This window comes from Juglans regia, chromosome 5 (assembly GCF_001411555.2).
Source record: "Juglans regia cultivar Chandler chromosome 5, Walnut 2.0, whole genome shotgun sequence".
Lineage (NCBI taxonomy): Eukaryota > Viridiplantae > Streptophyta > Magnoliopsida > Fagales > Juglandaceae > Juglans > Juglans regia.
This window is the reverse complement of record NC_049905.1, coordinates 7,024,480-7,095,225: the sequence shown is the minus strand read 5'-3', so window position 1 is coordinate 7,095,225 and position 70,746 is coordinate 7,024,480. Positions and strand designations below refer to the sequence as shown.

Sequence of the window (70,746 nt, the reverse complement as noted above, 5' to 3'; positions counted from 1 at the left end):
ATGAAAAAATTATTTTTTAATAATAGATCTCACTTAAAAAAAATGTATAAGACTTGTACATCCTAAGACTGTATTTAACATTATTCTTGCCAAAATATATCTTTTAAAGATTTTAGTTAAGGTTTTTTGTTTGAAGAAATGATTTAGGTGCCACCTATCATCCAAATCGAGATAGCGGTTTTTGGGGTTAGCTCATTCATGTTCTTAATGGAGCTCATGAGGGTTTTTTTCATTCCAGCAAAGGGTTTAGGCAAGGGGATCCGCTTTTGCCTCTATTTTTTATTTTATGTGAAGAATCTTTTAAGTAGAGGACTGTCATAATTGCTTCAGTAATCTTATGTTATTCCTTACAATGTGCCAAGGGGTTGTTTTGCCATATCTCATATTCTATTTACTTATGATTTGTTGGGTTTTTTCTAATTGATCCAAAAGGAGTTTAGGTTCATTAATGGAGTTCATTTCCAAATATGAACAAGCATCTGGACAAAAAACTGATCCACAAAAAAATGTATTCCTTATTCATTATTCTGCATCTCAGGCCAGGAAGTAGATTGTGGCTAGAGCTACTGGTTTCAAGGAATGTAATTTTCTTATTACTTACTTGGGAGCCCCCATTTTTTGTGGTAGATTAACTATAGATTTGTTTGAGCCCATTCTTGCTAAAATCATAAGGAAAATGCTGGTTGGAAAAGTTTATTATTGTCTACCGGAGAGAAATTAACTTTGATTAAGGTTGTATTATCTTCTATTCCAATGCATACTATTTCTATAATTTGCCCTCTTAAAATGGTGCTAGATTTAATTCAGCAAGTTTTTGCATCTTTCTTTTGGGGGGAGTGTGAAGGGCATTAAAAAAATGGATATCTTCGGCTATTGAAGAGGGCGGCATGAGCATGAGGAATTTGTATGATGTTGTAAAAGTTTTGTAATGCAAACTTGCTTGAAATCTAATAAATTCGACCTCTATTTGGATTGTCTATATTAGGGGTGGGTAGCGGGACCTCGCACCCCACTGCCCCACCCCCGTCCTCCCTGCATCTAGGGCCCAACCCCGCTCCATCCTGCTCCCGCTTACATTTATATATATATATATATATTATATATATAAACATAAATATATATTTCTATTTTACAAATTGTATATATATAAATATATATTATAATTTGTTAGACTTGTTCGTAAAATATGCACTAACAAATTTAAAAATTAAATAGTTTTTAAAAATATGTATTGACAAATTTAAAAATTACATAATTTTTAAATTGTAATCATATTTACAAAATTTAAATTTATAATTTGAGTCTAAAAATATATTTTTAATTAATTTTGAACTTAGAAATAATTTTTAAATCAAATAAAATGTAATTTATTTTTAAGTAGACGGAGGCAGGGTGCCTGCATCTTGGGGGCAAGGGTGAAAACCCCACCCCCCGCCCCATGCGTGGCATGGTGTGGGAAAGGGGTGGCCCCGCCCCATAGGGGCGGGGAGCACCCTAGTCTATATGAGGCAAACATATATCTCTAATGTTGTGTTTTTAGATTTAATTGGCCACTCAAACATCATTCAAATATAAAATACTTTTCAATTTCAAAATTTTAACTTTTTCATCTATTCATTATAATTTTTTCAAACTTTTAAACAAAACACAAAGAATAATACATTTTTTTAAAAAATTTCAAAATAAAAATTATATTCAAACAATATTTTAATTTTATGATATTTATATTCAACTTTTTCTCTCTCATTTTTTAAAATTTAATAAAACATTTTAACTCAAATCATTTTATTACTATTCATAAATCATTTCATTATTATTTATAGAATTCTCATCCTATCTCATTAACCTCAAACATGACCTTAGTCTTAACTTCCGTCCATGAGAGGATTTGAAAGTATCATATTATTTCTTGTTTATTAATCCAAATCCAAACTAGCTGTATAAATTTTTAATGCGTAAAATTAGTGTATAAACCTTTTATAAATTAATGTGTTATGAATCGAAGTTAATATATAGAATATAACTTAATTTAATTTTTTCAATAGGGGTGTGAATAACATGATTTGTCAACTTATTTTATAATAAAATTTGTAATTTATTAAAAAGGGAAAAAAAACTTGCAAAGTCAGAGAGTATTTAATATTTATAAGTATGGAATTTGTAAAAGTCGCATAATGTTTTTTTAAAAAATAAATAAAAAATTTATATAAATAAAAAATTAATTTTTTAATAATATATCCCTAACTTTTAAAAAATTAATACAATATTTATGCCGTTCACGACTTACGTATCAGTCTCTTCCCGCGGGACTTGCTTATTACAGTGTTATTTTAGTCCTCTCGGATCCCAAGAGACAGGGTTTCTTGTAACATACACGCAGCTCTGAGCTCAGCTCTTTTTCTCCATTCTCTTGTCTTGATCTCGAAGCGACAGCTGCACGATGGCTCACTTGAAGAGAGTTTTGACTTACGAAGCCTTGGAAACCGTTCCTTCTTGGACGGTCCTGCTCCATCGCCAGGAATCTCGCCCTCAGATCCTTTTCTTTCTCCATGTACACGCCTTGTCCTCTCTTTTCCCTTCACTTTGCGTGATCTTCCAAAAGGATTCCGCATTTACGTTTTCGTCATGGTTTGCTGCTTCCTATGCTTTACTTCCATGCCGTGGCTCATTCGCTCCGTACCCAGGTTATTTTTTCTGGGCCATGCCAGATTAACAGTACTTATAATGCAAGTGTTCGTGGTTGTAAGTGCTTCATGATTTTCAAGACTGAAAGGATATTGGAAGGTACTAATCTCAAGGTGTTTTTCCTTTTTTTTTTTTTTTTTAGTTTTTATGAGCTAGCTCGAGTTTATCACTCATGGGTATGTGGTTTTATATGTTTCTGATTTGCTGTTATGATTTTTCAGTTTGTTCTGGAATTTCTTCTCTTAGAAGTAGAGTTGAAATCTTTAGGGATGAGGAAGTTGTTGAAAGACTTTTGCTTTCTTGGACGTGCTTACTAGGATAGTCGGAAAAATCACAACTTGGGGATATGTTGGAATTTTCCGCCTTGTTCATAACCGAGTTTGTTTAATAGTGTCAACTTTGAATCTCGGGGTATTATGTAGTTGCAGGGAGTGTGCTTTAATTCTCTACGGCTTTTACTGTTCCTAATTGCCACAAATTGCATATATATCACTTGTTAGAGGAGAATCAGAGATTTTTCCTAACAAATTTCAAATTTTTAACTTTGTAGTCCACGACTTATATAGTTTGATTGAGAAAGGAAGGAAATGTTGATTGGATAAAGATGGTTTGCTGCAATTTATAGGCTTTAGGAACCAATGGATCCTTGCAAACTCGTAATTTCCTGATATCTTTTATTTCTGCGTTTAGTTACTATTAAATGGTAACAAGTAACAACAGTTTAAAATTCAAAGGATTCTCCCTGATTTAATACCATTTCCTTTTTATTTCCGTTTCAGGTTTGTGACATGACATCTGAATCCAAGTTAGATGTGGTCAATGGCCATGGGCGTGAGGAATCTGAGTTAAGCTATTTAAATGGTGAGGCGGCATCGGGTGAAAGCGTTAATGCAGCATATACAGTTCTTGATGATACCCTTAAACAAGGAAATGGATCAATTAGCAATACAATGACAAATGCAGAACGTAGAACTTTCACTGACAGGTAGGATGAGGCGATGAGCTAATTCTTTTGCTTGTGTTGGGTTTTTCATTCATTCTGTATGTAGCACAAAAAAAAAAAAAAATCTTCTCTGTACAGATTCTACTTTCATTTTCACTTTGTTACTTGGTATTGGGCCTTTTTTTTTAATACATTGGGGGAGGGGGGTCGAAACCATGATCTCCATTTTTGAGATGTGCGTCTTGTGCCATCAGACCACATGCCGTTGGCTGGTATTGGACTTAAACCTTACAATTTATCATATGTTATTCAATAAAGATGCTTCATTTCTTTTACATTATAGGGCTTTAAGCCTTAATTAAAATTTCTGGGACGTAAAAATGATGCATGGGATTGGAAACTCGTTTTGTATAAATTCTTTCCTATTGATTTGATTTCAGCATGCACAGATTCAATTTAAGGTATATTATACATATTTATTCTAATTTAACATCTTCTACGAGTTTTTGCTTCATCCACTCTTTAAATGACACTTACTAGTCAAAACCTGATTCTTGTGTAGAACAAGCTAATCTTTTTGCTCTGAATTGCTATGCATATTGTTATGAAAGTACATGAAAGGAGTTATATGAGGAACTTATTTTTAGAAAATTTAACGTGCATGTCCAGACTCCAGTCTAGGACATTTTCGTTATGATAGCAGATTGATGGTCAAACCTGTTTACTTTCTTAAATTACACAGGTTTTCTAGATGGAAACGAAGTCCGGACCGTGATATCTTCAGTCTTCTGGTCGATGGTAATGAAAAGCGCCTACATGGATCGGGAAGACAATCTGGACCTCTTTTGTCTGGGACAGCTTACTGCATTTCCTCTTGCAGCATGATATTGCTGAATAAGATTGTTCTATCAAGCTATAATTTCAATGCTGGAATATCGCTAATGTTTTATCAAGTATGTGACTTACTTTTTTATCCATTCGCTTTATAATGAATCTTTATAATGAATCTTACAACCAACATTTTCTATACACCACATGCTTTCTGCAATCAATCCATAACTGAAACACATGCAACATTTGTTGTACCCTGTCAGTTGTTCAATGTTATAATTTCATATGGGCATGATGAGATCAAATTTTTCCATGTACTTTTTTTTTTTTTTTTGCAGAACTTAATCAGTACTGTTGTTGTTGTGGCATTGGTACTCTGCCGAGCAGTTTCAGTGGAAAAGTTGAACTGGAAGCTGATTAGGGTCTGGCTTCCTGTCAATGTAATATTCACTGGAATGCTTGTATCTGGCATGTATAGGTACGCTATGAAACATAGTTTGCAAGTACTCTTATCTGAGAAGCTGCTAGCTAAGGAGAAAATATACTTGAAAAGAAGTTGATTTCTCTTCTACGATCCTCTGTTTGGCATATTACCAAAATTTTCTGTCTAACATTCACGTTTGTTCGATGTTTGGGGTGCACTTTTTTCATTTCAGTTTGAAGTACATAAATATTGCAATGGTGACAATTCTGAAGAACATGACAAATATTTTAACAGCAATTGGAGAATTATATATATTTCGGAAACATCAGAATCAAAAAGTGTGGACTGCAATGTTCTTAATGGTAAATGACATTCCTCTTCCGACCTGTCAAGCATGTTCTTCAATCTCTTTGCTGATGATGGCAACCGTTTGCAGTAAAGGATATACCTAATCTTTTAACCTCATAGATGGCCAGACAGCCTACTTAAATTTAATGCTGGATTACTTTCTTTTTATTACTATGCCTAGGATTATTTTCAAAGCAGAAAAGCAATTTATTTCAAATCTCTTTGATTGGAATATAAATTCCACAGTGGAAAAGCAATTTAGTTCGAATCTCTTTGATTGGATTGTAGTTTCCTTGAAGAGGAATGGTGGGATGTACTATCTCTCTCTTCTTTTTTTCCCCTTTCTAATCAAATTTTTCTATATATTTGTGCACTGCAGATTATCTCTGCTGTCAGTGGTGGTATCACAGATCTCTCCTTTGATGCAGTGGGTTATGCATGGCAGATTATGAATTGTGTTCTAACAGCAAGCTACTCGGTATGTAGTTTTAGATGCCATAAATTGTTCATCCTTGCCTTCTGTTTCTTGAAATATGCATCCAGTTTATGTGTTAGCTTATGGGATCTGGCAATTTGAGTTCTACAAGGACCATGATTCTTGGTGGAGGTGATTCTCAAAGTTCTGAATTAATTCACTAAATTTTCCCATTGTGACAGCTCACCCTGAGGCGAGTCATGGATGAAGCAAAAAAATCAACAAAATCTGGATCGCTTAATGAAGTTTCAATGGTGTTGCTGAATAATTTACTATCTCTACCTTTTGCTATCTTCTTGATCATACTACTTGGTGAATGGGAATATGTAATAAATGTGTAAGTGTCTCGACCTATTAAATTGGTCACAACCTTTAAGCTTTACTTTCATGCAACCATCAATTTAACTTTGTCACATTTCTTTTGGTCTTGATTTCCAGGGAGGTGACTAAATTGCCAATGTTTTGGGTTGTTGCCACGGCCAGTGGATTGCTTGGACTTGCCATTAGCTTCACCTCAATGTGGTTCTTAAATCAAACTAGCCCGACCACTTACAGGTAACATTCTGTGGTGTACTTCCAAACTTACCTTCTACAATAAGTAGGCATTTAAGCTTTTCCCCCAAAGCTCTCTAGCTTTCAGATAAGCTTATTTACTCATATTTACCGATAATTTTAGATTCTTGTATCAGTCCTTTGCTCATGGGTTGATTTGATTTCCACTCCATATTAAAGAAAGTAAATGTAAAACATTTATGTCCATAACTTCTTCATGAATAGGAAAAATCTAATTGTAAGCGATTATGCGCATTAATACGCGCACCCATTCAATATGATTGGTCAGAAAGTAGATTTTATTACAAATAGTGCTAATTTGAATTTAAAATATGAAAACAACATTAGTACGCAGATTGGTACACAAACTTGCTTGTACATAACAAAATTTGAATGAATAATACTAGGAGATGATAAAAGTCTATAAGCTTTATAGCTCCATCTTACATGATAATAATAAAGCTACTTGTGGAATATTGTATATAAATTGAAGGAATCTTTTTTGAGAAGTGCTACAGCTACAAAGAGATTTTATAAAAGTAGATCCATCAACTAACATGCTTTCATATGATACGTTAGATTTACTTTACAATAATTTTAGCTTTTCAATTTAACGTACCACATCAAACTACGTCAGTTTATGGATTTACTTTTGCAAGATCTCTTTGTGGATAAAGCATTTCTCATTTTTTAATGCATGCACGCGATCACTCACACCTTCTTTTCGACACGAATATACCGTTGATGTTGTGCTTCTGTTTCTACAGTCTAGTAGGTTCCTTAAACAAGATTCCCATCTCTATTGCTGGTTTGGTGTTATTCAAGGCCCCGCTTTGTCTACCAAATTGCTTCAGTATACTGTTTGGTAATAACACAATCAAAGTGTATATACATTTAGCATCACTCCAGTGTATTACTTTAGTTTTGGCCAATGCCAATGACAAACATCTTTTGCAGGTCTATTTGCTGGAGTATTCTTTGCCAGGGCCAAATTGTCGTGATGATATAAAGATGAGAAATGATAGTTGCAGTCGTGAGTGCGTAAGTGATGTGCAATCACTTTGAAAAAAATGAATAAATACGGAATCTATTTGAAAAGAAATTAATTTTTTAATAGTAGATCTCACTTTTTTTCAAAGTGATTGCACAACGCTTGCGCACTCTATGACTATATATAGCATTATTTTGTAAAGATCCTCCCAAAAAAAAACAAAACAAAACAAAACAAAACAAATAGAAAGAAATTGATGCGATTTGACATGCGCAGCTAGCTGCTCTTACACTCGAATATTTCAAGTATTTGAATGACGAAGAGATTAATATCTTATGAATATTTGTATCTATTTTGAAAATTGTCTGTTGTAATTTATTTATCACACATAAAAGTGTCTTATTGAACATCACTTTCGAGTTGATTTGGCATGTATTAATTTCGGGAAAGAACTTTGTCTCCAATTTATATAGTTATTCTTTAATGAGATAAGTAGTTATACATCGTGTATTTATAATTTTACTTACAGTTTTACGCACAAGATTTATTTTATCAGTTTTTTTTTTAATTCAAATTTTAAATTTTAAGTTTTATAATTATCGGTATATCATCAATAGTTGATACATCGGAATTGTTATGTGAATAAAAAATACAAATACAAATAGCATATTCCTAATGTGATTATTGGATTATGAAAAGAAAAATACTCCATACATATATGGTACTACTGACTCATGGGTATTGTGATATTATAGAATCTTTGCATATTTATATTTATTATTTTTTCTAGGCAATTTTTAGGAACAATTGCCCTAATATTTAAGCCATTGGCATTTGGCATTTTTTTTTATTATACACAATTAAAAGGAACTTTGATTTTTTTCAATATCACCCAATACTATTTTTTTTTTTTTTTTGGAAAATCACAGCTCAAATTAACACTCAAAGTCATCACCAAACTAACATAATTGTTAATTTCCCTCCAATTAAAAACATAGGTTACTATTTAATTACCTTAATTGTCACCAAAATCTAATGAGAAGATAGTCGAAAAATTGGTCAAGATTCACTCAAGTTCTTTAGAATTTATAGGACTTAATCATCCCACCTTGTTTGTTTTCACAACAAATCTCACCCCAACTCATCTCATCTTATCTAATCATTACAACTTTTTTAAATTCTCACACAAAATAAAATAAACAATTAAACTTTTTCAAATCACAAATAAATAATAATATTAAAAAATATATTTTAAAAATATTTTATTTAATTTTTAACTTTTATCTCAACTCATCTAATTTCATCTACAAAAACAAATAAGGCTGAATAACTATGGAAACTCATCTCATCTCATCTGAAAACAAAGAAAGATACACATCTAAAGTGGATCTTGATGTATATATTGAGCATTTAACTCTGCTTGAAAACTCACATGCATGGGCAACACTAAATATTTTATGATTAATCTCATCTATTTATCTTCTATTCGAGACTCTCAAGCTCGACAAGAAGTACTCAAATGAATTTTTTTCCTCAAAAATAAATAAAATGACACAAATATCTTAGCACAAAAGAAATTATAATTTTGATAGTTTGGACTTTGAAGGTAAATTAGTTCAATTTTTCCTTTGATCATTGATTATCCAATTAAACACTTAATTTCCTAATTATAATGATCCATAATTGTCAACCGGCCTACTAAATTCTCAGTAGTAACTGACGATATATATATATATATATATAGCACCATATCATTAATATATATATTAAAAATTCCATTTAAAACTATTAATTTATACGGTCATATTGAAACCGCTAGTTTTAAGAAAAGTAATTAATTAAATACATGTACGTCTTGCTAGCTGTTACGTGGTGATCATGCAGTCAACGTTTTTTCGTTTTATTTACAAGTCATGTACTACTCTCACATATTAATGCATTGCATGGATTATAAACTATATATGCCTCAAAAAAAAAAAAAATCTACAAATTTGTCTCTGAATTTAAACATAATAAAGATATATATATATATATATATATATATATATAAAGTTAATTGAATATTTAATGCTATTTAAAAATTACTCAGACAACAATAAATATTATAAGGTTACCTTAATTCATATGTGAATCGATCTGATCTATTAAGGTCCTCAACTTTGAATAAAAAGGTTGAGATTTTGATCCCAAAAATAGTACTAGTAATGCTTTTGCCAATGATTTCTTGACATGTTTAGCTACCAAGAAAGTGCTAGATTTTTATTTTTAATTTAAATGCCTCCATATAATCCTTTTTCTCTTTTAAAAAAATTATTTGCTGAGCAAATAGCTTAGAATTTTCTGAGGAGGAAAAAATGCACTTGATCATACATGATTAATAGTGTAAATATACAAAGTGTATGATCGATGATTTTATTCTAAATCTTTATATAACTCTAATCACTAAGGTCTTGTGGACCAGATAGCATAAAGTTTGGTCTTTAAATATGAGAATTAGATTCGAACCTCCCACCTTTGTATAAAATAAAAAAAAATCTTTAATTCAAAAAATCCGATCTAATAAATTATTTTTCAAATAAAATAAGATTTGGTGCAAGTCATGTTACTCGTGTTATTCCGATGATGATCTTATTCAAGAGCAATGCTATTATTTATCTTATACATATTAATTTTAGTCGCATTAACTAGTATGACGTATTTTAAGTGAGTGATTTTTATGTCAATTACTTAGATAAAAGATCGCTTGATTATAATTTATCACTATATTATAAAAGTTTGTGTGACATGGTATAATCGAAATTGACAAAATACAAATTAAGAATGATGTATATTTCCTTTTATATATATAATTTAGATATATGTCAACGGTATTTGGGATAAATAATGGATTGATTATTTATATATATATATATATCGATATTCCAATATTAATTACTCATAGAATATAATTAAGGGATGATGTCATGTTACTCATGCTCTTAAAATATGTTGAGAAATGATATTAATTTATAGTTTTAGAGTGTGTAAGTCTCATCTATTTTTTTAAAAAATGAATAAATATGATATAGTACTTATGGAAAATTCATTTTTTTAATGACAGATTCTATTTTTTTAAAATGAAATGCATTAAATTTAAACATACGATTGCTGTATTTAAGATTAATTATATATATATATATATATTATAACCCCTGTATATATTCCATAAAATCTCTTTCGGGATCACAACATGAAGCAGTAGCTACTAGATAGCTAGCTAGGGAATATATAGAATGAGACAAATATATATATTAGTTGTTCGGAACATAATTTTGCATGAGCCATACATAAATAAAAACCTTGACAAAGGACAATGGGAATAAATAAACGCGATTCAATAAAGTAAAAAAAAAAAAAAATGAAGAACCATATTTTAATTTAAGATCACTAGCTGTAACAATTTTAGCGGCGACTTCGTGATCTTGGAACTCCGTCTTCTCTGATCTCTTTTAACCTTGTAATGATATCTCAGGAGCTTTGAACGGTGAATTAAGATAAGATAATATTTAAAAGTTTAATAAAATATTATTATAAAATTATTTTTTATAATTTAAAAAAATTAAATTAATTTTTATATTTTTTATAAAAATTTAAAAAGATTATAATGATTAAATGAGATGAAATGAGATACTCTCTCAAATTACAAGGATAATAGTTTGATTTGAATCCCTTTTATATATATATATATATGTGTGTGTGTAATATTCTAGCTTTTGCATATCAATAGTGCAACATCATCATAATAATATCCTTCCACAAATCCAAAGCCTTGAGCAAAATGTTCGGGTAGGATTAATTTGTGAGTAATGCTAGATGCATTCTTAAGGTGTCGGGTTTGTAATTTACTCTCACGTACTTCATTTGAAAAAAGTTAATAAATTTAAAATCTAAATTAAAAAGTTATATTTTAATGATAAATTATATTTTTTTTTAAAATGATTACACGAAATTTGAATATTCTAAAAATTATATCATTTCTCTTTATAATCAGATCAATTATGTTAATTTCTCCTCAACATGAATATGTCAAGAACTGAAGTCCTTGAAAAAAAAGTACCATAAACATGCGCGCAGGACGTATATATATATATAGCTGATCAAACGAAAAAGGATCAAAATGAGTTCTGCAGAACTCCGATCCAGCTAGAAAACTGAAAGGAAACGCAATTTTTTCACAAACTAGCATTAGAACTTAACCATATAATAAAGCCCAGAAAAGCTCAGCACACTAGCTACTAGAACATGCATGCTCCAATGGCTTCGCTTTTCCAGTAGTACTCGCGTACGTTAGTCCTACCAGCTGCTCATATTTCTGAAATAAACCCCATTAATTCATTCAATATTCCCGAATACCGATCAATAAATTGAGAACTAGGATACTTCTCCAAAGTCTTTAACCACAAACATAATCTTATTTAACCTACTAATTAAGCTAGGAAGAAGCTGCTGTTGCTGCCCTGAGAGGACTGGGAATTTGAAGACACAAACTCAAACAAGTCGATTTCTTTCCTTCCAGTCGAAAAGTCATCAAGGGATTGGTCTGTCAGCAAATCAACGTTCATGATGTTGTCGTCGTAGCTGTAATCATTTGCAGACAACGAATTTGCGGCCCCATTCAGCAGGTAATTAGAGAGGTAGAGGTCAGAATGCAAGTAGGTGGTTGCAGTAGCACTGGTGGAAGTGAATGTCCCTTTTGCTTGGAGGACCTCGTTATTTATGCAGTACTGCAAGCTTGATTTTGAAGTAAAAGATGAAAACCCGCATTCAACAACATCAGTGAGCAGCTGATCACCTTTGTTTTGACGAAAGTCGTTAGAATCAATGGATGTTGAAGAATCCTTAAACTGATCATCAACAACATGAAATGTTTCGGCCAGTAGTACTGTCGGATCATCAGCAGTAGTCATGACTTTATTAATGTTGTCATGAACATAGGGCTGATCGAAATGGTTTGCAAAAAGGTTTTGCATGAAGAGAAGCTCATCATCATATGTCAGAGAAATATTCATGGTGGGAGAGTCAACCTCATCATGGGTTAAGGGAGAAATCTCTGACAGTTCCGGGAGGAAATTGTTGAATTGGGTCAATGGATTTTCGATCATAGTTTTGCTGGAAGTTGTAGTACTAGTACTCTTACTGATCATCAGAGTACTTTTGCTTCTGATATAGTCTTGAAGAACAGATGAATGTGGCTTTCCGGCCTTTTGATTCTCTGTCTGTTTGTTCTTTCTTCTTGAATTCTGCCTTCTTCTGGTGGCATTCCAGTGGTTCTTTATAGCATTTTCTGTTCTTCCTGGAATGAACTTTGCTATCTCTGCCCACCTGTTCCCGACCTTTGCATGAGTTTCCACTAATATCCTCTCCTCTTCTTCACTCCAGCTATCCTTCTGCAACATAATTTAGACACCAAGAAAGACAAGAGCATTGTGTTATAGAACAGATCAAGCCAATCTCAATTCACATGCAGTACTCAAGGGATTAATAACTTTTATTTATAACGGCAACAATAATATTGCGTTCCTGCACAGATACATGAAAATCACATGAATTTGAACCCTAGACTAGAATGGAAGAAGAAACATGAAAAATGCAAGCAGACGCCTGAGAGAGATAGGTTTTGCATGTGATGTACTGAAATTACTTATATGAAAACAAAAGTATTAGCGTTACAAGCAAAAAAAAAAAAAAGTTTCAAATGAACAATTTTCTGCACGCTGCAATTGACTTAAAAATATTAATTAAGCTGTAATATAACATTTGAATTTCAAGGTAATCCTACTTAAATTTTTAAACCCTAGGATTTTAGATTTTTTTTTTTTTAATGGAGTTTTGCTTGCCATGGATAAAGGGAAACCAAAGAAAAGTATATATAGAGCCAATCAAATATATATATATATATATATATATATATATCTCGACATTGACTAGGATTTAATATATATATATATATATAGTAGTAGTGTAGATTACAACACAAACCAGATAATGAAATCTATGGTTTTTCATCTCGATCGAAGTAATGGGTGATTGTATATCAAATCTGAGAGTAGTCAGCTCAATTAGATCATCCTCAGACTGATCTAATCCCATAAAAAAACCTGACAGAAGTTCCAAAACAATGATTGTACATATATGAAAAAAATATGATCGTAAAAAGATCAAAGCGCAAAATCATGTGCAAAACCCTGATAAAACTCATGAATAAAGAGATCACAATTGAACCTTAATATCTGGGCGCAAATGATTATGCCATCTTTCGCGACACTGCTTGCCAGCTCTTCCAGCCAACTTTTCAGCTATCTGAGCCCATTTTCTCACTCCGTATTGCTTCACCAACCTAATTAGTTTCCTGTAAACCATGAAAAAAACCCTAAAATATTTCAGGTGACTAAAGTAAACATCAGAAGCAACATATACTCATGATTGTTAAAACAATTTAAGGGAAAAAGAAAACATATCAAAGTGTTTTCTGATTATCACCTGTCTTCTTCATCAGTCCATTGCCCCTTGATTAAAGCTTCAGAAGAGCCTTTTCTAGCTGCCTTTCCCACCCCTTTAGAACTACTCTTCCCTGAAACTTCCATTTTTTCTTTCAATCCCATGGTAGGGCTTCCCTCATGCATCCAATTCAGAGTCTCTCCGTCCACAAAAAAATCGTCAGAAACATTCACCTCTGGAATGCTCGGCCAGGAAAACCCACCACCAATTGCACCCCAAGACCGAGGAAAACTGCACAAAACGGTATCCGAAACAACTACTTCCTTGTTCTTTGCATGGTTTTGGGTCTGTGTCTGAGAGAAATGGGTGTTGTGACCGTACAAAAACCTGTCTATGGCAGTGAATGGTGGACCGGACCGACATATGGGATGATTACTTTGGGAATTTCCATGCCCACAAGCATCTCCACCAGTAACAGTACCTTCTCCTCCACCTTCCATTAGAGAAGCTTGAAGGAGATTGAAACTAGAGGGAAAAAAGTGTATAAAGGCTTGATTTATGGGAAGGTTTTGTGGGTTTTTCGCTTATCTTGTTAGACAACCCCATAACAAGAGCTGGAGAAAAAGCTTAAACCAAGCCTTGTAATGAGCCACATGGCGTAATAGCCGTAGATCCTGGGGCAAATCCAACGGCTGAGAATTGGTGTTGGGTGAAACTCCTGAGCTTCCTCCCTCGGACAAAAGTAGAAAAACGGGGGAGAGATTAGTGGGTTCGTTATAATTAAACCCATAATTATTATTATTATTATTTTAATTATTAAAAAAAACAAGCATTTGTGAATAATTGAAGGCCGGAATCGAGTTTACCACAATCATCTTACATATAGTAAAATGGGCACTCACATGAAATATTATTGATAAAAAACTATATTAAAATTGTATTAAGAAATTATATTATAATAATATTTTATTTAACTTTCAACAAAATATCTCATCTTCTGAGCTGCACGAAATCAAATGGGACAAGAGCAGCTGATGAATCGATGATTACTCTTAGATCTTCAGACAGTTTATTTTTTTCACCTTATTCTAAGAGCATTTGAGAAAAGTAATAGTGATTTATTAGGGAGAGGAAATTTAGGAGAATTCGAAGACCTAGTGGTTAATTGCTTGGATGACTCCACATGCATGCAGCTAATTGCCTGCTCATTGTGGAGGGTAAATACTACCATGACCCAATAATAATGCCATTAATTAATTATTTGTCTTTAAATTAGCAATTTCTAGCTAGGCCAGCCTCCTAATTATTATCTTTTTTCTTTTGGCTTAAATCTCCCTATTAATTTCACACCAAGGAATTAAACAGCTTAATTAATTTGCATGTGGACTGGATTTTAGAATTGAAAGAGACGATTCAGCTAAAAACAGTAACGGTTTATTTGTACTTTTTAAAGCCTGTTTATAATCAAGTGCGCCAAATGCATGCAGCAATATTAATACTAGGCCGTCAATGTTTGAACTATTTTTTTTTTTTTTTTTTTTTGGGGTTGTTAAAGAGATGAACAAGGAGCGGTCCAGGACTGCAAATCACCTAAAAGCCTAAGCTCTTTCAAGAAAACTAAAGCCACCACGTACGAGACTTAATTAATATTGTTTGCAATTTATACATATCATTCTTTATTGTTTGTCTTTTGAGTAAGGGTATGACACGTTCCGTGAACCTGATACGAAATAACCAGATTATTTAGATTTGATATAGATTCATGGGTTTTGATTATCAAAAAAACGGGTTAATCAGATAAGACACGATTAATAAACAAGTCACTTACGAGTCAACCTGCGAAACATGCAAGCAACCTATATAATACGAATAAATTATATTTTCAAATCCTATTAACATTTAGCTTTTATACTTTTATTTTTGTTGAAATGTAATACTAAACTTAGTATTTGACTACTTAATATCTCAAAACATTAAACATTTTTTGTTAATGCATAATTTTATTTTATGAAAATATTAGTTTTCTTATATATTGAATATAAAATATTTTTTTATGTATCACTACAATAGAACAAGTTTTCATTCCAAAAAATTAGATTTTCGTCCCAAAATACAATTTGGGATGAAAGGAATTCGTCCCAATATTACAATCCCAAAAGACTTTTTTGGACGAGAAACTGAATTTCGTTCTGAGAAATATTGTTTGAGAAGGATGTTGGCGTACCCCTTGTTCTTGAATTTGTTATAATGCTCATGACACATTACCTTATATTTGTGGTATGCATTATACATAAGCTCATCGACAGTCTTATGCTCATCTCTAACCAAAATTTAGCTAGGAGTCATCATTGAAAAAATATATACACAAAGAAATTATCACTTGCATATTCTATATTTTGCATACATACTAAATAATATTATAAATCAATTATTTAAACATTACCAAACAACGCTTCTTGATAAGCTCTTTCACATCTTGAAAGACTTTCTACCATGAGCTCGTAGCCAAAGGTGCATAAGTTTGTGTAAGAGCACCCACATACGATGCAAGCAAAGCTGCTGGTTGTCCTTCACCTCCGATATGTTCGTTAGGAATGTTAACCTTAATCTTATCCACTTTACGATATTTTTCCAATATCATGCTTCTAGTAGTGCCTCAACCTTTACGAGATTGTACAATTAACTCTTAAAAAATATCATATTCCTTATAGAAATGAAGTAAATAATGCTTAGTATATATTTAATATGTATGAAATACCTGAATTCAAACAAAATAATTATAACATTTTTACCTTGTTTTGGAGAGTTGAGCTCTAGTGGTAAGTCAGACGGAGAGATAGGAATGGGTGGAAATGAGATGCAAACTTCCTTTCTCTTCGGTGATATGATTTCAAAGCACTGATATATTCATTACATAAAAGATATGTCATAAAATATCATATGAACACAAAATAGGTCAATCATCCGTACCAGTTTCAGTTGACCATTCACCCTCATCATTTGTAAATACTACAGATGAGGCAACATTTTTCTCAACTGTCGCATCAATAATTTCAGCCTCAATATCTTTCTTATGTAACTGAATAATCACATATTGGCTCAAATCCACAAATAAGTTAAAAACGGGTTGACTCTCTTGGTATTCTTCTTGAGTAGAAGGATTATCTTCTTCTTCGACTTGTCCATCTGCCTCGGGGATAACATCATATATGTTTCTTGGAGAATTTTGTACCACTCGCCATTGATTTCCTAACTCAAGATCATCTAAGTAGAATACTTGAGATACTTGGGAAGCCAAAACAAAAAGATCATCTTCATACCATTTTCGCGATGTATTAATACTCAAGAAATGTTCATCATTGCGGACTCCCTTTTGAAGATCGCTTAAATCCCATCATCACAAACTCCATTTCTTTATTTTATTTTTTAAATTCACTACAAGAAAACTGTTTATTTGTGGCCATTTAATTCCAGCGAAATGACTATTTACAATCAAAATGAGTCTGTTTTTGTCACAAATAACATTTTCGCCGCAATTAAATGGCCACAAAAGCTCATTTTTCTTATAGTGATTTTAGGTTCACAATGTCTTATAGGGGATGAAAGCGTGGCAGACTAGGGCAACCTTTCATCGAAATAGTTCGAGAGATGACTATTTTATTGGAGCGTCAGGTGAAAATCTTTGACTTTCAGGATCTTATCTGGGAGGTTCATTCCTTGACAGTAGTCTTCGTCGAGCGTGGTTGGACACCAATCATCAACTAGAAGGACAGAGCATGGGACCTCGTTTCCTATATCGACATTGTCTCAGAGTTTTATAGAGAGCTCAGTCATGCCATTCAAGATGAAGGAAGGGCATATACAATCTCGGTTCGGGGTGCCCCAGTTACATTTTCAGCGGACGGACTCACCAATTTCATTGGCATCCCATGATTCCGTACTACATATCCAAACATGGTGCACATGGAGTCTTTAGCTACAGGTGATGAGGAGACAGTTAAGAATGAGGGCTCTGATAGAGATGTACTTAATGGCCTCACTGATCATGAGGTGAGGAGGTTCGTTGTTGGTCCATATGTTCCTCCCTATGATGAGATGAAGAGCATCAAACATGCAGATTTATCTGGTTTCTTCAAGATCATGAACTTAATAATCTCCAACAATACTGATCCTCGGCAGCAAAAGACAGAGGTTGGCATGGATGGAGCGAAGTTTATGATACGCGTCGCTCATGGGGTGCTTATTGACCTAATAACGTATATATTCACTAGGATTCGATCAAAGACCCAGTATATTACGAAGAATATATTTTCATTCGAGATCATGATCACACGATTTCTGCTACATGCCAGGATCCTGCCAGATATTGCAGAGTATGTCCGGGAGCCGATTGGACCGATCAACTCCTCCACCCTATCATGAAGCACGAGACACTCGAGACTTCATCATTGTGCTCCTATTCCAGAGCATGTCGATTATATATAATATCTATTCAAATATTTATTTTATTATGTTCGAAAATATTTCGGCAATTAATATCCGTTCAAACATTTTATTTTACATTCAAACATTAATTAACCTTGACGTTCAAACGATGTTGTATGTTATTCATACGGTAAGTCAATCTCCCACTAAATTTAGTAACTTAACGCATCAAATTCTTGTTCGACCTTATATACTATCCATTCGAATGTTTATTTTAATATATTTGAACGTATTTGTAAATGTTCGAGTGGTTGTTTTATGAGGGAAGAAATTTCTCATCCCCACATATACCGTTCGAACAAAATATTTGTTGTTCAAATGGCAAACGACTTCCATCATTCTTTAGAAACGAAATTGGAATTTTGTCCTTATAACTCATTTTTTGAGACAATTTTCATTTTGTCCCAAAATCTTAATTTTGTTGTAATGTATGGAGTTGTAATTGTGAATAATTTATAAAGTTATTATAGTATTATATATGAAATTATATTAATAGGATTAAAAAATAAATATACTAGTAAGGTTCAACCAATTTTATATGGAATGAGTTAAACGGATTGAAATAAGTTAAACGGGTCACGTCCAAGTTAACCCAAAAAAAGTTAATTATTGAACGGGTTATGCAAGTCGTGTCGTGTCGTGTCGTATCGTGTCGTGTCGTATCATTCATTATTTATATGGATCTTGTGAGAGTTTTAGAGTCTAACTTGTTTAATCAAATGGATTGTATTTACATGGGTTGACTCATATAATCTAATACTCATGACTTTGTACGAATAATCGACACGGCTTGCAATCATGAATTGTCAATCCCTACTTTTGAGATCAAGATACTTTAGAAGTTTTGCTTGGACTTTAAGACCTAGAACGATTAGAGATAGAAACTCAATCATACAATATCTGTTGAACATTTCATTCTGCCCGAGAAGTTTATAGTATATATAACAATAAATATTGCATCACAAACTTCGTCCATCGAGTATCTCTCTCACTCCATAGTACCGTAGAATTCGGAATAAAGACTTTAATAAATCTTATTAGGGGAAAACTCTGAAATGTCTTAATCATGTCTAGGATGATATATAAATGATCATGAAGTAGTATACGAAAGGCCTTTCTTCCTCTTTTTTTTTTTTTTTTTTTTCAGCTTCATGAAACACTTTTGTACGAAAAAAAAAACGCATACCATGCATATAAGTCCATATATATATATTAGATCATGTCATACTTAAAAGATATTAAAATGCATACCATATGATTCTATTTGTACACAAAATGCTATGATCTGTTGACTAATTGTGTAATTATGTACACATTATATATATTAACTAGATTCGCGATCAACAGGTGATGATCTGAATTAATTGGAGCATGAAGAACTACTAAATCTCGTCTCGAGGGGCCCAATTTTGGCCTGACTACCAATTACGTACCCATCAAATTTGTAATCGATCTCGTACCATTGCAAAATATTTTTGGCGCACTTCTTCTCCCTTGATCGGGAAAGTTAATCTAAAGAATTAATTAAGTGCAAAAAAAAGTTGGGCCCTTTTAATTTTATTGGAGTCTGGTATTTGTATAGTAAAAATAAAAAAGTAGTTTGTCTCTTAGATGGTTTGTCCGAGAGGTTGAGTCATTCTTTTCCATCAAGAGTGAAGTTGAGTCTCTGTTCAGGCAGAATGTTATTTCTTAGACGTTTATCTGTAGAGAGTATTAGCAGTGATCATGAAGTCTAGATCAGTCCAGTAGTATATTGGTGAAGCTCCAAATGATTGATATGGGGATAAAATCCCTGCATGTATCTGGTTATGGATCTAAATTTCTTTTGATAAATGAATTAATGATGACATTTTCCTTAAAAAAAAAAAAAAAAGGTTGTTTGGTTGCTAAAACTTTTTTCAAAATTTTTTAATAAATTTAAATATCTCAAACTAGTTAACATGTTCAAATATGAAAAGAATAAGCTATTTCAACTTTTAAATTTTTTATTTACTAATTATTAATTCAAACTCAAACTCAAACATCAAAACAATTTTTACAAATTAATACTAGAACAGAAACCGCTCTTAAAAAATTATAATATTCAAACATATTTTCAATTTTACTTATTTATAATTTTCACAAGACTAATGGTCCACTATTAGAAAATCATTTTTCATAGAGCTAGTAGATTTATCCATTTTTAAAAAGAGAAATGATTTGTACAAGTCCCAAATAGATAAGGCTCATACAAGTCTTTGTAAAAAAGTAGACCCCACCTTTAAAAAAGTGAAAAAAAAAAAAAAGAAGCTATTTTTTATTAGTAAAATCTATTATTTTACAAAAGGATTATATGAGACTTGTCTATTTAAGATTTGTATCTAATATTATTCTTTTAAAAAAAGAATGTGCAGGATTTATACATATTAAAACTATAAATATCATTTATCTTTTCACAAATCTCAATACAAAATATCATTAGATCACTGCAACATCATTAACCGGTTATTATCTCTCTCTATCTCCATTGAGAGTGATAGAGATCGATGATATGGAAGGCCATGAAGGAAGAGACATGGATTGGCAATGGGAGTAGTTAGCTCCATGGGACGGCCTCCTCCTTCGGTAGCTTCACGTGAAAACCTGTCATTTTCTGCTTGGCCAAACTACAACGACGTACCATGCATGCGGCGTGGGATCCACGTGGGTCTACTTTGTCATTAATGCTCTCTTCGTGCATGTGTTTGATTATTAAACAAGAATTAACCCCACCACGAAAAGAAAAAAAGAAGCAAAAACATGATGATCTGGTGAAGAAGACGAAAAGGCCTAATTTTCCCCTGTTGTTATGTCATGAGTTCAAGCTACGTCGTTGCATGCATGCATGTGGCACTGTGATGCCCACAATAGAACTTGTAATTAATGAACGGATGTATGTTGTTATGCAAGTAAATCGTTGATTAGATCTGCTTATTTATTCATTTCAATCAATCTCATCTTTTAATTTTTCTTTTTACAAAATGTGTATGTAGAATGAATAGTGACCGATGCATAACAAGAAATTCTCTTTTTCATTATAAGAATCGAGCATGAGTTCTCTTTTTCATTATAGTGGCTAATTGCTTGTAATTATACTTGAATTTCAATCAACCATTTTTTATATAAAACGGAATGCATGTGAATCAATTTTCCTTTTTCTATAATAGTATGGTGCATAGGAGATGGCTTCCTATTCCTATCAATAAAACTCACTTTATAATTAAATTTATTTATTATTATCCTTATATTACTATTTTTTCCCCTAGAATTGGAAATAGTGAATATTTAACAATAAGCTCATTACATTTTTCCACGTGATAGTGTCAGCAAAAAGTTATAAAAGTCAAGTGCAAATGGAAAGGAAACCCCAAGAAAATTAAGCATTCATTCCAATATTGGTGCAAGTTCCAGTACCCATAGTCGACATAGATCTCGAGAGCCGATCAAGACACTACTGCCATTGTTTCCAATTTGCCATGCATATATTCCCAAGTCCCCTCCTCACCTGCCTGCTTACTCAAAGCCCAATAATGCTCCCATTCCGACCAACCCCGACATGTATTCAGAATAACATCTATTTATTTGCTGAAAAATATGACATATTTTAACACAAATGAAATTATAAGAGAGAATTCCTGCATGCAGACAATTATATAAAAATAAACTTTAACCTGATTTCACATGATTTGTTAAATCTATTTTACAATAAAAATAATTTTACAATCTGATAATCAGTTTGTAGATTACTTTTGTGTAATCCCTTTATTACTAATGTCTTTTTCTAATCAAAATCTTCCGCACTGAAAGCCTCTCTAAACAATCCCAGTACGTGGTATATCTAAAAAACACAAGGAATAATTAGGAATATTATTTAGCTAGATCATCTGGAGATTTTAGGCATCTTGGGTGGTGTCGGACGGGGAAAGAGGGAAACAAGTGTCTTCTCCACCAGTGTTCCAGAGAAAATTAGCATAGTTAGCAGCATGGTAAGGGTTGCTTGGATCGGCCGAGATGGCCTCCAAGAATCTCTCCTCTGCAGCCCACAAGTCTTTCTTCACTTTCCACAAGAAGGTCGCGTATTTGCTGTATGCCTCTGCATCTGGTGGCTCAACCCCTACTGCCTTCCTGAAGTACTCCTCCGCTCTGTTTTGGGACGTGAACAATATAAATATATATTGGTCAAACAGCTGAAAATCTTTTCTGGGCTATTATATTTTGTCATTTTCAACCACATTTGCTATATGGTACAATGAATATTATCATTTTTCCACATTTTTCTATCAAATGTCTTGATAAAAGACAATGACTTGTACCAAATTGAAGATATTTTTTTTATTGAAACACGTGGGAATCACAAACGCAGAGGAAAAAAAAGATAGGATTGAACAAGGAAATTTTGCCATGAAAGGGAAAACTCGACCACACATGCTTCTGTCAAGATGACGCACAGAAGTGCTTTGAAAATGGAAGATTTTTCTAAGGCATTTATGGAGGAAGATGGGGAGAGGAAGAAACGAAAGACAGATATGAAAAGATATGGAAGATTGATTGAAACATGTAGGAGAAGTAATTTTAGTTAAAAAAAAATGACGAAAAATAATAGAGAGATTGTACCTGTCGTAGTCGTGGACGACCAGGTAAAGAAACTGAGCAAAGTTGGCGAGGACAAGAGGGTTGCTGTGCTCTTGGGCCAAGTCCGTCAGGTACAGCAGCTCTGTTCTCAAGTACTCTCCGTATTCGTCGTCCGCTTCGATCTTCGCCGTCACCGGCGAGACGAACCGTTGCATGGTTTCTTGATCCAGAGCTTCGTCTAGGATTGCGGACCGTATTTTCGAAGCTTCTTCGACTATGGCGTTCCATAGAGCCACCTCTTCTTCCTGTGTCTCCCCCTCCCCTGTAGCGTCGTAAGTGGAGGACAATTGGGAAGAAGCCCCGTCGGGAAGAATTTTCCGGTAGTGGTAATCCGGCCCATTAAACTTTCCTTCACCTTCGGTTCCACTACCCACTGGCCGGACCTTGCCGCCTCCGCCATTGTTTCCGTCGATCGATGTCGTCTCCCCCCACAAGGACGAAACCGAGAACTTCTTAATTGCCGAGGAATCAAACCTCTGGTGCTTCTGGTCCTGATCGATTTCAACCACTGAAGCCATATTCGTCGTAGCTGCGTAAGGTCCGAACTGCAGGGAAGCTGCCATAGCATTGTTGCTATGCCCCATGGAATAGACAGAGAAATTCGCGAGGAGAATCATCACGTACACCATCAGGGTTGGAGTGTGAGAAAAGACCTGCTGAAATAGCCACACGAACGAAGCGTACATCTCTTTCTGAACCCGCGCGAGAACCCCCTGCACATCTTCATAAAACAGAAGCTCTCTCATCTGCAACGTGTAGCTTTGGAGTTCTCTGATTATGAACACCATCGACGAGAAGGCCTTCTTTACGGAGCAGTATGCCGATTCTCCTACTTCTCTGAAGTACCCCTCCTGCCATTGCATCTTTCGCTTAATCATTCGAAGCGAAAGCGGAAGATCCACGCTGTTCGCCTTGCGCTCGATACTCGCGGGGATTATCTCGTCTCTTCTGGCCCAATCCGGTGGCCCTTGCCGCATTTCTGGCCACGGAGGCTCGAGCTCCGAAGATGGGTTTGGACCTTGTGGTATCTGGTGCTGAGTCTCTACAAAGTTGACGCTACTGTCGAAACTGCTACAACTATCTGCGCTATTCACATCTCTGGAATCGGAAACCATCTGTGATTCCGAGTCATCCATGGCGATGATGGCAGTGTTGTCGTCATCATCGCCCGAAAGTTGGAACTTGAGTGCCAATTCCTGAATCTGCTTTGAGAATTCTTCGTCCGAAAATGCATCTAAGCTGGCACTGCAAGCTCTTTTGAGAATTTGAATTCCCGGCTTCGGGTACTCACAAGATCGGAAACGGAAAATCGCCGTCGATGAAGCTCCGAACAGAGCCGATCGGTACGGTCTCTGCAAGTAGCGGCACACGAGAGTTCCGCCATCGCCACGGTGGCTTCTTCGTCCTGCGGGAAATGAGACCACCGAGGCTAGCGTTTGAGATGAGGACGGAGACTGGGGAACAATCGGCTGCGACCAATGCAAACAGGTCGTAGCTACCTTCGTTCCCATTTCTCCAAAGGAGAGCAAAAGGAGAAAAGAAAAAAGCAAAGTCGAAAAGGATTCAGAAATCTCAAAGGAGTCGAAGTCCCAGAAAAAAAGACCTCGTTTTGAGAAGATAAATTTCTCTTCCTCCAACCAGAAATTTCCAACTTTTTTTAATCAGATCCGAGAAATTCTTCGCCTTTTTTCCTTCAACCTCACTATTAACCTGAAAAATCAACGAAACCAACAGAATAAGTTTACAATTCAAACCCTTTACCGCAATTCCACGCCAAAAATCTCACTCTAAGATCAATTTCCGACAAGAACATCAGAATTTCCCGGAAAAACTCGAAGAAAACCGGAATTATGAATTGGAAAAACAATATTTTTTTGCCCTATAATAATAAACTAATAGAGAGTTCCTTTTCCATTGGGGGTCACTAATTTCGCATGAAAATCATATCAGGTAATCTCCAACCAAGACGAACTCACACGTAAACGAAAACCTATGACAGGGAGGGCCCCAAGAAGGAAAAATTTTCCCAAACATTACTTACTAAGCTTTCAAAAGCTTGGATGGATTTTCCCGATAAAGCTCCAGCGAAGATTTCCGGCAAAACTCTCAAAGCGAAGTACTAACGCTTCCTCTCGACCAGAGAGGGGCACTCTCGGGTGCTTTTATATGGGCAAAAATATCGCGGGGTACACGGCATACCGTATACACCAGAATATAAAGTATCGGACTTGGCCTTGTCCTCTTAAAATTTAGGAAAAATGAGAAATTTTCGTATTTGACAATTTTGTGAAATTCATTTAAGAAGATTCATAAACATTCTTTTTAAAAATAAAAAAATAATCTTATTAACGATTGTCAAATTTATTATGTTTGGATTCAAAAAATATTTCATCTCATCTTATTATTGTAATTTTTTTTAATTTTTATATAAAATATAATAAATAATTCAACTTTCTTAAATTTTAATTTAATTTTTTAAAATTTTAAAATAATAATAATATTAAAAAATAATATTTTATTTAACTTTTATCTTTCATATAAAATTATCTCATCTCATCAATCCAAACTAATCTTAAGAAAGTAACAAGTATTATTATTTGATTGAGAAGTAGTATCATGCATAGAGATTTGATGAATGGGTTATTTTATTTTTAAATCGATATATAGTACATCATCTACATAATTTTAATAATAAAATTTGATTTATAATATTTAAAATTTAAAATTTATTTTCTAAATTTACTTTATATACTTATTTAATAATAAATTTTTTTTTTATAAAAATAAATTTATAAAAAGAAACGATTTGATAGGATAAATTAAATTTATTTTATAATAAAAATAATTTTATAATTAAAGTATTTTTTATTATTTTATTTAAAAAAAATATTGTGTGATTATTCTGTTTCTATTTTAAACGAAAAATGTCAGGCGATGGATGAATCACCAGGGATGTCGTGGAGGATGGTGGGTGAGTAGCTAACCGAGTCAGCTGTGTAAGGAGAAGGGGAGGAAATTTGGGCGTGGTTCAAGGAGGGGAAAAGAACTGGAGTAGTTTTCAGTCCAACGCGGCCACTTTCACGGACTCCCAGAATCCATGTGGCTGCCCTCTATGTACCACGTGTTTACACAGACAGCTACCACCTAGGTTAAAATTCGTGAACGTCACCGACCTCTACCGTTGCTTTAGCGACACGTGTCTGTTTAATTACTGTCGAGGTGTCTTGTTTTCTTTTTGTTGTTGTTTTTAAATTCAAAAATGATTTGAGATGACTTGAGATGAGCTGAGATGAGTTGAGATAGATTGTGAATAGTAATAAGATGAGTTGTGAATAGTAGTGAGATTTATGAGTTAAAGTTACTGAATAGTAATGAGATGAGTTGATATGAGTTGAGATGAGCTGAGATGATTTGCGAATCTAAACTTGTTTTTTGAGCTTGTCTTTATTTGTTTAATAATCTTACGGAAGCAACCTCGGGTTTTTCGTGATGAATTATCATCTGATGACTGATTGGTAATCCGATTGAAACCACGAGTTTTACGAAAAATATAAGGAGCAAGTTTTTTTTTTTTTAAATGTCTTTTAAATAAAAAAAAACATGAGCTTTTCGGTGGGTGAGGAACGGGGGGTCCAAAATGAGAGAGCCTAGGACAAGAAGTAGGAGGGGCCTTAAGTGCTAAAGCAACTGGCATGAAACTTGCCCCATCGGTGAGAAAGACGGGCTGTCGTGACGGTGACAGCGGTTCAAGGTCCAACGGGGCTTCAGATATTCTGTTTTAGCTGTTGAGTTGAGACAATGAAATTAATCCATGAATTTAATTTGTGTTTTCATCTCGTACGTACGTTTTTCTAATTTCCTATCAATCAGCCTTTGGTATCTATTTCCAGCTTTTTTTAATCTTTATTTGGGTTATATCATAAATATATACATATACATATATATATATATGTATGTATGTATGCATGTGGGTTTTGTTGATGCATTTTTTTGGTATAATCCAGCCTAAGAATCCAGTTAAACGGCTCAGATAATGATTTGTAAGTCGTTACGATACTCAAAGAAAATAAACAATATATAAATAAAGCCTATAAAATGTATATAAAGAGAAATAGATATTTACACAATAATTAGATATAATTCTACGTTCACGAATCATTAGGAGATGAAATTCACTATATTTGATTAGTTGTACAGTTTCTTATTACCTCACATATCTCTCAATAAAATAGAGGAGATTAGAATTTTCAGGAGGTTGAAGAAGACTCATTCATTGGACAGAGAGAGTCTTAGGGATTCATATGTCTATATAAGTCTGACCTCCCAAAAATTGTAGAGATTCCTTGCCTTTATAGAGGTCTCTTCTATTCTTTGTAGTAATTGAGTCAACTTGCCTTATATTGCTTTCACATTTTATGTGTCTGAGTTAATTTGCATTATCTCTTCATAGTGATAGACATTAGACTTCCAATGGACTGCCCTGGTTCGTTTTATATCCAACATGTTATAAATGAGAAAATGCCTTACTTCATTCATTTAAGAGAACCACAAAGAAATACAGTAAAAGTATACTCATGAACTGACATGACTTAATATGAGATACTAGATTATAAAATAAATTTAATGTATGATATGAAGTTACATTAATTTATAGATTTACTAGACTAGCATCCCATTTTGCATGGATCGATGTTGTGAGAACGGTCTGTTAACCGAAGAAAAAAATAAGCATAATTTGCTACATTATATATAATGCATGCATTATGTAGGAAGAGATGGAGCATCAAACAAACAAAACTGCGAAAAAAGAAAACGCCAATATAGGCACTATATATATTTGGAAACATGATGAAAAAGAACCGATTATGAATGAAATTAACATGATGCATGCATGTAAGCACAAAAGAAACAAGCCAATAGACATGATGGGGTGTCTCTCCATCGTTAGCTCAAAAGAAAAATCGATGGTCTTGACTAAGTTGACTTTGACTCTCTCTCTCTCTCTCTCAACTTTGCGTATAAAACTTTCCACAATAACGGGGCATTTGATGTGGGTGAGGGTATATATTGATGAAATTGGGCCAGAGCAACCACAAATATATTTGTGCTCCAGATATTTCAAAACTTACTTTCGGTATTGCAAGGAATAGTACTCGTGTGACCACCAAGGTGCAAGGTAGCTCAGTTAGTAAAGAATACGGGATCGTTCTTCTCTCCTTTGTCTGAGTTGGTCACATGTTTGAAATGGCTTGTCTTAATAAAATTTGTTAACCAAAGTCTTTGGATCCTTTGCATGCTACCATTCACCTTATCGAGTTGCGGCAACGGGCTGCTCCACCCGGGAATCAGTAGCTATGGCTCAAACAAAATATGCCGCAGTGAGTGGGAGTCCTTATGGTCACATGCCAAGAGGGAGAAGCTGCACTAGTTGCCCCTCCCCATTGTTTTGCAGGGAAAAAAAAGTAATAGTATTGTGATCAATCACTTTTTAAATGTCATTTTTTAATAACATAACATTGATATTATAATGTGAAAATGATCACTTATCCCATAATATTGTTATGTAAAGTACTGTGAAAAGTGACATGTATTTATCACTTTTCTAATATTAATGAACCCATTGCCCATCATTTTTACCAGCTTGTGGAGGCTGATATATTGGTCCATTTTCATGCAATTGCATTTTTGGCGAAATTGGCTCATAAATATATACATACAATATTATTGGGGTAGAAACTAATTAATTAAGCTTTAAGATAATGATCAGGTACAAGAGAAACAATCTTTAAATAGGTTTGCGTGGCCTTCTTCTAAGTGATCAAGGGGAAAAAGAGAGATATATAAGAAGGCCAGACGTGATTGTAAGTTGGCATTAAGCTGGGAATAGCCAACAAAGGGAAAACGTCGAGAGAGTCACATGGGATAATATTCAAACAGAGACATGCAGACGCCAATGCCACGCCAATCACCTTATCTTCTCATGATCTACTTTTCAGCTCTCGATCTACTCCTCATCTCCCACCCTTTAAAAAAAACTAAAGGCTTTGACACTACTTCTATGTATCTCTCACTCTCATAATTCTTGGTTCCATTGTCATTCAAATGAATTAAATACATTATCCTATAGATCAGTTTTTAATCCTTGATCAGTCACACTGATTGGTATGACATATCGCAAATACAGTAATATTTTTATATCCAAATTATTAATTTAAAGAGTCCTCCTTTAGCTTTTATATATATAATGACTATTTTCTTTTTCTTTTTTCCTCAATTTATTTATACATTTTTATTTTGTCACACTATATAATAATTTAACTTTTCTCTTCTTAGATTTCTTCACTTTAGTAAAGCTTGTGAAATTTCTCATGATCATGGACATAGAAACAAATGAGAGTAATGGGTAGAAGCTGAAGATCATCATCAACCAAATTTTGAAGATTTGTTTTAAAAAAATGGAGGTCAAAATGCTATTAATATATAAGACCTTAATTTAAGGTATGCTATAAAACTTTCCCCAATAATGGGTCATTTGATGTGTGTGAGGGTATATAGTATAGAGCCCTTTTACTCATCACGATCTCTACGCTACACATCACACTTGATTTTTTGTTTTATTCTTATTAAACTAAAAGAATTTCTCTACTCATCATCTATATATCGCACATTTAATAAGGAAAAAAAATCATGTATAATATATATATAGTGTAAAGACAATGAGTAAAATTTTTCTATAATATATAATTCTAATGAAATTTGGCAAGCATGATATAGATTGGCCACATGACCCGGTAAACATTTCCTAATGTCAATATAAAGAAAAATGATAGAGATAAACTCATTTTAATTTTTACTTTCGATTTGAGTTAGAGATGATAGTTTCGAACTTCAGATCTCTATTTTGGATGTCGGAAGTTATGCCAATCAGATCACAGGCTTTTGATTATTATTTTTTACGTGTTAACTCAATTATATAAATATTTTTAATTTAATTTACCTCTTCCGGCTATGTATCGTACTGTTTTCGGCTAGTTGGTATGTACAAGGATGATGATCACACGTGCGCAGGGGATATTTTGGTAACATGGAGATTGGAGAGAACAAATATCTAAGAGCAAGAGGCAAATTAATGTTCTTGTCAACATGCAAAATGGTCACCAATCGCCGACGGTGACCTAATAAATGATCGTGGCCACCATTAATATTGTTGGAATTTAAAGCTTTGAAGTTATATCCACAGCATCTCTTCCGAGCACCTCGACCATTCAAAGTCCATGAAAATATATCGCAATATATATATATATATGTATATGTATTTGTATCGTACGTACCGTTTCGATTGACGAAGCTGTCAGAGCACCTACGCCATTCGAAGTTGTCTCAAAAAATTAAATCTATATTTCACGTCGTCGTCGATCGCAAAGCTAGGCAAGTTGCTAGCTACCTCGGAAAGTTTTGAAGCTTTTGCTTGAGGTAGGTTATACGTATGATTTTCTTTTTCACATGTATATGTAAATAAATATATACATATATATACAAAATTAATATAAAAATAATTATATATATATACAAATCTCATGTACAAGTCTCGTACATACATTTTATAAAAAAGTTGACTACAACATAAATAAATAATAAAAAGTTCATTTTTTTTAATGGAATTCACTTTTTTATAAAAGATTTGCGTGAAACATTTGAGACTTGTCTTTACCAATACTCTTAATATGATACCACGATTGATGGAGTACCATGGTGTTATATTTCTGTGTGTTTGGAAGATAAATGTATTCAAATTAAATGAGGTATTGATATTTTTTCATTATTATGTTAAGATACGTGTAAGGGGTTTAATTTTCCCCTATTGGCCTTTAAAGCAAACTCATGAGAGGCCATTGAGAAAGTAAGTCAAAGAGTTCGGCCAAGTTCAACCATCTCCCTCTTAAAAGGAGTCAATGAGTTTTTGCAGAGTACTCTACGCCCACGAGCAAAATCCACCCAAGAAGCAACCCCGCATAGAGAAAGTAAATGGTAGGGACGGATGAGACTCGCTGCCCTTACACCACCTTGATGACAGATTACCCTTAGAAACCTACCCAGGCAGGTGGGCGGAAAATAGGGAGAACCCTCATAATAGCAGGCATAGAGAGGCTTAACATGGAACACTTATGGGTAAAGTGAGTCAAGAAGTCACGTCGCATTAATGGTACCACTATCCAGACTTCGCGCCGCATTAATGATGTCGTCCCATATGTCACGCTGCATTAAAAGATTTTGACAAATGAACAGTGGAAATGACATAAGTCCCTCAAAGTCAGGAATGAGTTGTCCCTACCAAAAACCTAGTATTAGAGTCAATCTCCATGTACGAGAAACTCTCTTTGATTCTATTAAGCTTACACAAAAACTACTAAGGAGATATACTGATTTTAATATCATAGACTTCCTGACCACCACTAGGGATCTCTCATTCTTCGTGTTTGCTTAAAGTGTGCAGGCGACAATCCGAAAACTCGAGTTTTTGAAACACGACTAAAGACGCACGAAACACGACGTTAACAATTCGAGTGCTACTTTTAATCCAAGAATTTAAGCCTCTAAATATTGACTCTGTTTTTCTGTTAATTTTCGTACTATTGCATAATGTGAGGCTGTATTAAATTCTCTTCAGAGTTTTCTACCTAATCTTTAACTTATCTTAGAGTGTGACAAAGATCAGACACAAAATTTGAGTTTTCTAAATCATAATTAGGAGGTGTTTGGATGAGTGGAATTTTCATGAATAGTGTATAAATGATTATGGGACACTTATTGAGATTACATTATTAATTTGGCTGTAAACTTTTTTAAGAGTTGTTTTCATAAATAATTTTAAAGTATTTTTTTATGCATGCACCACGGGTGGCTATTCGTACTTTTCTTTTCCTTTTAAAAAGAAAATTATTTAGAGATATTTTTTTAAAGTTTTTGGATATTTTTAAAAATCTTGAAGTTTTTTTACATTGTACATAAAAACTCTCTAAGAAATTTAGTGGAGTTCATGGTCGCCAAGCATGCACCAAGATTGACTAGGCAAGAGATAATTGGATAAAAAAAAATGTTTGAATATTACTATTAGAAAATATTTTATACAAAAAAAAATTATAAAAATAATTATATTGATATAGTTTGACATGACATGTTTATAAATTGTAAAACTAGTTATGATTTGTTACGTCAAACTAAATCAGCTTATAAGATATTTTTTAATAAGTTTTTATAGACTTGGCCCTTATTTCATACTTATTTAGCAAAACAGAATGTTATGTTTAAGATCAATATCTAGGATTGTTATAAATAAAAAGAAAAAAAATCAATATTTGTTTGATACTGAATTTCGATTATTATACCATTTGAGTGAAGAGTAATGCAAGAGGTACTACAACTTTTACTACATAAGTTTTACAAACTGGCCCATGGCCAATCAAAAGTCAACATAAAGAAGTAAATCAATCCCTATTTATTAGATATATGTATAAAGTTAATAAGATCTTTATTGTAAAATTAGTAACAAAATGTATCATTTTCTTCAAAGAAAAAAGTAGTAGAATGGAAAAAACAATAACGAGTTTTTTTAAGAGCAAAAATAATAGAGAAAGAGTTGTTAATGAATCAGTTTGTTCAATGGCCTGCTCGGTACTCAGTTAAACTCAAATCGAACTCGACTCGTAAAAAAAAAAACTAGTTCGTGAAAGTAGATACCCGCTTGATTAGTAAATGACACATGCCCGACAAAATTCGACTCGACTTGGCTAAGACTGGTTAAGGCAAGCTCGTTTATGTCCGAGTCGACTTGATTAAAACTCATTCATATATTAATAAATATATATATACCTATGTATATATATACATATATATATATGTATTAGCTAATAATATAAGTATAACATTTTTATAATTAAATATATAATATCTAACCTAATTACTTATATATATATTGAATATACTTCATAACTATATTTTATAATTTGTACAATAATTAGTCGATAAAATTTAATAATTTCATATACTAATATGTGATAATCATATATGATATAGATATATGCTATCATATTATGTGTATGTATTAATAATTTATGTAGGCATATAATATATTGTTATTATGGATAAATATCAATTAATTAGATATTAAATATTTATAAATTTCTCAAATCTTATAATTCAATAGAGTTTTTAATTGTTAGTTATACAAATTTAATATTAAATTATTTATTTATTTTATTAATTATTAAATCTTATTAAAAAAATAATTAATTTGAGCCTAGATCGGCTCGTTTTTTAAATGAGTTTGAGTTAAGAATTTAGCTTATTGAGTCATACTTGAACAAAGAATAAATAAAAATCTCAAATTTGAGCTCGAGCTCAAACTCAAGTATTTTGAATTGAGACGAGTTCGATAAGCTAAATACCAGCTCGATTACATCCCAAATGAAAGGTTACAAGAGTACAAGTAATAAATAAATAAATAAATAGGTTTTATAATATTTATTGTTATTTATGGAAATATTTTGACAATGTTAAATATTTAATAAATAAAATATTATTAATTTAATATATTTATCTCTTTTTTTTTTTAATTAAGATTCTCTCTAATTTTAAATTGTATAATATATCTAGATATTGAAAAAAAAAAAAAAAAACTATAAAATATCCCAATGTTAATTCGAGTCGTCGTCCTTGGGATTTTTAAAAGCCTTGGCGGGAAATGAGTTTCCTACGTCTATATTTTCCCGCTAAACGCAGCCGCTATATTTATTCCCCACGTTTTTTTTCCCTCCTTTTACCAATTACCACCGATCCACGACCCGAAATCCAAAAATCCTAACCATGCCTGCCATCGTCCGATCTAACGCCGACTCCACTCCTCAGAAACGAAGACTCAGATCCGATGCTGCAGCGGCGCAAGATAGCCAGCCTTCCATACCGGTCAAGTGGAAATCGCCTCGCAGATGCACATCTGCGAGCCCAAACTGTCCCTCCAATGTGATTTCTACGATGCTCTGATTATATACGAACTGTTTGATGTTTTTCATTTCAATTTTATCGTTCTTCTAACAAACAGCGCGTTTGCTTAAACTTGATGGGTTTATGTATACGCAATTCGAAGCAAACTAAATTAGAGTAAAATTATTTGCAGAGAGCTGCCATAGATTCAAGTGAAAATCCTGGAAAATCACCACTGAAGAAATCTACTGATAGATTTATCCCAAATTCGAAATGGAGTCCCGTAGGTAATTGTGAACTTTGAAATTGATTTCAATGTATTTATTCTCCGGTTCGTTTTAGTTTTGGTAGAACCTGCTTATTTATATTCTCGGCGTGTCGTTTATTTTGATCGATGTAGATACGGAGCAGATGAGGGCGGTGAAGGAGGCTTTGCACGTTTCGACGGCACCATCTACCATCGTGTGCCGTGAGGATGAGCAGAGGAGGGTTTTGGAGTTCTGCAAGGCATGCGTGGAGCAAGAGAAGGCTGGGAGTTTATATATTTGCGGCTGTCCAGGGACCGGGAAATCATTGTCAATGGAAAAAGTGAAACAGCTTCTGGTTGATTGGGCTAAAGAGGTAAAGCTCTTGCTTCCCCTCTATTTGATAGTTATGACACTATTGAATCAATTGCTCCAACAAACAGGTAGGTCATCAGCAGCCGGATGTGTTGAGCATTAATTGTACTTCTCTAGCAAATACATCGGATATTTTCAGCAAGGTACCGTTATCAACAACATGTTTGATTTCCATTAAAACATCAACCATGCTTAGCTGCTGTTTGTATTGGCAGATACTCGGCGATGCCCAACCGCGAAAGAAAGTCAACGGCTCTACTACCTCTGCTCTGCAACAGCTCCAGAACTTGTATTCTCAAAACCCGCGGTCTTCCGTCATGAAGATGATGTGAGATAACACATTTATGCAAGAGTTACATTTCTGAGTCATTTCCGTGCTTGTTTCTCGATTGGACGACGCCAAATAGATAATTTTACTCATGTGGGTGTTCGTTTTATAAAACAGGCTGATAATTGCTGATGAGTTGGACTATTTAATTACTAAAAACCGGGCTGTGCTTCACGATCTTTTCTTGCTTACAACCTTACCTTTCTCCAGATGTATTTTGATTGGTACCATTCCTAGTAACTTTATTTTGAAGTTCCTGAATTCATTGGATTCTCAATTTGTGTGCCTCACATGCATTCATGAACTTCTCATTTCATCTTTGCTTTTGCAGGAATAGCTAATGCAATGGACCTAGCAGATCGTTTTCTCCCGAGACTCCAATCATTAAACTGTTAGTTCGATACTTGCTTTCGTTTAGTTTATTTAAGACAGCAAAAGTTTTCCCTTTTAATGGTGGTCTTTTATCCAAGACTCAATGTACTCCCTTTATTCTACTGGGGAATATTGAATATTGGGAAGGACATAGATAAATAGCTTGATTACCTCTTTCAACTAAAGTTTTCTGAATTGTCCCCTGAATATATCCTTTAAATGCCACATTTAAACCTGCCCTTCATTCTCCACCAAAATATTGACTACAAATGTGAAATGACATATTTCAGCTGACCTGTATTTCTGTTAGTACTCATCGGTAGCTCTGCCGTTATTTTTTTTGGTTCTAGGCAAGCCTATGGCAGTAACTTTTCGGGCCTACGATAAAGATCAGATCCTCACGATACTGCAGGAGAGGCTGTTGGTAAGTTCTGCCCTCGCGTTTTACTTTCAAGCAAACAAGTAGTTTTGCTTATAGCATTGATTCTGGTGGAAAAAATAGATTTGTCTCGGGAATTGATGAGTAATTATGGTCACTCTGCTCCACCAGGCACTTCCTTACCTTGTCTTTCAACCGCAAGCATTGGAACTCTGTGCCAGAGTGAGTTCTCCGTCACTTATTTTCTATGTTCTGATGAATAATTTTTGTTTCACTTTGCATGACCTCTTACTCTCTCTCTCTCTCTCTCTCTCGCCCAACGTTAAGGATGATGCATAACTTTGTCATAAAGCTAAGGCATCTGATTCTAACCTCGTGGGTAGCGTAGAAAATCATTTTATACTGACTATATAAAATTTGCAGAAAGTGGCTGCTGCCTCTGGTGATATGCGAAACGCACTTTGTGTTTGCAGGTCAGTGCTCTATGATATATGAAGTGTTGGGTTCGGCCTATGATGAATTGGTAGATGCAAGTGTCAGAACTTGACTGCATTCCTGTGTTCAAAAAGTAGTGGGAAAAAAATAACACACTATAAATTCAGCAGTGTTGCTTGGTATGAGTTGCAAATCCATTTAGGATATTTATTCAAGTTTATACATATTTCAATACTTTGTGATAAAGCTTGACTAGTTAAAAGTTGTACCGTAAGTATGTGAAAGTTGATGTTGGAGATTACACTCCAAGATGTGGCAACATTGGTTCTGCTGGGTATATTTAAACTTAAAACAGTACCGTTTTCTTTTCAATCCATTATCCATTAAGTTTCATGGGGCTTGACATGGATAGAGGATTCATTCTTAGTGGTATTGTGTAGTTGAATGATGCCAGCAAGAAGTTAGCTTTTTTTTCCTACTGTATCAGTCTTTTGTGTGTCTGCGTTTTAGCATGTAGAACAGTTTCACCACAGGAATTGGTACCGAGCACTACAATGGATATTGGCTTTCTAACTCCATCAAAGCAACTAAAAAAATGATGTCATACAAATGAAAACACCTATAAGCTTTCATTGTATCCAATAAGAACTTCAAAATTTAGGCTATAACAGTTAAGACTGCATGCAGGAGTGCAATTGAGGTACTAGAAGCAGAGCTGAGAAAATCTAGCAGCAACTTCAATTTGTCGACAGTAGAGAAAGCATTATTTGAACAACAAACAACAGCTGCTGATATTTTAAGAAAACAGGAAATAGATGTTGTAAGTTCTGAACTATTGACGTCTTAGATAGTTAGATATCCTTTCTGAAATATCAAATTTGTGTCTGTTCTCTCTGCCAGTTTCTATTTGTTTTATACTTTTTTTCCTTATTGTCTCTCTGAGGTTTCGAAACTGGTTGCAGGTGAGGCTTGATCATATGGTTGTTGCTTTGTCAAAGACGTATAGAACACCAATAGTGGATACTATACAATCTCTCCCACAACATCAGCAGGTAACCTTGCGTACCAGATGCGGAAAACATGGTGTATCATATATAACAGTTCCATAGTTGTTTTTATCCAATTTTGATGAATGATGTAGAATCTTTCAACATATGCATCCTTTTGCTGCAAGGTTAAAAAGCTAAATGATGAGTAGCACCGAGATTGAAAAAGTTTTTGTAGTTGATTATAAGGATGTCGATACATAACCCACTGCCCACTGGTCCATTTGGGCTAGTTAAAAGAGCATCTCAGCACAGAGCTTCAAATTTGGGTTCTTTTTCCGAAAATTATAAAAGCTGCTCACTTTTTCTTATCAATGATGAAGAGAAGAAAATGATCTCTTATGTGCTTATGAATTACAATTGTGAAATGTTTTAGCTACAAAAATATTTTATAAAAGTAAATTTATAAATTGACGTGATTTGATGTAATACGTTAGATTATAATTTTTGAGAAAAGCTTGTGGACGGTGTATGGAAATTATTGAATTTCTTTTTATGAATGTCAAACCCTTCCTTAAAAACCCCCTCCAAACTCCTAATGGTGCATTTGGATGGATGGACTTGGTGTGTTAAAATCCAAATTTCTTGTTTGGATACGTATTAAAATTTGGATTTGAAATTTTGTTTGATTTGTCCAAACGCAACCTAACCATTAAAGGATTTGAAATTATGATTGATTTGTCCAAACGCAACCTAACCATTAAAGGTTATGTTTATTACCCAAAAAAATAAATTCAATCACTAGATTATCATGTGCCCTGCACCAAATATACCGTAAAAGTTTTCAGCCCCACTTAAATTTACTTCCAAGCTCCATACATTATTTTGAGATGCACAAGTTATTGACTGCAGATTGTACTTTGCTCTGCTGTCAAACTTTTCCATGGAGGAAAGAAGGATACAACTGTAGGGGAGGTGTGCTTCTTTGCCACTACCTAACCATATACTTGACTTGATTTCTATCTAGAAACTGCAGAACTGTTTTCTGAAATTCGCTACCTGAATGCAGCTGCATAAGTCTTACATGGACTTCTGCAAAACAACCCTAATCCCACCTGTTGGGAGTATGGAACTTTCAACCATTTGCAGAGTTCTAAATGACCAGGTAACACAGTGCTGTAGGGCTGTATGTACACTAGAGTTCTAATACCCTATTTTACTTGGAAAATGAAGAGATATGAATAAAGTTCTAAGGCAAAATATTCAAAGTGCAGGGGCTTCTCAAAGTAGGTCAATCTCGAGATGATAAATCGAAAAGAGTGACATTAAGGGTAGATGAAGCAGACATCACGTTTGCATTGCAGGTTTGGTCCCGAATTTTGTTGATCCGCTCGTATCTGTTCTCTTTACACGCAGAATCTGTTTCTCACTTAGGATCTTTCTTTCTTTCTCTTGTTATTTACATCTTCCTACATATGAATCAGGGGATCCGTTTCTTTCGCAACTGTTTTCAGCAATTTTGCTCAAAGCACATAGACTAGTTCAAATGAACAGTTCATTTTTTCCAGTTCACACAGTCCAAATGAACAGGTTGGTATCACTTGCTTTTACAATTTTCATTAATCTTATGACTGTCTTTGAGTCTTTCATTTTTTCAGTAGTTTGACCAAAAGAACCAGCATTTTTTTTTTTTTTGTGAATAAGCACATCAGTTCTTGCTTATTTAGGCTATGTTTGATTTCAGAGATGGTCTCGATTTATCTTATTTATTTGATCTCAACATCCAATATACAAACAAAAATAATTTTCAATTTTAATTTTTTAATTTTTTAATTTAATCATTACTTAATCATTATAATTTTTCTAAACTTCTAAATAAAATATAAAAAATAACTTAATTTTTTCAAATCTAGAATAAAAAAATATTAAAAAATTATGTTCTAACAATATTTTAACTATTTAATCAATCTTTTTTCTCATTTTTAATATCTCATAAAATATCTCAATTCAAATTATTTTACTATTATTTACAGTCTTTTCATTTTATCTCAAATCATTTTATATGAATAACCAAGCAAGGCCTTAATCATTTTGAAATGAGTGGTCCGGGACCAATTTCCTTTGCACCGATGATATGGTAAATTTCAAATTTTAAGAAATATTTAAAATTATATTCTTACAAATTAAATCCTAGAATATCATTATTGCGAAAGATGCATTTTTCGTTATAATTTGTAAATATAATTTTCATTCATAAATTATAATTCATTGCTCCTTAAGATTCTTTTGCCTTAGCACATGAGAATCAGATCAATATATTGATAAGGGACTTATAAAATAAAGTACATACAAGTTTCAATTTGGAACCAAAAAAAACGTAAATTTATAAGACCGAATATTTAATTATTTTGTCGTCCATGTTGTATAACAGATTAACATTTGGTTGCATTGATGCAGTTATCGGGGCAATGCATAGCAAGAAAGACTCGTGAAGATCAAAATAGAGGAACTTTGAATTCGAAAGCACAATTAATTTGTAGCCAAAAGTCGAAAGACTCGAAACGCTGCCAGAAAAATGATCATAACAAGATATGAGAAGAGAAATTCATGACATAATTAGGAGCGATTTGTATAGTGTGATAAAAAGAGATAATTTTATATGAAAGTTGAATAAAATATTGTTATAATATTATTTTTTAATATTATTATTATTTTAAAATTTAATTGTTTATTATATTTTGTATATTAATTGACTCGATTTGTAAAAAGAAAAAAGTTATAGATAGTCGACCCGAGCAAACACCGCGTAAGCGGCTTCTGATGTGACAAATTGAAAATGATTCGTTTTAGGCATATTTTTTTTCTCTCTTTGCGTTTCCTCTCTTCCACAGTCCTTCCATCTTTGTGTTTCTTCTCTATATCAGAACTCCCTCTCTTGATCCTTCCACGAAGCTGCACATTTTGTTGAAGACAACGATTCAGCACTCGCTTGAAGCACCGAAGAAACCTTGACGGCACGATCCCTCTCCTTGAACCCGCCGCCCTCCCTCCCTGAGTCGATTGATAGAAGTCTGAGACCATAAATTGTTACCGCCTTTGTCTTTAGTCACAACGTTACATCGTCTTTCTCAGTTTTCCTATCTCGCCCCAATTCCGTTCATCCCGAAACCTGTTAGCCCAAACCCTAGCCCCCTTCCCAGTTATTTTGAAGGCAAACAATTTCTTCAAACTTTTGCAACTAATAAAACATAATGGAGTCTTGATGGTTAGAAATTAATTTTTCTTCTGGTTTTTCTAAATTAATTGTTTATCATGTAGAAATTTATATGCAGATGCTGGATATTAATCCACAGTTGTTTTTGCATCTTCAACAGCAAATGTTGATAGAATTAATTCGGAATAAGAAAGTAGAAGAGGTTCTAGAGTTTGCCTAGGAGGAGCTTCTACCAAAGGGAGAAGAAAATATATTACTGCATCCATAAAGAAGCACCAGAGCAAGAATATAAGAAGCACAAATCTCGTCGAAGAAAACCAGACCAAGTACAGTCGCCAACACAAATCGCAGAAGAAATTTTCTCGCCTAGGATGAGAAGCGGGAATTGAATCTGAAATGCACTACTCTGTTTTTCGTTTCTTTCTTCTTTCTTCTTCTTTTTAAAAAAAAAAAAAAAATTAATAGCAGCTGCCACGTCGTCATTGAACTGCATGGCGACTGTAGCTAGCGACTGTACATAGCGAAATTGTTATAAAAATTCTTTTGTATTTTTGGGTGGTGGACTTCCTCTGCTTGCATAAGCTAGGTTTGTATGGTGTTAGAGTATGTGAAGGTGCTGATTAGCATTGGAAACATGGTATAAGGCTTGATATCCAAATAAGAGAATCAAGTTTCCCCACCTCTGTATTAACAAAAAAAAAAAAAGGTTTTTCTTTTCTTTACAAATTTAAAACCTTTCCATTAGGCTTGGAAGGGAGGAACTCTCCCTATTACTTTCCTTCTCACTTTTCTCTTTTCTGTATTTAAAATTCTTTTATTGTTTTTTTAACTTTTTTTTACAAGGCTACGAAATTAGATTAGATCTACGATATGGATCAAGAACTATTGTCATCAGACCAATTTGTGTGGTTCACACGTTGCCCATAAACCTCACGTATTGTTGAGAATTTGCGCCTTCAACAATCACACACGCAGTACCAATGGATCCTTGGTCTCATATCTTAAAAATTGGTCGATCCTACTGCATAAGTCCCATGTACTGATAATAGTTGGTGTGTATTTGGTGCCTGCAATCGTAATTTTTGACTCCATTATTTAAAATTGTGTTAATGTCGTGTTTTGTACACCTAGACAAAGTTCTAGCAACTCGGGTCAAGGGTTCTTCATATCGACAGGTACATGTTTAGGGCTTATTCGGGTTCAGGCTGGCTGAGGAGTGGTGGGTTGGTGAGGTACCGCTTGAGAGTATCGAATGCTTAATCGTACTTGTCGTCCCAAGCCTGCCCCTTCCGCAGCACTTTGAAGAACGACAGGCACTTGTCAATTGACCTTGACACGAACCGATTGAGAGCCGCCACTCGGCTGGCGAGTCTCTATACATGTTAAAGTTCCAAGGTGGGGCCATGCTGAGTATGGCTTTCACCTTCTTTGAGTTAGCCTTTATTCCCCGTTATGAGACCATGAAGCTCAAGAATTTCCTAGACTCGACGCTGAAAGCATATTTCATTGGGTTGAGCTTCTTCTGGTAACATTGTAGCTCTGCGAAGGCTCCACGCAGGTCGGCTAAGTGCTGTTTAGGGGCTCTACTCTTAACGAGTAGATCTTCCATGTTTCCCCCTATCTGTTCCTTGAACATGCAATTGACTAACAGTTAGTAGGTGAACCCTGCATTTTTCAGGCCGAAAGGTATGGTTGTGTAGCAATATAATCCACTGTCTGTAATGAAAGACGTCTTTTCCTTGTTGTCGGGGTTCATAATATTTGGTTGTACCCTGAATAAGGGTCCATGAAGCTCAACATACGATGGCCCATGGTGGAGTCCACTATCAGGTCAATCTGGAGAAGGGGGAAGCTGTCTTTTGGACCTTGTTCAAATATGTAAAGTTGACACTCATTCTCCACTTGTTATTGACCTTCTTCACCAGTACAACATTAGATAGCCAGTCTGGGTAGTGCGCTTCTCTTATGAATCCCGCTGCTAAGAGGCAATAGACTTCTTCAGTGATGGCGTCACATTTCTCAGCACTGAAGCTTTCACACATTTGCCTGATTTTATTGGCTTTCGGGTCCACGCTCAGGTGGTGTTGGATTATGTTAGGATCAATCCCGGGCATGTCCTCGTGGCCCCAGGCAAACACATCCCGGTGTTTTGTGAGGAGTTGCTTCATAGCTTGCTGCATGTTAGGTGCCATTTTGCTGCCAATTCTAGTCGTGGCCTCAGGGCTACTCGGGTCCAGGAAAGCCAACTCGAGTGGTTCATTTGGCTCCACTTGTCTGAGGGCATGCTAATCCTTGACCTTTTCTTCTGATGTGGCATACTCAGGAGGGAGTGGCAAAATATGGTCAATGTCCGGGACTTCTACTACATGGATCCCGCCCCCTGCAGCTTCAACTCTTGCACGTAGAAGTCTTGTGCTAACATCTGCTTGCCCCGGACCTCTCTTACTCCCATGGGGTTTGAGAATTTCATCTTTAAGTGGTAGGTTGACATCACTGCCTTCAGGCTATTGAGGGTAGGTCGCCCCAGTATGATGTTGTACGATGAGAGGGCCTTCACTACTATGAAGTCGGCCATGGTGGAGGGGGTGTATGGGGCTTTGCCAATTAAGACTGAAAGGGTGATGATTCCCACCAACTGAACCATATCCCCAGAAAACCCTTTTAACAGCATGGGCACCGGCTGCAAGCGGGAGGGATCAATCCCCATCCAGGTGAAGGCATCCCAAAAGAGAATGTCCGCAGAGTTGCCATTATTGATGAGGATTCTCCTGGTGGTGAAGTTAGCGACCAGCATGGTCACTACCAGGACGTCATCGTGGGGGTAAAGAGATAATCGGCGTGGGCCTGCCTTGTATCTTTTTGGCTGGGTGGTGATCTGCTGAATATACCTCCTGGTATTGCGCCCTATTGGCATGTGCCTTCCAGCTAGAGGAGGATTGGCCACCACCGGCAAACCCCCTCTCGGGGTGGCGTCCGAGGGAGATTATGCGGAGGTCGCTGCTCCACTGGCCTCCTTCTCGGGCTCTTGCCCCTTCTTGGCCTCTGAAACCTTCCTTGGCTCCTTTCCCGTTCTTCTCTTCGATCGATATGGTGCCGGGGGACTAGGTGCTCTAGCTCCCTTCTTTATTCCCTGAGTGAAATGCAGTCTGTCGTGTTGTGAGTCATGGACCAATGGTAAATGCAATAGAGGTGGCTGTTGCCCTGGCGGTCTTCCTCCCGATTAGCGAGTCGGTCCTCCTCCTGTATAGAGAGCGTGACTCTGTCGAATCAGGGTCCTAGGCCCCTTGAGGGGGTGTTTCCACCCCCATGTTGTCTTGTAGCCCCATCTTTGTCTTCTCGGGGGGCTTCAGCCTTGCCCAATGTCTTTGCCTTCCTATCGGCTTGTTCCAGTGTTGTTTTCCTGGGCTCAATTAGGGCTCGAAGTATGTATTTGGCGTTGATGAAGTTATCGGCCTGATTCATAAATTCTTGCAGCGCAGTGGGAGTTCTTTTTGCCAATTATGCTATGAACTGGGTTTGGGGCCATACTCCTCCTAGGAGCGCCGTTAAGGTGATCTTTTTGTCTTGGTCATCCGTCGTCATGTGCTCATTGTTGAACTTAGACAAGTATGCCTTTAGACTTTCGTTCTCCCTTTGCTTGATGGTTAAGAGGTACGCCGCTGGAAGCCTTCTCCTTCTGCTGGCCATGAACTGTGTGAGGAATAGGCAGACCAGTTCTCCAAAGCTATCTATCAACCCAAGTATCAACGACCCGAACCATACTCTCATAGGTCCTCTCAAAGTCAGCGGGAAGGCCCTGCAAGTGATTTTTCCAGGGAAGCCATGTAAGGTCATGCGAGCCTTAAAGGTCTTCAGGTGCTCGAGGGGGTCCCTGGTCTCGTCATACATCTCTATTGGAGGGACCTTGAACTTGGGTGGCAGGGCCACAACCATCACCTCTGCGCTGTAAAGTAGGTCGGTGCTAGTGAGTAGGTGGTCCATCGACGATGATGTGCCCATCTTCTTTGCCATCTCCTCGTACTTGTCATTGAGGTTGCATAGCTCGTTTTACATGTTTCTCCTTTCGGAGTGTCTCCACTTCTACAGTTTGCTTTCCTAAGAGTTGCAAACCTTGTTTCCATATCTGTCGATCTCACTTCTTCTTGTCACCGAGTTGTCTAAGAACGAGTTTTCACTGGTATACGAAGGACACGTTGCGTCTATAAGGATCTCACAGACGACGCCACTGTTAACGTGATATTTCATACAAGGTCTTAGCAATCCAGGTCAACGTCTTTCTCCATGCAAATACAGAAAATGGGTGGCTCTGTAGTAGTCCGGGGAACCTCTGATGTCAAAACTAATATATCCTCTTAGGGAATTGTGAGAGAATAATCAAGTTCAGAGAGCGTTCTTCGTACCTAGTGCGCGAGTTTTATATGAGGTTTCTGATGTGACATTTCGTACCCCGTGTTAGGGGGTTCACGTCACAGTAGCCACAATCAGGGCCTTTAATGCAGTGAGGAATCTGGGATGACGCCATTCATGCGGCATTGCTCCCCAGGTGGCGCCTTAATGGTAGATGATCGATGTTGCCATGTTTCTTGCCCATCGTTAGAGAATAGAGGGTTGTATGTGCTTCCTGTTCACTTGTCGGCGTAGATCCTTTAATGTTATGTGTCACATGGATATGTTAGGGTCGGCATGTCTTATCTATCCCCTTCAGTTTGGTTTTCCACGCGACACGCCCTCTTTTAGCTGACACAACTCGTGGACCAAGCTCCTTTAGTGATTCTAGGGCCGCAAGAGGATGAGATATGGATAAGGACGGGACTCGATATCTTGCATCGGCCGGGAGGGGAATTCCCCTTCCATAATGTTTTTGCTATTTTCAAATGAAAGCATAAAGTAGTTAGAAGCGAAATTCATTAAAAAATAAAAAAAAATAAAAAAAAAAAACTATTCATGGATAATAAGTATACGAAATCAGAATGAATGGCATAATTTTATATCGTTCATGTATTGCTTTAACAATGCATAATGCATGATTAGTGCAAAATTATGCTCTCCCTTTTTTATTCGGTGCACCTTCAAGTATTTTCGACGTTGCACTGTTATGGGCATCTAAAGTAGAGCAGTTTGATGGAATACGAAACAACCTTAAAATTAATGCATATCGAAAGAAGAAGACAGTCGTGTAAGTCAATCAATGGTGGCAACTGACGTAGGAAGATGCTGCGAATCTAAGAAAATAGGAAGGAGATGTGAGCGTTAGACGTGGAGCATCGATATTCATGTGTTTTACTGAAACTGACCATTCAAATTCTTTTTAAATAATTTTCTTAGATATTCAAAGAAATAAATATGCATTTTTTTTCTTTTTAATATTTTTTCTATCATTTATCATTCAGTTACTGATTTTATAATTCTGTAAGAGCCGATAAGTCTTATGTGAGAGTTGAAAGGACATCCTTACGAAAGGTCGAAACTGTGTACTTAATTTCCTTAGCAACTAATGCATCCACAGCCACAGGATTTTAATATCCTATTAAAAAAAAAAAAAACACAAGATAAAAAGACAGGATAAACTTACTATACCCAATTAAAATAATTAAAAAAAAAAACGTATGATTGAAGAAAGGTCAAAATTGGCTACTTATTTCCTTAGCCACTAATACATTTAACGAATAACTTCATCCTAAAGTCATATATGAAGAAAATTGTAATATTTTCATTTAATATTTTATTATTTTTTATGTTTCTTTTTTCCTTCTTTTTAGTATAACTTCATCCTTAAAATTATGATATATTTTTTTATTATTAATTATATTTTATAAAATAATATTAATCATCTTTCTTTAAATATTTTTTAAAATATTATTATTTTTTGCATCTATCTATAATCATACAAAAATTATAATAATATGAGAAAATATGAATAAAATTTTTATTAATTACTTATAAAGTACAAAATAATACAATAATCTTATCTTATAACAAATTATAATATAAGTAATGTTCATCTATATAATTTAATTAAATAAATATTAATAATAAAAAATAATAATTTTTTATTATTATAGAAAGTGTGATTATTAATCTAATGTAGATTCTAAATTTTGAGTGATTGGTTAAAAATAAAAACGTGCCATACTAATCAAATTTTAAATATTGAGATGACTAATCTAATATGAAGACTCTAATACATTTACAAGAATACTGTCTTATACATTGGAAGAAATAATAAAGACAAAAGAGAGGACAAACTTACAAAAATATTTATAATATTAAGGAAAAAAAAAATACAAATTAAGAAAATTAAAAAGGATATGATTATTGTCTTTTAATTCCTTATTCCCAAAGCATATACTAAAAGTTGCAAAATCATAAATCTCCTGCTGTACAATTGCAAAGCAACAACCTTTGATAGATACTTCCAGAGGAGAGAGACCTCATCCCTCCCTGACCCTTTCCGACCATCGGAAATGGCGTCCCGGCGATTACCCATCTCCTTATTTTTCTTCCTCTACCTTATAGTTTCTTCTCAGTCCCTAGACTTTGGGCCACACAAGAAGAAGCTCAAAATCGACGGACCCATTAAAACCATAGTCGTCGTGGTCATGGAGAACCGTTCCTTTGACCACGTTCTCGGCTGGCTCAAATCTACCCGGCCCGAAATCGACGGCTTGACTGGCGATGAATCGAACCGGATTCTAGTCTCTGACCCGGAGTCGCCGGAAGTATTCGTCTCCAGCGACGCACTGTTCGTCGATTCGGATCCTGGTCACTCGTTCCAGGCGATCCGGGAGCAAATATTCGGGTCGAACGACAGCTCGAGGTCGCCGTTGATGAATGGGTTCGTGCAGCAGGCGACGAACATGAGTGATAGCATGCCAAGAACCGTCATGAGCGGGTTCAAACCGAACCTGCTACCGATTTACACCGAGTTGGCGAACGAGTTCGCGGTGTTCGACCGGTGGTTCGCTTCGGTGCCCGCGTCGACTCAGCCGAACAGGTTCTACGTCCACTCGGCGACCTCACATGGGGCCATGAGTAACGTACGGAAGGACCTTATCCATGGGTTCCCTCAGCAGACGATCTTTGACTCTCTGGACGAAAACGGCCTCACCTTTGGTATTTATTACCAAAACATCCCCGCCACCCTCTTCTTCAAGAGCTTGAGGAAGCTGAAGCACACCTTGAACTTCCATAGCTATTCCTTGAAGTTTAAGCAACATGCGAAGCTGGGCAAGCTTCCCAACTATGTGGTGGTGGAGCAAAGGTACTTCGACGTGGACTTGTTCCCGGCCAACGACGATCACCCCTCGCACGACATGGCCATCGGGCAGAGGTTCGTGAAGGAGGTGTACGAGACTCTGAGGGACAGCCCGCAGTGGAACGAGATGGCTCTGTTGATTACTTACGACGAGCATGGTGGGTTCTATGACCACGTACCTACGCCTGTCTCCGGCGTGCCTAGCCCGGACGGGATAGTTGGGCCCGACCCCTTTTACTTCCGTTTCGATCGGTTAGGTGTTCGGGTCCCCACCTTCCTGATCTCGCCGTGGATAGAGAAGGGCACCGGTGAGTTTTTTCTTTTTCCTTTTAGAAATATGAAGCTCAGAACTAATTGCTTCTGGGTTTTGGTTTATTGAAGAGAGTCCTTAGTTTTTCTATGTGCTTCTTTATTGTAACATACTCTACTTCACTTTCCCCATGCTTTTGTGCAATTCTGTACTATTTACATTGTATTGGAATTCTAGTTTTTAGGGATGCATTTTTTGTAATTTTACATAGTATTGGAATTCTAGTTTTTTGTAATTTGACATAGTATTGTCATTTGCCATCCCCTATTATTTGACCTCAGGCCTTTCCAACTGCAGTGATTCATGAGCCAGATGGACCAACACCAGATTCGCAATACGAACATTCTTCTATCCCTGCAACTGTAAAGAAGCTTTTCAATCTGGAATCAAACTTCCTGACCAAGAGGGATACATGGGCGGGTACTTTTGAGAACTACTTTTACCTTCGTGACACTCCACGTGATGATTGTCCAGGTTTGCACCGGAGTTCTTAACCATTACAGAGTACTTTTTCTTTGTAGATTTTTCTAATATCATATTCTCACTGCATTGTTAAAGTAGTTCACACTTCATGATAGGAAAGATGTAAAATTTGGCCAGTCTGTGGCACAAATAGTGAAACTTGCCTCTGTTGATATACTGATTGCTGGGTCACCAATTGATTTAGATCTTTAATTGTAGTACCACACCTAGATACTGATTATTGTGTTGTAGGGCTTGCTATGTTCTTCCTTTCTTTCTTTTCTTTTCTGTGGGTTGGGAGGGGAGTGTGATGTGCCTATAGAGAAGAGTATGCAACTGCATCTTCCCTTTTCTACCATGTGCTCCGACTGGACCCGTCCAGTCTGAGCAGCTCCAGCCTCAATGGGCAATTTATGTCGTTTTGAGAATGTAGCTTTCACAGCAACTTTGGAGTACTGCTGAGTATAGAACTGCCCTTTTGAATGGTACCGTGAGTCTGGAGAAAGTTCTCCTCGGGTATTCCACCATCATCTTGCTCATAAGAACGGATTTGGAGATATATAATCTTTCATGTCTCTACTTATTGTACTTGAATAACCTAACGATGACTTCTAAAGCTTATATGCAGTTTACTTTCTTATTTTACCATTGTTTGGTTTTATCTACTTTCTTGCTTATTTGGGAAAATAATAATAAAAATCATGGAATATGGATGCAGTAACCCTTCCAGAAGTTTTGAGGTCATTGAGGCCATGGGGACCAAAAGAAGACGCAAGCCTGTCAGAATTCCAGGTTGAACTGATCCAGCTCGCATCGCAGCTCAATGGTGACTATATCCTGAGTACTTACCCAGATATAGGCAAAAGCATGACAGTGGGTGAAGCCAACAGGTATGCAGAGGATGCAGTCAAGAGGTTCTTGGAAGCTGGAAAGGCTGCTCTCAGAGCTGGAGCTAATGAATCTGCAATTGTTACAATGAGACCTTCCTTGACTAGCCGAAATATGCTTAGAGATCATGGTCACTACGTAGAGAGCCAGTGATAGATTTGTCTTCACAAATCCAGTAGAATTTGCACTTATGTATGCATGTATGTATTTTGTGTAGCTCTTATGACAATGAGGCGAACCATTTCGCTCCAAGCTTTCCCAATTTGTTACTGTTGAACACCATTGTAGCGTATGGGAATCAGCTACTGTAATACGCAGCTTTGTGTATAACATCTTCTAGTACTGGCATGCAAATTAAAATTTGGCTCATTTCACACTAAGTCTTACATTGAACTAGCCGAAAGGAAAAAAAGTTAGGCTTTCAGCTATAGTAAATCGAAGGGACTGACCATATTTGGCTAGATGGTAGATACTGTTTGGGAACCAAATTTTATTTTATTCAATTAAAATTCATCAATTGCTTGCTGCCGCTCTCTCGCGTATTTCACTTCCTTCATCTTTCTCTTACTTTTTGTCCATTTTCTCTCCCTTTCTCTCACTTTCTCTATTCCAGAATTGCAACTATTGTTGTCCGTAATTTTGAATATCTTCACCAACAAAATATTTAAGAACCAACTCTCTGTCTCTCTGTCTCTCTAGAAAGAGGCTAGTGTTTGAAACAGTGAATCTTTCCCCATCGTTTTTCTAGTAAGAGAATCTTCACCATTCGCTCAAAATAATGTTCTGGAAAGTAGTTTAGCTAGGATTTCATAGTTGCAACCTCTTCTTGTTGTCTGATCTTCAACTATAACTCGAGGTTTTTTTTACATTGCTTGTGCATACGTGTGCTTGAATTTTAATGGGGGTTTTTCCCATGTTTCTATGTGCTTGAATTGGTTTTGAAATTGTGTAGGCTGGAAATCTTCTATTGAGGAGGGTTTCTCTCGATGATTTTTTTTGGTATTTGACTGCTTGTGTTTTTGGGTTTGATTTTAGTCTTTGTCTGCCTCTTTCTATGAGATTGAGTGTATGTTGTTCTATTGGTCTAAACCCCTTTCAATATTTAAAAATGAACAATGCAGTTGGGGTAAAAAGTGTTGTCCAAGCTTGTGTGTGGAATATTTGTAAGAGAACGTGAAAAGAATATTTTCCCTTTGAGTCAATTAGAACACAAGCTGTCAAAAACTCGAGGTTGTGCATTGCTATTGGTCTCAACCCCTTCCATTTATGTTAATTAATATTTAGCTAAATAGTTGGAGTGATCGTAGTTAATATTTAACTAAGTTCTTCACGTTCTGAGATATAATTGTAATATATGATTTAGAGGTGATATCCGCATGGTGTGAGGCGAGGTGGACTCTTCCCCACACCCCACCTCTTGCCCCCGAGACGCGAGGTTGAAAATCTTATCCACCCAATACTTACCCAATTGGGTCAAAAAATTATTTTTGGACCCAAATTATAATATAATTTTTAAATTATAAATTAAAATTTATAAAAATAAAAAGAATTTAAACTCATTAGAGTTATATTTTGAATTGTTGTGACCTCCTAAGCTAACTTTTATATAGGAGGCCAAGGCAATACAATAATTATACTTAAGCAATGTATAACAATTGTATTATTTTGACCTCCTATATAAAAGTAGCATAAAGGACCAAGACAATCCAGTAATTTGAATACAATTTCAAATTTTCAATAAATTGTATATATCTATACGCAATATATTTATTTATATAAATATTTAAAATTTATTATTTTATATATAGCGGAGCGAAGTGGGGGGCAGGGCAGGGCCTCGTTGGGGTTAGCCCGCTCCCGCTGGGCATTCTCCTTGCGGGGCGGGGGCCCTGCCCCTGCATCGGCAGTGCGGGATAGCCCTCCTGCCCATGTGAGGGAGGGTGCAGTCCCCCATTGCCCACCCCTAATATGGTTAAAATATTTATTGGATTTATATTTCCTCAAACTCTTTGATCTACACTAATGGATCCATCATTTTTGAGAAATGTATAGGCTTTATTGCTCATAGAGAAACTTGTTGTTTTGTAATGTTTTGTTTAAATTCTTATACTCCCTTTATCTTGTAAGTTAAATTATTCTTAATTCACTTTCTTTGGTAGACATGCTTACAATGCATATATAAATGAGGTGCAGTATCCAAAAGTCTCACAAACCAATTGTACTTGTGCTATGCCTCTTATTTTTATCACTAAAATTTTCGGTTGCCTAAACAAAACACTAGAATTAGAAAGACACCACTTATTTATGTCTATTAAAAACATAAAGGTTCATACATGTTATCAACTTCAAGCCAGCAAGTATTGAAGATTCACGCACAAAATAGGATGACAAACAACTCAATCATTTTATAGCTTGATGAATGTAACACCACTCTTAGATAAAAATCCAATATAATGAAAACCCAATATATTTACATGTTCCTTTTGCAAACAAATGTAAAATCTCTTGAAAGCGTTTGACACTCTCACTCCTTATTATATTGTTTGATTTAATTCCAACATAACATTTTTACAATTTAAGGGTATACACTTGATAAAAGTGGACACTATAACTCTCAGAGGTCCAAAGCCAAACACCATATCTGTGTCTAAAGAAATTATTTGAGTACAGCTACATGTGAAGTTCCATAAGCAACATTAGGAGGCAAAGGGAGCAAACATGAATATAAGACAAGTTCACAAAGATGATAAGCCTATAGAGTATAACCAAGGTCAAGTGAATTTTTACAAAGCACATATATTTTTGAAAATAAAAATATAAGATAGGTTCACAAAGATGGTAAGCCTATAGATTTGTGCAATTGTTAGTGTTACTGATTTGTGTTTTTCTTAAAGTGTTGTCTTACTTCTTAGGCCTAGTGCTTGTGCCATACAATCTTGCTTTGGGTTTTGTTGGTTTAGTGCTTTGGTATGGCAGTTGGTCTGTGTTGGGACAGTGTTGTTGATTTTATTATATTTAATTTACTGTTTTTATTTACAAAACCATGAGAGAATTAATACAATATGGCCAGTTTTTAAGCACCAGTTTTTTTTCTTTGCTCTATGCTCATGGTTGGACAGTTTTGAGCATGATGGACACACCATTCGACGATGATCCCTTCTTCACCACTCTCTTACAAAGTGGTGGACAAGGTTCTAATAGCACCTCAACGTTCGCGCAAAATTCTAATGTTGTGGTCCAAGCTACCCCCTTTATTGGTGAAAAGTGGCCACCTACTAAAAAATGTTAAAAAAGTTGCATCTTTCACTGTAGAGGAAGATAACCCATTGTCTTCGCTTGGATCAACATTAGCATTGATGCCATACGGGGTATTGATAAAAATCCACTCAAATGTAGGAAATAATTTATGAGTTTTATCATGAGTATAAGAAACCAAACAGTGTTGAACATTTTGTAGAGTCATTGATGAATAGTTGGTCCTCAATTAAAAAATACACAAATAAGTTTTGTGCATCTTTAGCACAGGTAGAATCGTTGCACCAGAGTAATGCCACAGAGCAAGATAAGGTATGTATTCTTTTCCTTAAATTATGCAATTCTATAAGACTGATTTATAAACTAACAATATTTCTACTGTTTTATAGATTAAGAAGGTAAAACTTATGTACAAAGAGATAAAGAAAGTGAACTTCACAATGAAGCAATATTGGTGTCTTTTGAGACACCAACTGAAATACTGAAATGATAGAAACACATGATGAAAATGAATACGAGGAGAAGGCTACAGTATAAACGTCCAACCGTTGAGCAGTCAAGTCCAGTTGTCGATGACTCTGTGGAGGAGAACGTGGAGGTTCTAATTAAGAGATCTCCAGGCAAAAGAGCTGAGAAAGAAACGGGGCAGAAGTGGAAGTCCTGGGAATCTACTGATGCTGATATCAAAATGGCCTTAGATCGAATGAAAGATGATAGACACTTGTGTATAATAGAGAGAAGAGCAATAGTGATGAAGGTAGATGGCAGTTTCACTAAACAACATGAACTTGAGAAGAAAAAGTTCAAGCCAAAAATTATGAGCATGGGTCTTGCTAGTTGCTGGCGTGAATGCCATGTAGCAAGACTATTTCCTTAATATTCAGAGAGAAAATTATGAGGCATCAAAGAATAATTTTGGAGGTATATCTACATCTCCATCCACACCTCATAGAAGTGTGTAACTGTTGGGCAAATTTGCAATATTAGTGATTTTAGTGATTGCCCAACCATATGTTATGGAGACACGTGGCTGGGCAACAACTATGAGATCTGATTTTTTGTTTAATATTGATTTTTGGTAAATGTTTCAAATTTTGGCAGCTGGAAATATATGATATACTGATATGGTTTGGATTTAATTTCAAACCTTAATTTGTATTTGGTTTGTGGGGCTGTTGGTGTATGGTTTGGATTTAATTTCCAAACTTGTTTTGTATTTGGATTGTGGGAACATTGTTGGACAATTTGAATTTAATTTCAGATATTGTATTGTATTTGAATTGTGAGACAGTTGGTGTGTGGTTTGGATTTAATTTCCAAACTTGTTTTCTATTTTGATTGTGGGTTCATGGCTGGACAGTTTGGATTTAATTTCAGATATTGTTTTGTATTTGAATTGTGGGGCTATTGGTGTATGCTTTGGATTTAATTTTCAAACTTGTTTCGTATTTAGATTGTGGGCTCTCGATAGTTCGGATTTAAAAATATAAAAACAAAATTAAAAAAAATATTATATCATTATTTTGGCTTATAGATTCTTAGTCCAATGTGGAGTTATACTTGAATGACTTTGACTTTTAGCCAAAACATCTAGTTTTAATCAAATTTTAACTTTGGCTTTGGTAGTTTGGTTAAGCTCTCTCTCCAACTAGTATTGTGAACATTCCTATTGTTAATTATTATTATTTTATCTTATTTGGATATAATATTAAGTGATTGGCAGATAATAAAAAATACAAAAGAGTTTTTTGATGCATCCCTGTCAATAAACTTTCAACGAATAATGGGTATTGAGAAAAGAGGTTCAGGTCCATCAAATGAATAACATAATTCACAACGTTGACAAATGAAGTGCATACACACATCACACTTGGAGTTAAATTAGGACTTCATTATATTTGTTTAAAATATTTAAAAGCTCTAAATATATTAGGACATTTATTAATCAATTAAAGGATTATTGTACTCCAAAAAGTGTTTTAATTTCCCAATTACCTCTTCATTCTTCTCCCTATTTCTTCTTCTTTTCTCTCTTTCTCTAGAACTTTCTTTTCTTCTAGCCTTTTCCATCTTTCTCTATTCTTTTTTAGACATTGCATCAATATAACCATCAAAAGTTGTATTTTTACCTCACCCTTAATTAGGCCTGCAACCTGAGTTATGGTTGTGCCCGACCCGATTCGGCCCCCAATCACAGCACAAATCGGCCAGATCCGACCCGAGTCGGGTCAACCCAACCTCGTAAGAACACGCTGGAACCTTCAATGCTTCATGCCCAAAACCATCACTTAATGATCCAAACTCTGATTCTTCATCATCATTATCGAGTCACATGATTTTGATCCAAACTCTGGACAAGAAATACATTGAAGTAATATGAAATCTAACACATTCAACAGAACCAGGGAATCGACAGCCACACAAAGATACTCAGGTGGGCAAAGGTCGAAAATCAATCAAATAACATTTATTGGCGAAATAGAAAAAAGAAAAAAGAAACAAAAACAACCTTAAATGCGCGAGAGCCGTATTTGAGGGCAAGAAGCTTGGGACTATAGACGGAGGCATTGATGGCACGAGACATGGCCCTTGCTTCGGCCTGTAGATCCTCCGCTTGGTTCCCTTGAAAGACCAGCCCAGAGACAGCCCCAACCCCATCTCTCAATGCAGGCACAGTTCTCGGTGTTGCCTCCACCAAAGCTGCTCTGCAACCAAACAGAAACTGGCGAAGAGAAGTGGGGAAAGGGGAACTGTGGCGCACTGGAGATGCAAAGAGAAGGGGCTAGTTGTTTGGCTAGGGTTTCATATGAAAACATATAAAACGTGGGCTATTTTAAGAGGCGGGTTGTTAGTGGGTTTTACATGTCGAACCTGATTATCAGTTCAAACTTTAAATCGATTTTTCAATGCGGGTCGAATCTGGTCGAATTTTGCGTGCGGGTCAGGTCAAACGAGTTTTTTGCACAGGCCTACCCTCAATCCACTTTGGCAATGGAGGTTTAATGGGACTCACATAGTGTCAGGGACTCATCTATCAACATCATTTACAATCATATCTACAATTCTTGAAATCAACTATATTCTTTTACTAATTATTTTATCCAACAATCATATCTACAAATCTTGAAACTTAATATATTCTTTTGCTAACCCTTATTCTTAACCTTTTTTGTTATAGCTAACAGTGTCGATGAAATCCTATAAATTGATCAACCTCTAACAATAAACCTACGACACAAACATTGGGCAACCACTAGTCTATCAAAATCATCCCCAAAAACAAGTAAAAACCAGCACACAGTGAGTATGAAAAATAAAGTCCCTGAATTATACCATAGATTCGGGTGAAATAGATATGCAATGGGGGCACTCTAGGGAAAAATTCAAAAATGAGTGGTGCTGTGACAGGGAGGCACTTTGGAGACATTGTTGATGTCGATTCTCACCCCTAAAAGATGAGTGACGGATGGTGTTCAACGATACAAAGAAATCGAAATTGAGAGAGATTGTTGTCGAATGTTCTTAAGCCAAGTTGAAACAGAGAGGAAATCACACAAACCACAAACGACGGGGATCGAGGGACAAAACCAAAAAATCTCAGGACGAATGGAGAGAAGATATTTGCGAAAGAGAGAAAACAAAGAGAAAATGCAAGTGAAAGCAAGGCTTGGGAGGGAAGCGAAGAGAAAATAGAGAAATTCGAGGGAAAAACCTGCGGTAAATAAAAGAAGGCTCAATCTATATATAATCGTAAAGTGCATAAACGCCGCGTAATCGTTTTGAAAAAGAGTAGAGTTTACTATTAAAAAATTAATTTTTTCATGTAGATCACATGTTTTATTCACTTTTTTCAAAGCGATTACGTGATGGTTACACAATTCACGATTGCAAATATTTTTTCTCATCTAGAAATGCCTAATCCAATGTGGATGCTCTTTGCCCTTCCTTTGTGGCTAGTTCATGCTCCTGCAGAAAATAACTAACCGATAACCTAGGAGCAGAGATCTCTGTAACATGAAAATTCAATTACAAACGGTCCTATTGATCAGAGTTTAAGCCAGGAGAGTAAAGCATATTGTTTCCCTGTGAAATGAGCATGTGGACAACTATGCTTCTTAAGTGATATTGATTACTACCATGGTAAATTATCCCATGTTTCTAACCAATACGAATCATCCCTTGTTTAGGCATAAGAGATATATCATTCCAAGCAATAGAGTGATATATGTTTGTTTATTATATGTACATCCAGCACCTTGATTTGGTTTAGGTACCTGTTGAACTAGCTAGTATATTGATTCATAGAATTAATGCCCGGCCATGGAATAATCTGAACAGAAGTTTATCTCTTGGTACGAGCTTTTTGGATTGGATGCAATGCATTTGGAATTGGCAACTGCCTACTAATGGCGCGAACCATAGCGTCTCTGTCTTTGCTGAAATGATTTTAGGGCCTCTACAAACTCAGCTTTCCCAAAATCAGGCCAGAGTGCTTGCACAAAGAAAAACTCGGTGTAGGCCAGCTGCCACAACAGGAAGTTGCTGACTCTTTGTTCGCCACTGGTTCGTATTAGCAGATCAGGGTAGGGAAATTCAGTACAGTTTGTTTCTAATTCCTGTTCAATTAGACCTTCACCGACGTCTTCCAGTTGAATAACGCCATCTTTAACTTTGCTAGCAATACTTTTGCATGCTTGCACGATGTCATATTTCCCACTGTAGCTAACTGCCACAATGAGTTGGAGTCTAGAGTTGTTTTTTGTGGTCTCCTCTGCATCACTTATCAATCTCTGTAGAGACTCTGGAAGCTTGGATGAATCACCAATCACACTTATTTTAATGCCTTCCCTGTAAAAGCAAAAGTAGATAAACCAATCATCTCAATATTGAATCCAAAAGGACCAACACCAACAATCCCATATAATCAAAGCAATGGTCTGCCTCCTAGGAAGTGATTGCTTTACTTGCTAATATGGAATATGCGAAGATTCATGCTTCTAAAGGAGATTACCTCGAACCTTTTTCCCATGATAAATCTATAAGGAACTTACAAAGATAGATTAATAAGGAACATATAATCGTAGCTCATCACTAATAATGTCACACGATCAGCTGACAATTACAAACTACTTGCTGAAGGAGAATTGATGAATCAAGTAGCATTCATCCTATTTATAAGATATCAGAATTGATTGAGGAATGAAACTCGAAGAACTACAGATGTAAGTCAGGAAGTCTAGCACTCAAATGGGTACAATTTTTTTCCCACTTTTACTATAGCTCTTTTCTATAAGATACTTTGCTAATTAACCCAAATCAAATCCATTGCTTCATTTTCTCAGAAAAATAAGTTAAAAAACGTAGCTGATTTTCTTATTTTATGCATGTATCTAACTCGGAAGAGTTACATAAATTGTTTTCCTTGTTTGACAATGCTAGAGAACTCTATGAATGGGGAGAAATAATAACAAATTGGAAAGTGGGGCCATCCCATCTCTATTTGAACCCCTTGAAAAAAGGAACCACCGTGCAACCAAGTTACCTGCTGGGGCAGGGTAATTCTTCCAGAGAAGTAAAAACTGATGGGCTATGATGGAAAATGCACCACTATACAAGCATTGAGAGTAAGAGGTCTTTCAAGAATAACTTAAAAGCATCACAGCCAGAAGCAAAAAGGGTATGTGCAGCCATCTTAAATGGAGAAGAAATGGCCGAAACATAACTCATTCTGTATTCTTCCACTACCCATAGGTAACTAGGTTATTCGCAAACCTTTTCCTTCCTATGTAAAGGAAAGCTTTGATTAAATTAACTTCATCAACGCCTCTCTCTTACATAATTAAGTAAAAGTAGCATATCTTTTGTACCCCATATAATCATGCACATAAGCTCTAACATAACACATAAGATGTCAAGTAAAAATATCGTTTTTTATATGATACAAGCTATAAGCATAACATCTACAACCTCTCGCTATTGGCTAATTCCATATCGGTCATGATTCTAACATCTTATAGAAGCACTTACCTTAACACAAGGATACTCTTGTCTTGGCAGTTGCTCCAAACCCAAATCACATCCTTGATGTTTATTGAATTTGAATCCTGTATACCCTTACATGTCTAAAAGAATATGAAATGTCCCAAAATAGTGGCCAATAGACTGGGACATGATAATCTCTGACTAAGTTGTTAGATTGAAAAGGCTCATCATAACACTAACTTGTTAATGAATACAGAAATTACATATTGCCCCCATCACAGCTCTCCCATGATGACAGAAGAATAACTCAACACCGAAAATCTATTCCTTTTTCACTACTCATGCTCCACATGGATCACTTAACCTATACCTACCACTTGGAAATCACCCCTAAACTTCGCAAAGAAAATATATACAATATGCAACACAAAATTAATGAGCGAGAAAATGATAAAATGGAAAGAGAAGCACTGCAGCCATAAAGAGATTCTACAAAAGTAAATCGACATGACTTTATATGAGAGGGAGAGAGAGTTGGTAACAATTACCTCAGAAAATTTTGAAGTTGTGACTTGATCTCTCTTTCGAACAACGTCATCAAGAAATCAACCTCCACCTGCACAATAAGCAAACCAGCCATTCAAAAAAGTTCCACGTGTACATTCTTACCAAATGAAAAAGCATAAAAACGCTGCTAAAAGTTGTACTCTAGCAAAAATCACTGCCATTCATTCATACGTTCAAAGGCAACAAAAGCACGTTCGTAATAGTATTCCTATGCTTATTGAGAGCTAAAATCAACGCTCTATCCACGTTCGTAATCAAGATAATTGCTCATAACATCGACAAGAAAACACAGGCAAACGGACCTTTGGCCGAATCCAATTGTCGTAAGAAAAGGCGAAAACGGTGAGAACCCGGATCCCCCAGTGGGAACAGAGCTCAACGAGCTCCCGCAGGGACCGTGAACCGGCCTCGTGTCCCGCCGAGGTCGGTAACCTCCTCAGTTTGGCCCACCTCGCATTTCCGTCCATGATAACCGCCACATGCTTCGGCATCATGTCTTCCCGGACATCCTCCGGTAAAGGCTCTCCCTCCGGTGAGTCACCGGCGATGGAGTTTCCGCCTCTTCCCTCCTCTCTGACATTTTCTCGGAGGGCTACTTTGACCAAGGTAGTTGTTTCGACCTGCCCTTGAAGTTTACGAGAAGGAAGCGGAGAGAAGGGGTGAGATTCGGCTCCAGTCCGGCGAGAGCGAGAGGAATTGGGTCTAAGGGGAATAAGAGTGTTATTGGCTGGAATTGGAAGCAACAAGGATAGCATTATCCTGGTCTAGGCTAGGGTTAAGGCACCACCGGAACTCTGCTTCACCTTCTGCTGCTTCTTGGTTCTTGTTCTGCTAACTGCTGCTGCTTCTCTTGACCGTTGGAGGCTTTAGATCGCCCCTTTTTATAGCAAATCTGGTTAGGCCAAATGGAGCAACGACAAGGTTTTTCAAAAAAAAAAAAAAAAAAATACAGCGATGACGAGGAAGGGTGTCGTTTGAAGGATACGACGTCGGTTCACCTTTCATGTTAGCATCGTTAGTAACATTTGGTTACATTTGGTTCACATATAGTTGACTGGCTATTAAAATGTGCGTGAATGATTCGAACTGTTATATTTCTTTTGGTTTTTTCCCCTAAGAAAATTATATTTTCATATATATATATATATATATATATAGCAATAAATCTTACATTTTTTTTATTATTTTTATATCATGATCATTTTTTATAGGTAAAAAAAATTATTTAAAATATATAAAAATGCACAGTCCGAATACACAAAAAAAATATATAAACATGAAAATTAACCGAATTACAAGTTAGAAAATAGAAAAAGAAATGAAAAAATCATGATCATGAGTTTCTAACTTAATAATAATTGCCTTATTTTCACAAGGTTTGATGGATTAAAACGGTTTTTCTAAGATGTTATTATTATGAGAAATAATATTTACAATTTTAAGATGTATATATTTTGCATACTCTTTTAAAAAAAAATAGATAAATCTTAAAATTATATTAAAAAATTATTTTGTTAATAATAAATTTTCCTTTTTTTAAAAAAAAATGCCGTACACATCTTATAATTATATTTATAATTATTTTATTATTATTATTATTGACAGATAAAATTATATGAGCCTCAAATCTTTTCCACTTTTGTCTTTTATTGTCGAGAAAAAAACAAAACATAATAAGATCCAATCGAGAGTTTGCATAAAACAAAAGGATCGTAGACACAATAATAATAATAATAATGAAATCCCATCTACAAAAACTCCATAACCATACAAAAACATACGGACGTGAATTAATAATATATATACATGATAAATGTCTTCTATTATCAAATAAATAGCCATTGGCCACGTGTGAATGATAAAAGCCACGTTAATTATTTAATTACATAGGAAACTAGCAAAGCAAAAAATAAAAAATAAAATAGGTGTGGCGAGAGCATAATAATTTTACGTATAATTGTGTAAGTATTGTATAATTTTTTTAAAAAAATTTAAATTTATTATTAAAAATTTAATTTTTTTATATAAATTTTATATTTATTTTTTTTTTTAAAAAATTTATATGATCCTCACGAACTCGACGGTTACAAATATCACTTCAAGTATGCTTAGCGAAGAACATCTGGTTGAAGATGATTAAAACAGTTGGTCCACCCAGCTTCACACATGTGCCGTTCAATTGGCCCACACATCTTCTCATTCCTTCACAAATGTAGCATTCAATTTGAGTACATACTCTGCACATATTTTGAGGTATTGCATTTTTTTAGAAATATTTGTAAATATATTTGTCACATCTAAAAGATTTAAGTTATTTATATATACCCTAAATTGCCAATATATTTCATTCATAAATCTGTTTCGAGTTGTACAAGTTCCTCCTTACAAGCTAGAGCTACTTTTGTTAGTTTATGTGCAACCCTATTACATTTACGGAATACATGTTGAATTCTCTAATCTGCTCTGTTTTGGAAGACACTTCTTATATCTTCTATCAGACTTCCAAACCAAGACCACTCCTCCTTTGAACTACTCACTACTTTTGCCACAATATGTAATCCCCTTTAAGCACGGCATTTTTGAGATTCAATTCAGTGCATAGCTCTACTATTTTTTTCAATTCAAATGTGAAGGAACCTAATAAAAAGCTTATTTTAAGAGGGGTGGGTGCAACAAGCAAAAATAGTTATAAAAGATACCTGAGACTGCCTCCCATGGTGGAGAGATTGAAGTATGATGCTTTTTGAGGCATTAAAGATAGGGTGTGGCAAAAGATTAGTTGCTAGAAGAACCAATTATTGTCTCCCCCAAGGAAGGAGGTACTGATAAAGGTTGTGATACAAGTAATCACGACCTATCATGTGTAAAGAATTATCCAGTATGATGGTAAAATACTAGTGGGGTTATAAACAGAATGATAAGAAAATTCACTAGATGAGGTGGGAAGTAATGGGTATGGCGAAAAATAATGGGGTCTCAAGTTCAGAAATTTAGAGAGCTTTAATCAAGTCATGTTGGCAAAGCAGTGGTGGAGGATTCTCACAAATCCTAGCTTCTTAACAAGGACTTTTCAGGAGAAGTACTATAAGAACTCAGATTTCCTCAATGCAAAGCTGGGATCAAGACCCTTCCTTATAGTGGCAATGGATTTGCTGAAGGAATGTATGATATGGAGGGTGGGTAATGGTTACAATATCAGTATTTAGGGGGAGGGGATGGATTCCAAGGCCTTCATCTTATCGTATACAATCACCAGTGAGGGTGCTTAATGAAAACTCAAAATTGAGGGAATTGATAGATGAAGAGAGAAAGTGTTTGAAGGAAGAGGTAGTTAGGGAGATCTTTAGTGAAGAGGAGGCAGAGTTAACATACAACATTCCCTTGAGTTTGATTGGTATGCAAGATAAAAGAATTTGGGGGCATTCCAAGAATGGAGTTTTCACAGTAAGAAGTGTCTATCACCTAGATATGGAAAGAAGGAAGCAGACCAAAGAGGAGTCCTCAAGAAATAAGGAAAACGAGGAAAGGTGGAAGAGCCTATGGAAACTTAATATACCTGGAGTGGTGAAATCCTTTATGTGGAAGACATTAAAAGATTGTCTCCCCACGAGGAAAATTTTATTTGCAAGAAAGATATGTGAGAACCCTCTATGCCCAATTTGTGAGCAAGAAGTGGAATCTGCCTGCCATACTTTATTGAGCTGCAAAGTTGTGTCTGATGTCTATATTGAATTTGGAGGTCACATTCAAAAGTGGTCTAATTCGGAAGAGGAGATGGTGTATCTGTGGTAGAATCTAAGTAAAAGTCTATCAGAGTAGGACCTGGCAATTAAGTGTAGCTGTGACTATGAGAAGGATTTGGTTGAAAATGAATGAATTCCTTTTTCAACAATCATTTATAGGCCTAAAGGAGTTGGTTCTATCTGTTAAGTAAGACTTATGGAATTCAAGCAAGCACAAGATATTATGAAGGGTGAAAGGAAATCTCAAATAATAAGGAGAAACCAGGCAAGATGGAAGGCACCTGAAATTGGATAGATTAAACTAAATTGGGATGCTGACCTAAACTCAAAGGAGAAAAGGATGGGTGTTGAGATCATAGTAAGGGATTCAAAGGAAGAAGTACTAATGTTAATGTCTACGAGAAGGGGTGGTGTGTCACACCCTCTGGTTGCCGATAGTAAGGCATTGTGGAGAGTAGTAGAGATATTTCTCTGCTCTTGATTGGACGGTACAAGTACAACTTCCTTTTATTCTTACTTTACTTATGGGAATAGCGAGGCATGCATGCAGGCTGAACATGCTTTGAGGTACAAGTAAAACTTCTTTTTAGGTCGGTTTTGGTTTCACAAATTTTCCATCATATCTCATTTTATTTCATCTCATTTTAATATATAAACACTATTTGATATAAAAGAAAAAATCCAAATACATTCAATCATAAACATTTTTCAATTTCAGATTTTCAACTTTTTCATCTAATTTTACCTAAGCATTATAACTTTTCCAAACTTCTAACAAAACACAAAAAACAATTCAATTTATTCAAATTCCAAAATAAAAATTATATTATAATCCTCTTTTAACTTCATAATTTTTTAATTCAACTTTTTCACTCATTTTCTAAAACTTCATAAAACATCATAATTCAAATTATTTCACTACTATTCACAAATTTCTCATATCATCTCATCTATCTAACCAAACAAATCTTTCTTCTTTTATTAGTTGTCAAAATCAATATAAAAGTAGGTTACAAGCAAGAAATTTTGCAATTGTATATGTCACAAATGAAAGCTGAGTCAAAATCGGAAATTCCACTAAACCATTGGTGTCGGTTAGCATGGAAAATGGGAATTGAGTATAAATTTGATTTTTCAAAATTATATTCGGGTTCGGACATTCTATTAATAAGTTCGGTCCGGAGTTATTTACTCGAAAGTTTCTTTTCGGGTCAGAATAGTAGCTTTTCGAATTGAGCCGAGTCAGGTGAACAATCGTAATTGTAAGTTAATGTGGCAAGCTAAGCCTTTAAATAGATTTATTCCATCTAAAACTATATATTTATTTAACCTATTTCATATATTATTTCTTTTTATTATAAAAAGCCACTTTAGTAAGATACAAATTATGAATTTTTTTTTAAGAGAAACCATCGTATTCATTTATCAGAGAAACTTACGATAGAGAGTTTTCAACTTGATAGTTCTTCAAAAAGGTCTAGATAAGTAGAAGTCACATGTATCTCCCAATTATACGATTAACTCAAGTTAAAGTTTGGTCCCGACTCTCACTAAAAATAAAATAGATTATACTAAGTTAGTGGATAGGGACAATGATCAATACATACAAACCATGGAAAGAATGATAGGTATGAATCACATTTTGCTTGGGAATAGTTATTGTGTCACCTATTTGGTCATTTCTTAAGCTTGATAGTTTTGATCTTAATGGAAAACACTAAACTCACTGATAATCGGTTCCGACAGTAGGTCCCGATAGGTGTTTCTTTTCAGAGTAGTGATAGGGTTATTATTCATTTACTACCTATTTACTACTTATAGTATATTTATTTTTTTATCATTTTCTTTTAAGTATTTTTTTAACATCCTTAATTATTAAGAAAAAATTTAAAAATATATATATAATTTTACTAATAGTCACTTTCTTAACCATTAATTAAAATAAAAAATTAAAAAAAATCAAATACAAAAAGAATAGTAAATGAATAGTAAAGGGGTAGTAACCCTATCATTTTCTTTCTTTTTAATTTACTGATTAAGGAAATATTTTTTAATGATATTGTGAATTTTTTTAAAAAAATATTTGAAGGTATAAAAAAATGTATGAAAAAAATCAAAAATAAAAATAAAAAAGCCATTTGGCCTTCTCGAGAGATTTTTTGGTACTACACCTTCTGTGGGTATAGCACAACTCTATATATATAAAAGAAAAATCTTTTTTGTAGTCCCAAACATGGGACTGCCCAGGCAGGCCTTATGTGGATGAAACGACTCGTTTCATTTAAGGCTTGATGGACAAACGCACGACGTTGTTGCCTTACCCTCTTCCTCAGATTGAAACGTTTCTTCTTTCTCCCGTCATGTTGACTGAACCAAATGCACGACGTTACCCATTATCCTTCCATCCCCCTTCAACCTAAGTTCGTTACCCTTTCCTTTTCCTGCTGACAATCGAAATACAATATCTGTGTTGGGTTCTGAAATTTGAGGTACTGTTTACATTTTTTTTTTTTTAATTATGAAGTTCTCTTCAAATTTTTTTTTTTCTATTTTCCTGTTGATGATCGAATACAATTTCTGTGTTGGGTTATGAAATTTGAGGTACTTTTCGCATTTTTCTTTTTTAAATTATGAAGTTCTCTTCAATTTTTTCTCCTTTCCTGTTGATGATCAGAATACAATATTTGTTTGTTTGAAATTTAAGGTACTAATTGCATTTTTTTAAATTATGAAGTTCTCCAATTTTTTCTCTTTGCATGTTGATGATCGGAAAACAAGATTAGTGTTGGGTTCTTTAAATATTTAGCTCCAAATTATACTATGTGTTGGGATTACAGTATCTATTCCATCTAGAGCCACATTTGTTTATTGACTCGGACAATAAACTTGTCAGCTCTTTCTTTTAGCTCCTCAGTAGGCAATCCCATCTAGAGCCACATGGTCTCCATTGTATTATCAGACCATGCAGTAGACTTATTTGATCCCTAGTTCGTGGAAGTTGAAGATGATTCCAACAAGCATCCATCAATGGAGCTAACCGGGGTGATGTACAGGAGGTGGAAACCAAATTGGCACACTCAGTACGTACCAGTTCCTCTCAGATAGCTTAAAGGAGATTTGATATCAGTTGCAGAGCAATAGAACTTGCTCTGTGGGGAACTAGAAACTGCGGATTCAGTTGCAGAAGTGGGAGAACTCAACAAAGATGACTTTAGAGACATTATTGTAATTTAAAAAAGAATAGGGACAAAATGTCCAGGTCTACGTGGGTAGTCACCATTCGAGGATTGTACGTAGACGGACTTATATATATATATATATATATAATCATTTACTTGGGTAGAAAATGAGTCACTTCATTTAAGATTCACAGGCCTAAAAACTCTAAAGAATCTGTCACAAAAGAACCATGACGAGAGAGAGAGAGAGAATAAGATAAATCTTAAAAAGACTTCATTGATTTTATTGAAATATAAAATTGAAATAAAAAGAAACCTCGGAATTTTCTTATTACATCAAAGATTGACGTGATGCCATCTCTTCCTCTAGAGCAACATGGATGATGATCAGCTTAAATTAAACTGCATGCAAAATGATAGAAACTTAAAATTTCACAAACAAAAAAGAAAGAGAGGTGGGTGCATGCGTGGGTGGTAAAAGAGAAGGCAGTACTGCTGCTTGGCATTTGCCACCACCATTTATGAACTAGAATTTAGAAATAAAGCCTTATTGCAGAGACATCGCAGATAGATCGAAGTACTATATATACAAAAAAACATCTTGATCAGCTTGAAAATCCATGCATGCATGCATGCATGCATTCTTGATCTCTGAGTAACTTTTAAGAAGTATTCTCCTCTTTTCTTGGACTTGCGCCTGTAGCTTTTGCAAACCTCTTGCATGCTGTATTTGATGGAGCTCTCAATTGGCCCACATTAACTACTACTCATGATCTCTCTAAATTTGAAATGGGAATTATAACCAAAGTTTAATTTTCCGGTGCTTCACAAAATGGATGATGATGATCATATATAATAATATTGTAAGAACTACGTACGTGCTACACTTATGGATATTGCACCATCCTTTTAATTAGTTTGGGATCCATGTAAATCCCAAACCACGTAGCCAGCTCAAGCATTCAGGCTAGCTCCTGAGGATAGTTTAACACCCAAGTTGCTGGTTGTTTCATCTGTCATCAAAATTGCAGGAATAATTAATTTCTTTTCTTAACCGCAAGCATTCTGTATTTCAACGATCTAACGAAATCGGATAGTCCAATCCTAAAGAGAGATGACATATCAGGTGAGTCGGCATACAACTTTTGATACTATCTAAATAGGATCTCCATATAAACTAAGTAGGTCCCACAAAAACAATTGATCATTCCGTCATTATAAGAAAATTGTTTATTTGTAACTAGTTATTTTTTGTAAAATGGTTATTTTCTATTAAAATGATTGTGTTTTCGTCACAAATAATTTATATCACAAGAGAAATGATACTTGCAGTCGTGAGCGTGCAGTCGCCGTGCAGTCGCTTTGAAAAAAGTGAATAAATAAGGGACCCACCTGAAAAGAAATTAATTTTTTAATAGTGGACCCCACTCTTTTTCAAAGCGACTGCACGACGTTTGCACATTCCACGACTGTATGTAGTATTACTCATATCACAAATACTCATTTTTCTTGTACTGCGTATCTCTCACAATTACATATTGGAATATCTAATTCGATTAGGTAATTAGAGTAAAAGTGATAAGTGTTAATCATGTTATAATTATTGCTAATTAACTTAAGAACTAATGAATCTAGATGAACCTAATCCGAAAGATGACAAGAAATTAGAAAGTTGCTTTCTGCATGGGTACATAGGCACTTACTCATGGGGATGTTATCGACAAAAAAGCAAGCACCAATGACAAGGTAGCATAGGAAAAGTATGACTCCTTTCATGTAATGCGAGGTTCCATCCTGAAAAGTACAACAATAATGGCATATATATAGGCATCGTCATGTGTTGGTACTGTTATTAACGTTAAAAACTTGTCCACAATGCTTAACAGGATCAGATCAAAGACATCTATATAGAGAATTGATAAATAAATAAATAAAAAGAAGTCATACCTGTAAAGTGAAGGCTGTGATAATGATCGTAAAAGCAAGAGAACCAGTTTCAAGAAGACTGAAATCAAGATCCATGCGGATACCCATTATCCAAGCAACAATTACGCTTAGAGGAACCTAAAAAAATCGATAGATAATTGGATTTGTTAATTATTTGGGTAATAAATTTGGTGAAGGATTTATTTATTTATTTTATTGTTATTTATTTGGTGAGTTTTAGTATAGAGTAATGCTATATACAGTTGTGGAGTACGCAAGCGTCGTGCAATCATTTTGAAAAAGAGTATGGTCTATTATTAAAAAATTAATTTTTTTATGTAGGTCTGGTATATATTTATTTTTTTCAAAATGATTGCACAACCCTTACGTACTTACAATTGCATTAACTATCATTTCTCTTTGGGATATATGTTAAAGGCAATCTTACCACAAACATGGAAATTTGAGTTGCAGATCCCAGAGCCACACCAAGAGATATGTCCTGCACGATATCCAGAATTCTCAATACTTAAAAAATCAAATTAGCATAGATTCAATAAAGGCAATATAGGTAGAAAGAAATCTTGTATATTTCATACCAACTTGTTCTTGAATGCAAAGATGATCGATCCAGCATGTTCTGCTGCATTTCCAACGATTGGTAGCAAAATTATGCTTATGAAGCTAACAGAAATTCCCCAAGAGTCCGATGCGGCCTAATTAATTGGTTTTATATTAAAAATTAAACTATTTTACAAATCAAATCTTATTATATCAATAAATATATATAATTTTTATTTATATTGCGGAGAAGGCTTGCATGTATATATACCTCGATGGTTCCCACGACGTACTCCGATAGCACAGCTATGATGATCGTCATGCCAACCAGCCAAGCAAAGGCACTCCAAAATCCTATAACTGCCTTCTCTTCCTCCTCGTCATCCTGTCCAATTTGCATTGAAATTAAAGTACATACATTCCTAAACTTTTTGGTATTTTTGTCCAGTTCTTTAATATAGATTGTATGTGTAAAAGGATTAATTAATTTATCATGGGTAAAATATAAAACAACTGAATAATTAATTTTTATAATTAAGGTCACAAAAATGGAAAAGCGAATAATCTTTGTATGGAAAATTTTTACTTTTCATCATTTTAATTATCATCACGATCATTTTTCGTGATGTAACATGATCGAGTAGTTGGAAGGATCGATATTAAATGGAGTTTGTATATATATAAAACTTTTTTTTTTATCATTTCATATATATATATATGGTTGGATTGGCTATATAATTGACCACAATGAATTTTACTGTTAATTAAGATATATATTAATCATGTTTTCATGATCTTGGCTTTGTGGTATGTATATATAGGATTATTAATCACCTCTTGTGATTCAAAAATTTCCCTGTGGGTTTTTAATTGGAAGAAGATGTATGCAATGTATGCTATAAGCATGACAATGCTGCTTGCTCTTGACAACTGAAGGGTATAGCGATCTGTGAAATTGTCAACCCCGGAGGCCGCATACTTGAACATCAAGGGCAATAGGTGGCATAGCAATCCAAGCAACAGGAGGAGCGAGTTCACATCCGCCTGTTTCTGTTATACCGAAAAAAATATAAATGAATTTGTATCAAAACGGTAATAACAAAACTCAAAATACCGATAATTTTTCTGTGCTATATGATATATATGAAATGTTCATATCAATAATGTTCTCGATCTGTGTTTCAATAAACAGATTTGTAAATAACTATAAAAAAAACGAGCATTTGTAAATGATAATTTGCGATGAGAATGACTATTTGTGATGAAAACAAACTCATTTTAACAGAAAATAATAGTTTGTCACAAATAAATAATTTTTTTATAATGAATTTATAAAATAATTGATTAATATCGTGTTCTTACTCTGTCGTATCTTTGTTCCTTTTTAATGTTGGCCAAGCCTCCGCAGAGGAGAGAGGTGCCAAGAACAAGAAGAAGGTTGGAAAGGATGGAACCCAAGAGGGAGTACTTGACAACATGTATTTTGTTTTCGTGAAGAGCAAATAGTGCAATTATTAGCTCCGTTGCATTCCCACACGTTGCATTCAGAAGCCCTCCAACTGCATATATATATATATATAAAATCCAACACTTCATGTTATTTTAGTCCATTTCAATGAAGATATATGGATTCGATTACGAATCATGAGTTATGAATGGTACTATTCAAAACAATACCTGTGGGACCAGTGTAGTATGCGATTTGCCTACAGTTTTGTTATGGGAAAAACATGTTAGAAATTTCACTTTGTTGTTATAAACGTCGGAAAAAATGACACATATCGATTAAACTGCGAACTCACTCAGTCAGGAAGCTGACACGTTCAGCAAGCGGGGCGAGTCCAAGTAAGCTCGAGGCAAATATCCAAGGCTAAAAATAAATATAGGTCAATAATATCAAGATCGAGTCGAGTCGAGTCGAGTTTATTACAAGCTATATAACATCTATCTGAACTAAAAAGAACATGCAGTACTACTTACTCTTCCGAAATTATGGAAGTCTGCAACAACAGCTAGAGGAATGGCGGGGAAGAGTATGGCAAGCTTGGTGCCAAGGACCACCTCTTGCAAATTAGCCAACAATTGTCTAAGCATTTTGAACCTAATTTTCGAAACAAGTGCTGGATCCGACTTCTTCCGCAAAATGGAGGACGAAACGTTGTGTGCTGATCTTCCATTCCAGAGCTCCTTGTTAACCAATCCCTTAGGCTGATCTCCTCCTCCTCCATCCTCCATGTTGTTCATCAATGCCGCCTCAGCTGCAGCTGCTGGTGGTTGTGAGTCCATGAAGGATATATAATCTATATAAATATGGAGATCAATCGAACGAAACCCAGAAAGAAAGTAGTTCGATCTGATCTCGGACTAGATCTCTTTGTGATATTATTCATGGGGATCTTATATAGGGGAATGAGATTGATTGACTGATTGATTGGAAAACGTA

The 70,746-nt window shown here is 35.1% G+C and overlaps 8 protein-coding genes across 12 annotated transcripts; 3 read left to right on the top strand and 5 right to left on the bottom strand.

Annotated features, from left to right (window-relative positions):
* The first annotated feature begins 2,426 nt into the window (after positions 1-2,426).
* On the top strand, positions 2,427-7,755 carry LOC109007634 (GDP-mannose transporter GONST2-like). The gene is made up of 10 exons (XM_018987394.2): positions 2,427-2,784; positions 3,465-3,670; positions 4,371-4,581; positions 4,798-4,937; positions 5,116-5,245; positions 5,611-5,709; positions 5,889-6,043; positions 6,145-6,261; positions 7,026-7,123; positions 7,216-7,755. Exons 2-10 carry the CDS (start codon positions 3,474-3,476, stop codon positions 7,257-7,259), a joined length of 1,191 nt encoding a protein of 396 aa, XP_018842939.1. The 5' UTR covers positions 2,427-2,784; positions 3,465-3,473; the 3' UTR covers positions 7,260-7,755.
* A 3,960-nt stretch (positions 7,756-11,715) lies between these two features.
* LOC109007631 (transcription factor MYB119-like) lies at positions 11,716-14,226 on the bottom strand. The gene is made up of 4 exons (XM_035690028.1): positions 13,769-14,226; positions 13,561-13,637; positions 13,268-13,386; positions 11,716-12,675 (listed from the first exon to the last, which is right to left on the bottom strand). The coding sequence occupies exons 1-4, from the start codon at positions 14,224-14,226 to the stop codon at positions 11,716-11,718; spliced, it is 1,614 nt and encodes a 537-aa protein (XP_035545921.1).
* A 7,657-nt stretch (positions 14,227-21,883) lies between these two features.
* On the bottom strand, positions 21,884-25,047 carry LOC109007635. Its single transcript, XM_018987395.2, has 3 exons — positions 24,903-25,047; positions 22,844-24,571; positions 21,884-22,372 (listed from the first exon to the last, which is right to left on the bottom strand). The coding sequence occupies exons 2-3, from the start codon at positions 24,370-24,372 to the stop codon at positions 22,123-22,125; spliced, it is 1,779 nt and encodes a 592-aa protein (XP_018842940.1). The 5' UTR covers positions 24,373-24,571; positions 24,903-25,047; the 3' UTR covers positions 21,884-22,122.
* An 8,638-nt stretch (positions 25,048-33,685) lies between these two features.
* Positions 33,686-39,664, top strand: LOC109009836 (cell division control protein 6 homolog B-like). Its single transcript, XM_018990469.2, has 17 exons — positions 33,686-33,880; positions 34,035-34,128; positions 34,242-34,462; positions 34,530-34,604; positions 34,677-34,789; positions 34,907-35,013; positions 35,121-35,180; positions 35,512-35,585; positions 35,712-35,762; positions 35,964-36,013; positions 36,663-36,795; positions 36,938-37,027; positions 37,874-37,936; positions 38,031-38,126; positions 38,236-38,325; positions 38,446-38,551; positions 39,419-39,664. The coding sequence occupies exons 1-16, from the start codon at positions 33,725-33,727 to the stop codon at positions 38,500-38,502; spliced, it is 1,530 nt and encodes a 509-aa protein (XP_018846014.2). The 5' UTR covers positions 33,686-33,724; the 3' UTR covers positions 38,503-38,551; positions 39,419-39,664.
* A 2,873-nt stretch (positions 39,665-42,537) lies between these two features.
* On the bottom strand, positions 42,538-43,089 carry LOC109009834. Its single transcript, XM_018990467.2, has one exon. The coding sequence runs from the start codon at positions 43,087-43,089 to the stop codon at positions 42,538-42,540; it is 552 nt and encodes a 183-aa protein (XP_018846012.1).
* Positions 43,090-46,489: 3,400 nt separating this feature from the next.
* Positions 46,490-49,470, top strand: LOC109009838 (non-specific phospholipase C1-like). The gene is made up of 3 exons (XM_018990471.2): positions 46,490-47,738; positions 48,038-48,214; positions 48,921-49,470. The coding sequence occupies exons 1-3, from the start codon at positions 46,640-46,642 to the stop codon at positions 49,241-49,243; spliced, it is 1,599 nt and encodes a 532-aa protein (XP_018846016.1). The 5' UTR covers positions 46,490-46,639; the 3' UTR covers positions 49,244-49,470.
* Positions 49,471-56,396: 6,926 nt separating this feature from the next.
* On the bottom strand, positions 56,397-59,762 carry LOC109009839 (dehydrodolichyl diphosphate synthase 2-like). Its single transcript, XM_018990472.2, has 3 exons — positions 59,197-59,762; positions 58,876-58,943; positions 56,397-57,193 (listed from the first exon to the last, which is right to left on the bottom strand). The coding sequence occupies exons 1-3, from the start codon at positions 59,647-59,649 to the stop codon at positions 56,749-56,751; spliced, it is 966 nt and encodes a 321-aa protein (XP_018846017.2). The 5' UTR covers positions 59,650-59,762; the 3' UTR covers positions 56,397-56,748.
* Positions 59,763-66,115: 6,353 nt separating this feature from the next.
* LOC109009840 (vacuolar cation/proton exchanger 3-like) lies at positions 66,116-70,692 on the bottom strand. 5 transcript variants are annotated; one of them, XR_001999117.2, is made up of 12 exons: positions 70,284-70,692; positions 70,106-70,173; positions 69,981-70,009; positions 69,666-69,862; positions 69,138-69,353; positions 68,575-68,688; positions 68,342-68,458; positions 68,191-68,244; positions 67,764-67,880; positions 67,520-67,610; positions 66,695-66,829; positions 66,116-66,594 (listed from the first exon to the last, which is right to left on the bottom strand). XR_001999117.2 is itself a non-coding variant. In XM_018990474.2 (11 exons), the coding sequence occupies exons 1-11, from the start codon at positions 70,587-70,589 to the stop codon at positions 66,771-66,773; spliced, it is 1,368 nt and encodes a 455-aa protein (XP_018846019.1). In that variant the 5' UTR covers positions 70,590-70,692; the 3' UTR covers positions 66,116-66,770. The 5 variants fall into 5 exon arrangements, 1 of the variants encoding a protein (XP_018846019.1); XR_001999119.2 differs by having other exon boundaries at positions 66,116-66,218; XR_004801560.1 differs by having other exon boundaries at positions 66,708-66,829.
* Positions 70,693-70,746: the final 54 nt, after the last annotated feature.

Coding starts and splice junctions, on each gene's coding strand:
- LOC109009834 (XM_018990467.2), bottom strand. CDS start 43,089: ATGCCAATAGGGCGCAATACCAGGAGGTATATTCAGCAGATCACCACC.
- LOC109009840 (XM_018990474.2), bottom strand. CDS start 70,589: ATGGACTCACAACCACCAGCAGCTGCAGCTGAGGCGGCATTGATGAAC. Junction 68,689..69,137: donor AAATTTTTGAATCACAAGAG/GTGATTAATAAT, acceptor CAAATTGGACAG/GATGACGAGGAGGAAGAGAA. Junction 67,611..67,763: donor TCACAGCCTTCACTTTACAG/GTATGACTTCTT, acceptor TGTACTTTTCAG/GATGGAACCTCGCATTACAT.
- LOC109007631 (XM_035690028.1), bottom strand. CDS start 14,226: ATGGAAGGTGGAGGAGAAGGTACTGTTACTGGTGGAGATGCTTGTGGG. Junction 13,387..13,560: donor AAAGTTGGCTGGAAGAGCTG/GCAAGCAGTGTC, acceptor AACTTCTGTCAG/GTTTTTTTATGGGATTAGAT. Junction 12,676..13,267: donor ACCATAGATTTCATTATCTG/GTTTGTGTTGTA, acceptor ATTATGTTGCAG/AAGGATAGCTGGAGTGAAGA.
- LOC109009838 (XM_018990471.2), top strand. CDS start 46,640: ATGGCGTCCCGGCGATTACCCATCTCCTTATTTTTCTTCCTCTACCTT. Junction 47,739..48,037: donor GTGGATAGAGAAGGGCACCG/GTGAGTTTTTTC, acceptor TTCCAACTGCAG/TGATTCATGAGCCAGATGGA. Junction 48,215..48,920: donor TCCACGTGATGATTGTCCAG/GTTTGCACCGGA, acceptor ATATGGATGCAG/TAACCCTTCCAGAAGTTTTG.
- LOC109009839 (XM_018990472.2), bottom strand. CDS start 59,649: ATGCTATCCTTGTTGCTTCCAATTCCAGCCAATAACACTCTTATTCCC. Junction 58,944..59,196: donor ACAATTGGATTCGGCCAAAG/GTCCGTTTGCCT, acceptor CTTATTGTGCAG/GTGGAGGTTGATTTCTTGAT. Junction 57,194..58,875: donor CAACTTCAAAATTTTCTGAG/GTAATTGTTACC, acceptor TTGCTTTTACAG/GGAAGGCATTAAAATAAGTG.
- LOC109007635 (XM_018987395.2), bottom strand. CDS start 24,372: ATGGGAACGAAGGTAGCTACGACCTGTTTGCATTGGTCGCAGCCGATT. Junction 22,373..22,843: donor GTCGTCCACGACTACGACAG/GTACAATCTCTC, acceptor GTCCCAAAACAG/AGCGGAGGAGTACTTCAGGA.
- LOC109007634 (XM_018987394.2), top strand. CDS start 3,474: ATGACATCTGAATCCAAGTTAGATGTGGTCAATGGCCATGGGCGTGAG. Junction 3,671..4,370: donor CGTAGAACTTTCACTGACAG/GTAGGATGAGGC, acceptor TAAATTACACAG/GTTTTCTAGATGGAAACGAA. Junction 6,044..6,144: donor TGGGAATATGTAATAAATGT/GTAAGTGTCTCG, acceptor CTTGATTTCCAG/GGAGGTGACTAAATTGCCAA.
- LOC109009836 (XM_018990469.2), top strand. CDS start 33,725: ATGCCTGCCATCGTCCGATCTAACGCCGACTCCACTCCTCAGAAACGA. Junction 37,028..37,873: donor CTCTCCCACAACATCAGCAG/GTAACCTTGCGT, acceptor TATTGACTGCAG/ATTGTACTTTGCTCTGCTGT. Junction 38,326..38,445: donor ACATCACGTTTGCATTGCAG/GTTTGGTCCCGA, acceptor CATATGAATCAG/GGGATCCGTTTCTTTCGCAA.